Genomic DNA, 72089 nt, shown 5'->3' with positions numbered 1-72089 from the left:
AATGAATAATGGAGGAGCAAGTAATGTTTCCGCCCAATTTCGAACTGAGGACCTTTCGCGTGTGAGGCGAACATGATAACCACTACACTACGGAAACTGGCTCCTTACCTTTTCACGAGTGTTCCAGAAGCCAAAGAATGAGGTAAGTTTTCCCAAATTTTGTTGCCAGCGGAAAGAGATTGTGGAGTCGCAACAAATTGAGTCAGAAGTGGGCTTCTAGGAATACCCCCCTGGTAAGAAGCACAAGTTCCTTGGACCTTTTGATTAAACAAAACAAATGCCAGATCACATGTTGATCACTTGAACTCCTGCATTGATTGATCTCTGAAGACACAGCTCCTTCCTCTGACCCATTTTGAAAGATTGACCATTTCTAACAAACAAACAAAAAAGCTTTTTCTTTATCGCCATAACTTAGGTCTGTCTCAGGAGTTGAAGTCCTTCATGAAAATGATGATTTGTAACTGTTGAATGTCAAAGGTGAACATAAGTGTATGTCGTTGTCGTGGCCGAGAGGTTCGGTCCTGGGTCCTCTTCTTTTCTCCCTCTACACATCATCCCTTGGTTCTGTCATCCACTCCCATAACTTTTTTTACCACTGCTATGCAGATGACACCCAGCTGATTCTGTCTTTTCCCCCTTCTGACACCCAAGTGGAAGCACGCATTGCTGCGTGCCTGGCAGACATCTCAGGGTGGATGTCGATGCACCACCTCAAGCTCAACCTGGATAAGACTGAGCTGGTGTTTCTCCCGGGGAAGGGCTGCCCATTCAGACCTGGCCATCACCATGGATGACTCTGTGGTGACATCAACCCGGACCGCGAGGAATCTTGGTGTGACCCTGGACAACGAACTGTCGTTCTCGCCAAACATCGCATCAGTGACCTGTACCTGCCGATTCCTCCTCTACAACATCCGGAGGATTCGCCCCTTCCTCACCGACAAGGCAGCACAGGTGCTCATCCAGGCTCTTGTCATCTCCCGCCTGGACTACTGCAACTCCCTCCTTGCTGGCGCCCCAGCTTCTGCCATCAGACCTCTGGAGCTGGTTCAGAAAGCTGCTGCTCGTCTTGTGTTCAACCTCCCCAAGTTCTCCCACACCACTCCCCTTCTCCGCTCTCTACACTGGCTCCCTGTAGCTGCTCGCATCCAGTTTAAGACTCTGGTGCTAGCCTACAGGGCAGTGGAAGGAACAGCTCCTTCATACCTCCAGGCTATGGTCCAGCCCTACACATCCGCCCGACCACTTCGCTCTGCGGCCACCAGGCGCCTGGCTGCCCCGTCACTCAGGGGTCCCTGCGCACGATCGACACGGTCACGGATTTTCTCTGTTCTGGCACCCCGATGGTGGAACGATCTCCCGACTGATATCAGGACAGCTGAGTCGCTGCCCATCTTTCGCCGCAGGCTGAAAACCCACCTCTTAGGTTCAAATCCTGCCGACAACGATAACTTTACTGACTCAGGGTTGCGAAAAGTTAACCTGGAAAGAAGCACAAGTTCCTTGGACCATTTGATGAAATAAAACAATGGCCAGACGTGTCGTTGATCACATGAACTTCTGCACAGATTGATCTCTGAAGACACAACTCCTTCCTCTGACCCATTTCGAAGAGTGACCATTTCTAACAAACAAAAAATAAGCTTTTTCTTGATCGCCATAACTAGGTCTGTCTTAGGAGTTGAAGTCCATCATGAAGATGATGAGTTGTAACCATTGAATGTTAAGGGTGAACACACATGTGTATGTGGTTGTCGTGGCCGAGAGGTTAAGGCGATGGATTTGAAATCCATTGGGGTCTCCCCGCGCAGGTTCGAGTCCTGCTGACAACGATAACTTTACTGACTCAGGGTTGCGAAAAGTTAACCTGGAAAGAAGCACAAGTTCCTTGGACCATTTGATGAAATAAAACAATGGCCAGACGTGTCGTTGATCACATGAACTTCTGCACAGATTGATCTCTGAAGACACAGCTCCTTCCTCTGACCCATTTTGAAAGATTGACCATTTCTAACAAACTAACAAAAAAGCTTTTTCTTTATCGCCATAACTTAGGTCTGTCTCAGGAGTTGAAGTCCTTCATGAAAATGATGATTTGTAACCGTTGCATGTCAAAGTTGAACAAGTGTGTATGTCGTTGTCGTGGCCGTACCCGCCAGTTTCTGGACTGTCTCTGAGGTCCGAACATATCCTAACATTTTCCGAACATATTGCTACATTTCCTAACAGGTCCTAACCAAGGTCCTAACATAAACACATCAAAGAGTTTCAAACGAGGTCCGAACACAATTCCGAACAACTCCTAACAAATCCTAACAAAGTCACGTGATGTAGAAGGCGGGGTTATCTTTTTAGAATATCGGCCATGTTTTTTCATCCGCACCACTTAACACCAGAGCAATAAGTGCAAGTAAAGGTTGGGAAACTTTGTTAATACTCATAAAAGCAACGCCATGTCAAAGCCGAATGTTAAACCGTGTGACAAAACAATATGAGGTGTAATCTTACCATCCCGTTAGCGCGTAATTCAACTTGTATTTCAACTTTCTTGTTACGTAGCCGTTTTGCTAACGGAGTTTCTGCCTGTAATAACGTCGCTGTACACATAGCGCTGTGTGGCGATGGTAATGGTGATATGACATAATCAGAAGACCAATAGTAACTTATTTGTTTGTTAATTTGCTCTATAAACGCTGCCGATTTCTAGGGGAAAGCCTTAAGATGTGAAAGAATGGTGCCAAGTTTCATTGTCCGTCAGTGGAATAGTAATTTATCGGCAATCTATGGTGGTTTCTCTTCTCCGTTAATGGAGCCTGGTTATGTGTTTGAGCAGCGCAGACAGATGTGTCCAGATGTTTTGAACATGCTTAATAATTATTATTACTTCATTATATAGCACATTTTAAAACATACATTTACAAAGTGCTTCACATCAATAATAAAACAGTAATCCAAAACATGCCTTTATACATACATACATACATGTATAATTTCCTCCACTCTGTCTGTACACATAGCCTAGCTTTACATTAACCTGTTTTATTAATGTTTGCAGATGACTAAGCGAGGGAAACCTGATGCTATACTGGAGGGACATCTGTGTGAAATATGCCCAGGGCCAGTACCACTTCTCTACTGGCAAACGTCCAGGGGCCAAGAAGTGGAAAAATACCCTTATAGTAAAGAACTATACAAACAGACAAAAATAAGCACATGTAATACACAAAGACAAAACAAGTAGACGTGGACTCACATAAAGCGATCTGGTTCCATCTGTACCCCCTCAATGAAGGGTGGTAACTTGTGGTGAGTGATGTTGTGGATATCCTTAGGATCTGGGTGCTTGCCAATGATATCAGCAAACTCATTCCCAATTATGTCAGCTCGTTTAAACCCCCCTCCCCCCAACCCCGCTAGGCTTGATAGGTTAACTTAGTTTTCCCATACACTACATATTTATTTATGTCTGGGCCTAAGAGACAATAAATCAAAAAGCCATCAAGGAAACTTTCCCTCTTACTTTGAAAACAAAGTTAACTGAAAATAGGCCTCAATGCTGGGATGCACGTTAAAATGAAAGTGTCTGTTAGGCGCACCTGTGCTTTCTCAATTTCAGCTTAAAGTAAGGGATCAATAAACTACTTACTTATTATTATCAACAATAATAACATTAATGATAATACCCCTCACAATAAAAATAACATAGTAACATAGTTTAATTGAAAATAAAAAAAAATAGAGCAGTCTAGGATGAATACCCACTTCACATAAGATTTGTTTTCTATATCTCAACTTTGTCAAACAAAAACACAAATCTCAATTTTCACTCATGTTTAAGAAACAAATATGCTAATAGGGAAAAAAAAATAATAAAAATAAAAAAATAATATAATAATAATAATAATAATAAATATATATATATATAAAAAACCAAATGAGCAAAACTAGAAAATCTCTATCCACATGAGGTATTACCATATAAGACAGTCTATTAAAGAAATAAACAAAGGGAATTTGTATTTTTCGCCGAACTATAAAAAAAAAAAAAAAAAAAAAAAAAAAACGTATATATATATATCCATTTTTCCTTTGGTACCAAATTAGTTTTTTTTTTTTTTTTTTTTCCCTCCCTTTCCCTCTTCCCTTTCTCCTTCCCTTTCTTTTTGTTTTTCTTTTCCCCCTTTAAACCAAACAACCTCAAAACATTAGATATGTTTTCTATATCTCAACTTTGTCAAACAAAAACACAAATCTCAGTTTTCTCTCATCTTTAAGTAACAAATATGCTAATAGGAAAAAATAAAAAAAAAATCTCCATTCAAATGAGGTATTACCGTATAAGGCAATCTATTAACTTAAAATAATGAAAGAAACGGGTATAATTTATAATCACCGTATTCAGTAGTCTATCTTCAGTTGAGATTCTTCAGACGAAGCAAATGATAGAATATTTAATCTTGGGAAAGTCTATAATCTGTCAATTTTGATCAACTCTCAATATTTTCCAATGAGTTTCTCCAATAGTTCTTCTGTTTTTTCATCCAGTTTCTCCTTTCTTTTCCGAGCTGTCTCTGTTCGTCCTCCTGTGCGCACCCGTCCTTCCTGCGCTTCTTGCCTTCCTATGAAGCCCTGCGCATAAAGTGCCATAGAGGCTTCTGCTGCCGTGTTGTACACCTGCTCACCTTCACCTAATAGAACCTTCAATTTCGCAGGATACCTGAAGTGCGACTTGATTCCGCTTTCCTTCAACTGCTTTCTTATTTCCGTGAACTGTCTCCTCTTTTCCATTATCGCGCTGGGGTAATCCTGATCAAAGTAAATGTTCTCATCATGAAACTTGATTGGAGTCTTTTTGTCCCAGGCGGCGTGCAGGACCCTCTGCCGTGTCTGCCATGTTAAAAAGCGCACAATTATTGAGCGTGGTCTCACATTTTGCGCTTGTGCGCTTCCCTCAACTGATGTCTGAGGGGCAGATCTGTGCGCCGCTACTATAAGCAATTCTGACTCGGGGATGCCGAGTTTTCCGGATATTAACTCTTCAATAAACTTTACCATGTCCGATCCCTCTGCCCCTTCTTTTACTTGATGAATTCTCACGTTGTTCTGCTTCGACTTATTTTCGAAATAATCGAGTCTCTCAGTCAAGCGGCTTTGTTGAATCAGCAAGTGTGATACTATTTCTTTTAGTATCGGCTCTTTGTCCTCCATGTTACTTATCCTTTGTTGTGCTTCAAGAACTTCTGTTTTTGTGTTCTTTACTTCTTCCTGAATTCCTTTAACTTCTCGTGTCAACTTCCCTATTTCTTCCTTAGTTTCCTCGGCATTCTTGTTAAAGTCAGCACGGAATGCCTTGAGTTCAGTTTTAGGCTGCGGCTACACGGAAACGTTTTTCACTGTAAACGATACTTTTTCTTATCGTTTCACTGTCGCGGCCACACGGAGCCGGCGTTCCCACTACCCCAAAACGATAGTTTTTGAAAACGGGTTCCAGAGTGGGAAAGTTTGAAAACGGCCTCGTTTCGTTTCCATTGTTACAGCTAAAACGTTTTTGCGTCAGTCACACGTTGACGCTGGGAGCCAATTTTAACACTTCTCTATTGTCTCACAGCGTGGCGTGACACAGTGGCGTGTGTACTGCCTCGTTTCATCGTTTTCGTCTGGACAGCAGCGCGTTTCCGTGTGGTCGCAAGAATTTTCGAACCCGTTTTCAAAAAAAACCTCGTTTCGTTTTCGTGTAGCCGTAGCCTTAATGCTCATCATCAGGCTTGGCAAGTCGGTCTCTCCCGCACCTGCCATTTTCTTCTCCTGTTGTTTGGTCTTCTTTTTTTGCTTTTTCGATTTCACAGTAATCTTCTCCTCTGTCGTCTCTCCCGATCGTAAATTCATCCCAAAATTTTCCGTTCTTTAGGTCACATCATCTTTTCATTTTGAATGTAGTGTCTTGTATATTCCTTTCATTTAAAACCTTCCCGGGGTTGGTAAGAGAAGCGTCAAGCCGACAGCATGTCACCGGAACCGGATCTGTTGTCAGTTGTTGTCGTCTTACTTTTCTTTTTTTCTCTTCACTCACCTTTTTCACCCCCTTGTATTACTCTACCTCTTTTTGGTTAGCCCTCTTAGTATCTCATACACTTTGACCCAACATACCAAGGTAAAGGTAGTTGCTCTCACATATGAACATATCAGGACTTTAAAAACACTAAAGATCAACAAACAACACAAAGGAGCAATCTATGTATTTTTAAATGAGTGAAATAAACATAATATCCCTAAATGTGAATGGGTTGAACAATCAAATAAAGAGAGAAAAAATTCTCTTACAGATGGAGAAAGACAATGGCGACATAATGTGTTTACAAGAAACTCACATGCAAAAACAAGAACACCAAAAACTTAAAATTAAAACTAAAAGTCAAATTTACTTCAGCTCATACAACTCACGTCAAAGAGGTGTAGCGGTAATAATTAAACAGCATGTTGGCTTTGAAATGGAAAACTGTGTGGTTGATAAAGAAGGTAGATATGTTCTAATTGTGGGTAAGATTGAAGGAACAGATCTCTCCATCCTCAATGTGTATTATCCTCCAGACACAGGAACAGAACTTATGATGCACCTAACAGAACTAATAACAACAAAAAGTAAGGGCATATTAATAATGGCAGGTGATTTTAATCTAGTTCTAAATCCAAAACTAGACTCCTCAAGTACTAAGACACACAGATCTGAGAAAAATGCAAGTCTATTGAGAAAATTCAGCTCAGAAATGGGATTAGTTGACGTGTGGCGGGCTCTTCACCCAGGTAAAAAAGAATATACATGTTACTCAGGAAGACACTCTGTATATAATAGGCTGGATTATTTCTTTATGTTTAAAAATAATATAACTTTAATTAAAAGATGTCTTATTAATTCAATACATTTGTCCGATCATGCAGCTGTGTCACTAACAATAACAGTAAATACTATAAAAGGACAAACACTGTGGAGACTGAATAATTCATTGTTACAAGATAAAGATTTTATAGATAAAATAAAAAAAGTATTGAAAGACTATGTAGACATCAATAACCAAGAAGAGATAGATCCAATTCTACTTTGGGAGGGAGCTAAAGCTGTAGTAAGAGGACATATTATATCATACTCATCAGCTAAAAAAAGAATCAGAGACAAACAACAGAAAATTTTAACTAAAGAAATAAAGGAACTGGAAATTAAACACAGTACAACAAATAGTAACGAAATTAAAGTAGAACTACATAAAAAACGTCAGACACTGGACAATTTACGGACTTTAGAAATTGAAAAATTAATGAGGTTTACAGAACAGAAAAATTATGATGGAGGTCCAAAAGCCTTGAAAATACTAGCATACAAATTAAAAAAACAAATCAACAGAACGCATATTACAAAATTAAAAACAAAAGAAGACAAATTAATTACGGACAAAGAAATGATTGCAGAAGAATTTGCCAATTACTATGAAGACTTGTATACTGAAAAGGTAAGTGAAAATATTGAGAATGTACAAAAATACTTGAGGAATTTAGATATGCCAAGTTTATCCAAAGAAAATAACAAGGAATTAATAAAAGAAATTACAATAGAGGAAATAAGTAAACAAATCCAGCACTTAAAAATAGGGAAAACTCCAGGTGATGATGGTTACACAAATGAATTTTATAAAACTTTTAAAAATGAGCTGTCTCCCCTACTCTATGAAGCATATATTTATGCATTACGTACAGGCAAATGGGCAAAAACTTGGGCATCATCCATTATAACACTTATACATAAACAAGGAAAGGACATTACAAAATGCGCTTCATACAGACCTATATCATTACTTAATACGGACTATAAAATACTCTCATCTATCCTAGCAAGTAGGTTAAAAGATAATATTTTAAATATTGTTAACAGCGATCAGTGCGGATTTATACCCAACAGATTCTTAATGGACAATATTAGAAGAACTCTGAACATTATTGATTATGCCCAAAGACAAAATGAAGATATGGTTTTGATTACTTTAGACGCAGAAAAAGCATTTGACCTCGTCAGTTGGAAATTTATGTTTGAGGTATTTAATAAAATAGGATTAGATGAAATTTTTTGTTCATGGCTAAAAGCAATATACAGCAACCCAATTTCTAGGGTAAAAACAAATGGCACAATATCTAGAACAATTAAATTACAAAGAGGCACTAGACAAGGAGATCCACTACCCCCACTCTTGTTTGCTATTTATATAGAAGTATTAGCAGTAGCTATAAGACAAAATACACATATAAAAGGGATTCAAATAGGGAAAGACCTACACAAATTAGCCCTATATGCAGATGATGTTATTATTTATTTACAAAACCCTACAAAATCTTTTCAGGAATTAAAAAAAGAAATTCAAGAATTTAGTAAATTTTCAGGATATAAGTTAAACGAAAGTAAGTGTGAAGTATTAATTATCGGGAAAGAAATTGGACCAGACTTGAGAAAATATTTTAAGTTTAAGTATACACAGAAAATAAAATATCTGGGCATTAATATTAGTAATAATTTAAAAGACTTATATGAAATTAATTATGGAGTAATGGAACACAACATAAAACATGACTTAAATAGGTGGAAGATGATCCCAGATGGCATATTTGGAAGGGTAGATACAATAAAAATGATGATCCTACCACGCTTTTTATTTTTGTTTCAGGCCCTGCCACTAAGGATTCTTGAAACCCAGTTCAAAGAATGGAATAAAATCATTTCAAATTTTATATGGAATAATAGAAAACATCGAATTAAGCTGCAGTCATTAACTCAACAGAGGGAAGAAGGGGGTTTAGCGGTGCCAAATTTGGAAAACTATTTTTACTCAACGCAAATCCAAATAATACTGAAATGGATGAATAAAAAACAGGAGTGTAAGTGGATTAATATAGAAAAAGAAGTCTCAACCTTATCTCTAGGGACAGTACCTTTTTTAGAAAGTAAAACACAAAAAAAGTATACAGGACATAGCTTTTGTATTTTTAACACCATAAGGAACTGGGAAAGTTTCTGTAAAAAAACAAAAATAAGAACTAATAATGTATATCTAAGAGAAATGGCACATGACCCAGACTTCCAACCGAATAAAATGGATCAAATCTTGGATTACTGGGCTGCTAAGGGTCTCATAACTTATGCACAACTTTTGAATAACCACATTGTTGAATCATATGAAAACCTTATACTTAAGTTTGAGTTGGATAAGAAATATTTCTTTAAGTATTTACAAGTAAGAAGCTATATTAAGGAACACCCACCAGAAGAAACAGAAAATGAATTAATCCAATATTTAGGGGACAACAGATTTATAGGCAACGGTAAGCTTTCAAAAATATATAAAATATTACTAAAACTGACCAGTGTTAAAATGGAAGTAAAACAAAAATGGGAAGAGGAATTGAATTTTGACATCACAATGGAAAACTGGTTAGATTCACTAAAAGGAAATATAAAAATTACACAATCAAGATATTGGAATGAATTTGCATGGAAAATACAACAGAGATTTTTCATTACACCGGAGAAATGTAGCCGAACGCAAACAGGGAAAAATTGCTGGAGGAACTGTGGAGAACAAAGAGCAAACTACAGTCACATATTTTTTGTATGTCCAGTATTAAACACATTCTGGGAAGGATTTGAAAAAGCTGTGAAATACATCTTGAGTATAAAACAAACCCTGACTGTAGAGAACCTATTAGGCATTAATATCTCAAGTAAAATTAAACCAACAAATCAAAAGTTATTCCATATATTGCGTATTTCTGCAATAAAACAAATAACAAAAGCGTGGAAACAACCAATACCACCAAACCTTGATAATTGGTATAATACAATAGAAAATATTTTGAATATGGAGAAACTTACTTTATGCTCCAGAAATCAATTACATAAATGGTATAAACTATATCCAAATAGCATAGTACTTAAAATAACAAGCTATTTTAACAGAACAGATTGAAATAAATATAATTAAAACAAAGCATCCACCTACTAACCCATACCCCCACGCATACACGTACATGAACACGCGCACACACACACATTTATGATCTATCTATCTACTAAAATATTGGGCGGTTTCCTCTTTTCTTTTCTTTTTCCTTTTATTTATTTATTTATTTATTTTTCTTCTTGCCCCTCCCCCTTATTGGCTTTGCGGTATGAACAATATATGTAAGCCGTTGGATTTTATTTTTCCTTTTACTTCTCCCCGGCACTTATCAGTTTACTTCACTTGTTACCATTCTTTATGGACAAAAAAAAAAAAAAAAATGTTTGCAAGATGGAACTGCAATCAAAAGAAATGTTTCTATGACCATGTGAAACTTGCAATAAAGTATTAAAAAAAAGAAGTGGAAAAGAGCCATGGAGAAAATAAAATGCTTGTACCCTGCAGAACCACACGAAAGATCTGTTCGGGAGAAGCCTTCTGTGCTCCTGTGGGTTCCACAAGGTAAATGAAATGATTTTCTAAGTCCTGATAAGTCACTGCAGCATGTGGATTTATTTATTGAACAATATATATCTGCACAATTCTGGAGAAAACTGTGAGTGTAGGATTCTGTGTTGCATGTAGCAATACCCCCCCCCCAGCCAGCAAATCTGTCATCAGTCCCCGGCTCCAGTAAGGCAGCAGAGGTTCAGATGGAGGCAGGTCGAGTCCGAGTCGGCGCAGAGACAGAGAGAGGGGACACAGAGACAGAGAGAGGAGACACAGAGACAGGGAGAGGAGACACAGAGGCAGGGAGAGGAGACACAGAGGCAGGGAGAGGAGACACAGAGGCAGGGAGAGGGGACACAGAGGCAGGGAGAGGAGACACAGAGGCAGGGAGAGGAGACACAGAGGCAAGGAGAGGAGACACAGAGACAGGACAAACTAAGCAACACAGCGCATAGGAGTGGAATATTTATTGGCCCAGACCAACAGAGGTGACCTCCTGGCTCCATCGCAGGTCCCTGAAGTCCCCTCGCAGGTGCCTGAGGAGGAGGAGGAGCCGGATGACACCTTCAGCACGCCTGACATTGTCGGCCAGTCAGCTGCGATAGGGGCTGGTGATCCTCCGAGTGCTGTGATGGGTGACGCTGAACCCGGGCCCCTCGTCACAGAGGTCAATAACACTTTCTGTAACACCTTACTCTAAAGCACAATATTTAACTGAAGTAAATGTGGTTACATTTTAATAAGATAAATGAATGTAAAATCAGCATGGCTCACATATTAGAAACAAGAGCAAGCTCCCTTTTCATATGCTCCCTCATTTCTCCACTTACAATCTACAGATGCTCCTGCTTTTTCTCAGGCTCCTCAACCACAAGCTCCTCCAGAGGGCCTTCCTGGTGCCCAGCCAAGGCAACCTGCCTGGAGGCTGAACAAAGCTGCCCAGGAGGATGAGGAGCGAATGGCAAGGGGGGAACAGCCCCGGAAGAGGCAGAAAAAGGAGACATACCACTACACCTGCAAAGTGTGTGGCCAGGACAAAAACAAGCAGACCGGACACACCCAGCTAAAGGGGCGGTGGTACAGTCCAGAGTCAGGACAGACCCTGGATGGCTGGAGGAAGAGTGGAGGCCTATAGTCACCATTACTTGTCTCTCTCTGTTGTTTGTCTGTCTGTCTCTGGGTTGTTCCGGTCCGTCTCTCGGTCTGTTGGCGTGGATATATGACAGGGCCAGAGCTGAGGTGCGCAGTGTGGGAGCTGCTGCATGTGTGTGTGTGTGTGAGTGTGCCAATAGTTCTGTTCTGTTCGGTTCGGTTTCAGTGAGACAGGAGGGACGGCCATGTACATACTTAATGCACTCCTGACCTCCTGAACGATATGTATATAGTGTATGTTGAATTAAATTTAATAATTTTTGCCAAGAAAAGCCTTCATGTTTTTATTTAATTTCCTCTTGATTAACAGGACAGTGAGTGTCATCCACTGAATGTGATTGTGAAAACCAAAGCCAGAATCATTTACATTTATTCACAAAACACAACACTCTTTGCTGCTCAATTTGGAATTTGTTTTATTCATTTGTGCTGCACAGATGTAGTCTATCAAATAATTTAGATTACAATAAAGAAGGAGGGGAAACATGATGGGGAGTTATTTACATTTACAGTTATAGATTGTTAATACTGTTTTAACTTCAAATGTAGCACATGGCAATTTGAGTTAATTATTTGAATATTGTATCATATTCATTTACTCATATTAAATGCATTCATGTGCGTAATTGCATAATCACAGGGTTATTACTTTGGTGATTTGTATGGAAAAAGAGTTCCTGTGTTAAAAATGACTACGTTACCCAAAATACATTGCGAGACGAGAGAGCAGGCTAAGATGCAAGTGATATTGCCACAGCACCGGTTCGTATCCCGCAAGAGACATGACACTTAAAGTGATGATAAACATTGCAATAAGTGCAGAACTGTGTGTAAACAATGTTGAGAAGATAGAAGAGTAGATAAAAAATATATATAGTGTACATTCTCCTCTTTTTTCCTCCTTTTCTTTCTCTCTCTTTCCCCCCCTTTTCCTCTCTTTTTTCTTCTTTCCCCTCGCCGGGCAGTCCCTTTTGCCCCATTTTTGGCCGAGCGGTTAAGGCGATGGACTGCTAATCCATTGTGCTTTGCACGCATGGGTTTGATTCCCATTCTCGTCGGCTTTCCATGTCAAGTTCTGTTCTAGGTTGTTAAAATTTCTCATTCTACTTCTTACAAGCAGGCTTTTCAAATAATGCTTCTGTCGCAATATGTTTATTTGCCTACACGAAGTACATTTGAGCGATTGAATCTATCATGAAGAATTTTGAGTGTGACTTCAGGCTAATGTGAAAGAGCTGTCTTTCTTTCAGTTTGCATCCACCTTTGGCACATCCAGCTGTTAATCATTTCCTCCACAGAGGACAAAGGAAAGACAACTGGAGAATGCGGGCGTCGATCCCGCTACCTCTCACATGCAAAGCGAGCGCTCTACCATTTGAGCTAATTCCCCTTGGGTTTATGTATTCTTAGAGCTTCCAAATTAACGAACCATTTCTGACCAAACGATCCATTCCTTGATACATAAAAAGGAATAGATCTCACAACTGAAGCTTGTTGGTTTTTATCAGTGTTTTTCAGAGTGGTTGAATGTATCAAGTAGAGTCTTGCGTTCGATCAGTGAGACATGGAAAATCCGTAGTGTTTCATGGTTTGGCAGATTCTTTTTTCTTTCCGATTTTAAACTAATTTGAATTTGCACATTAGTTGGTTTGTCTTTATAAGATGATCATTAAGGCCTCTCACCAGAAGAGCACCTAAAAGATTTCTGAGGAGTGCGGACATCAATCCCACCACATTTTGCCTGGAAAGCAAGCCCTTTATAATTTGACATAGTTTTTCTTCCATATTTGGGTATATTCTGAAGAGATTGTAATAACCCCAACCTTAAATTTGACTTATCCTAAGTGGAATTGCTTTTGTTTCGCCCAATTTTAAATCAAACAACCTCAAACATCCCTATATGGTACCACATTTAGATAATAATGATTCTATTTTTGTGAAAGGAGGATAAATTCATACCCTCTTCACGCGAGGCCATTGTATCTAATGAGGCTCCAATTTTGAGATCAAAATTATACCAGCTCTAGTTTAAGATGGAATTTTTTATGGTCAAACTTACAAGAGAGAGGACGAGGTGGCCGTACCCGCCAGTTTCTGGACTGTCTCTGAGGTCCGAACATATCCTAACATTTTCCGAACATATTGCTACATTTCCTAACAGGTCCTAACCAAGGTCCTAACACATCAAAGAGTTTCAAACGAGGTCCTAACACAATTCCGAACAACTCCTAACAAATCCTAACAAAGTCACGTGATGTAGAAGGCGGGGTTATCTTTTTAGAATATCGGCCATGTTTTTTCATCGCACCGCTTAACACCAGAGCAATAAGTGCAAGTAAAGGTTGGGAAACTTTGTTAATACTCATAAAAGCAACGCCATGTCAAAGCCGAATGTTAAACCGTGTTACAAAACAATATAAGGTGTAATCTTACCATCCTGTTAGCGCGTAATTCAACTTGTATTTCAACTTTCTTGTTACGTAGCCGTTTTGCTAACGAAGCTTCTGCCTGTAATAACCTCGCTGTACACATAGCGCTGTGTGGCGATGGTGGGGATAATGGTGATATGACATAATCAGAAGACCAATAGTAACTTATTTGTTTGTTTATTTGCTCTATAAACGCTGCCGATTTCTAGGGGAAAGCCTTAAGATGTGAAAGAATGGTGCCAAGTTTCATTGTCCGTCAGTGGAATAGTAATTTATCGGCAATCTATGGTGGTTTCTCTTCTCCGGTAATGGAGCCTGGTTATGTGTTTGAGCAGAGCAGACAGATGTGTCCAGATGTTTTGAACATGCTTAATAATTATTATTACTTCATTATATAGCACATTTTAAAACATACATTTACAAAGTGCTTCACAACAATAATAAAACAGTAATGCAAAACATGCCTTTATACATACATACATACATACATACATACATACTATATATTCATACATACATACATACATACATCCTGTATATACATACATACATACATACATACATACTATATATTCATACATACATACATACATACATACATACATACATACATACATACATACATACATACATCCTGTATATACATACATACATGTATAATTTCCTCCACTCTGTCTGTACACATAGCCTAGCTTTACTTTAACCTGTTTTATTAATGTTTGCAGATGACTAAGAGAGGGAAACCTGATGCTATACTGGAGGGACATCTATGTAAAATACGCCCAGGGCCAGTACCACTTCTCTACTGGCAAACGTCCAGGGGCCAAGAAGTGGAAAAGAGCCCTGGAGAAAATAAAATGCTTGTCCCCCGCAGAACCACACAAAGGATCTGTTTGGGAGAAGCCTTCTGTGCTCCTGTGGGTTCCACAAGGTAAGTGAAATGATTTTCTAAGTCCTGATAAGTCACTGCAGCATGTGAATTTATTTATTGAAAAATATATATCTGCACAATTCTGGAGAAAACTGTGAGTGTAGGATTCTGTGTTGCATGTAGCAAACCCCCCCCCCCCCCCCCCCAGCCAGCAAATCTGTCATCAGTCCCCGGCTCCAGTAAGGCAGCAGAGGTTCAGATGGAGGCAGGTCGAGTCCGAGTCGGCGCAGAGACAGAGAGAGGGGAAACAGAGACAGGGAGAGGAGACACAGAGACAGGGAGAGGAGACACAGAGGCAGGGAGAGGAGACACAGAGACAGGGAGAGGAGACACAGAGACATGGAGAGGAGACAAAGAGGCAGGGAGAGGAGACACAGAGCCAGGGAGATGAGACACAGAGACAGGGAGAGGAGACACAGAGGCAGGGAGAGGAGACACGGAGACAGGGAGAGGAGACACAGAGACAGGGAGAGGAGACACAGAGGCAGGGAGAGGAGACACAGAGACATGGAGAGGAGACAAAGAGGCAGGGAGAGGAGACACAGAGCCAGGGAGATGAGACACAGAGACAGGGAGAGGAGACACAGAGGCAGGGAGAGGAGACACAGAGGCAGGGAGAGGAGACACAGAGACAGGGAGAGGAGACACAGAGGCAGGGAGAGGAGACACAGAGACAGGACAAACTAAGCAACACTGATTGACCAGAGTATTCCATCCCCTCCTCCTCTCTTCCTTAGGCTACCCCCTACTCAGAGGACATGCATTTCTGCTGTGTGATGATTGTGCTACTCATGTTGGAGATGGATGTGTATGCATGTCCTTTCTTCATCTTTGTGTTTATACTGGTTACAGGCGAGCGCATAGGAGTGGAATATTTATTGGCCCAGACCAACAGAGGAGACCTCCTGGCTCCATCGCAGGTCCCTGAAGTCCCCTCGCAGGTGCCTGAGGAGGAGGAGGAGCCGGATGACACCTTCAGCACGCCTGACATTGTCGGCCAGTCAGCTGCGATAGGGACTGGTGATCCTCCGAGTGCTGTGATGGGTGACGCTGAGGTACAGAGGTCAATAACACTTTCTGTAACACCTTACTCTAAAGCACAATATTTAACTGAAGTAAATGTGGTTACATTTTAATAAGATAAATTAATGTAAAATCAGCATGGCTCACATATTAGAAACAAGAGCAAGCTCCCTTTTCATATGCTCCCTCATTTCTCCACTTACAATCTACAGATGCTCCTGCTTTTTCTCAGGCTCCTCAACCACAAGCTCCTCCAGAGGGCCTTCCAGGTGCCCAGCCAAGGCAACCTGCCTGGAGGCTGAACAAAGCTGCCCAGGAGGATGAGGAGCGAATGGCAAGGGGGGAACAGCCCCGGAAGAGGCTGAAAAAGGAGACATACCACTACACCTGCAAAGTGTGTGGCCAGGACAAAAACAAACAGACCGGACACACCCAGCTAAAGGGGCGGTGGTACAGTCCAGAGTCAGGACAGACCCTGGATGGCTGGAGGAAGAGTGGAGGCCTAAAGTCACCATTACTTGTCTCTCTCTGGTGTTTGTCTGTCTGTCTCTGGGTTGTTCCGGTCCGTCTTTCTGTCTGTTGGCGTGGATATGTGACAGGGCCAGAGCTGAGGTGCACAGTGTGGGAGCTGCTGCGTGAGTGTGTGTGTGTGTGTGTGTGTGTGTGTGTGTGTGTGTGTGTGTGTGTGTGTGTGTGTGTGTGTGAGTGAGTGAGTGAGTGAGTGAGTGAGTATGTGAGTATGTGTGTGAGGGTGCCAATAGTTCTGTTCTGTTCGGTTCTGTTCTGTTCGGTTCTGTTTCAGTGAGACAGGAGGGACGGGCATGTACATACTTTAATGCACTCCTGACCTCCTGAACGATATGTATATAGTGCATGTTAAATTAAAGTTAATCATTTTTGCCAAGAAAAGCCTTCATGTTTTTATTTAATTTCCTCTTGAATAACAGGACAGTGAGTGTCACCCACTGAATGTGATTGTGAAAACCAAAGCCAGAATCATTTACATTTATTCACAAAACACAACACTCTTTGCTGCTCAATTTGGAATTTGTTTTATTCATTTGTGCTGCACAGATGTAGTCTATCAAATAATTTAGATTACAATAAAGAAGGAGGGGAAACATGATGGGGAGTTATTTACATTTACAGTTATAGATTGTTAATACTGTTTTAACTTCAAATGTAGCACATGGTAATTTGAGTATTTGAATATTATATCATATTCATTTCATCATATTTAATGCATTCATGTGCGTAACTGCATAATCACAGGGTTATTACTTTGGTGATTTGTATGGAAAAAGAGTTACTGTGTTAAAAATGACTACGTTACCCAAAATACATTGCGAGACGAGAGAGCAAGCTAAGATGCAAGTGATATTGCCACAGCACCGGTTCGTATCCCGCAAGAGACATGACAATTAAAGTGATGATAAACCTTGCAATAAGTGCAGAACTGTGTGTAAACAATGTTGAGAAGATAGAAGAGTAGATAAAAAATATATATAGTGTACATTCTCCTCCTTTTTCCTCCTTTTCTTTCTCTCTCTTTCCCCCCCCTTTTCCTCTCTTTTTTCTTCTTTCCCCTCGCCGGGCAGTCCCTTTTGCCCCATTTTTGGCCGAGAGGTTAAGGCGATGGATTAGAAATCCATTGGGGTCTCCCCGCGTAGGTTCAAATCCTGCTGACAACGATAACATTATTGACTCAGAGTTGCGAAAAGTTAACCTGGAAAGAAGCACAAGTTCTTTGACCATTTGATGAAACGAAACAGAGGGCAGACGTGTCGTTGATCACATGAACTCTTGTACAGATTGATCTCTGAAGACACAGCTTCTTCCTCTTACCCATTTTGAAAGACTGACCATTTGTAACAAACAAACAAAAAAGCTTTTTTCTTGATCGCCATAACTTAGGTCTGTCTCAGGAGTTGAAGTCCTTCATGAAAATGATGATTTGTAACCGTTGAATGTCAAAGGTGAACACTAGTGTATGTCGTTGTCGTGGCCGAGAGGTTAAGGCGATGGATTAGAAATCCATTGGGGTCTCCCCGCGCAGGTTCAAATCCTGCCGACAACGATAACATTATTGACTCAAGGTTGCTTAAAGTTAACCTGGAAAGAAGCACCAGTTCCTTGGACAATTTGATTAAACAAAACAAATGCCAGATCACATGTTGATCACATGAACTCTTGCACAGATTGATCTCTGAAGACACAGCTCCTTACTCTGACCCATTTTGAAAGATTGACCATTTCTAACAAACAAACAAAAAAGCTTTTTCTTGATCGCCATAACTTAGGTCTGTCTCAGGAGTTGAAGTCCTTCATGAAAATGATGATTTGTAACCGTTGAATGTCAAAGGTGAACACTAGTGTATGTCGTTGTCGTGGCCGAGAGGTTAAGGCGATGGATTAGAAATCCATTGGGGTCTCCTCGCGTAGGTTCAAATCTTGCCGACAACGATAACATTATTGACTCAGGGTTGCGAAAAGTTAACTTCAGACTTTTGCTGCACAACGCCTCTTGGTGTAAAATGCAGTGAAAGTTCCAGAATACCTGGTCTGGGTTAGCCTCTCGTACCTTTTCTCTCAACTTGACGACAACTCCGGCCTTTCTTCCTACCATGGAAGGTGCACCATCCGTAGCCACACTGATAGCGCGACTCCAGTCCACCTCCAGATTGTCAAGGGCCCCGACAAGGCTAACAAACACGTCGTTAGCTGTAATCGTGTCTGTCATGGGTACCACGGAAACAAACTCCTCCGTGACATTCAAGGCAGCATCCACTCCGCGAATAAATATCGCCAACTGATCCGTATCAGTCACATCAGTGCTCTCGTCAAGAGCAATGGAGAACGCGACGAAGGATTTAATCTTTTCTTTAAGTTGGCTATGCAAGTCGCTGGAGAGCTCTTCCACTCTCTCGGTCATTGTTGGTCGGGATAAGCTGATGTTCGCAAGACCTTGTCGATTTTCTGGACACACTAGCTCGGCTGCCTTTATCATGCACGTCCTCACGAATTCGCCCTCAGAGAAAGGCTTGGAAGCTTTGGCTATCTCCCATGCAATGACATAGCTCGCCTTCACTGCCCATAAACATGAAATAAAATGTTAAGTTAGTATTGAGAATGAGGAGTCACGGTCGGCCATGTTGGCAGGAGACGCTGTTGGTTGCCAGGGGCAACGCCATCAGAACTTAACGGAGGCGCGCCGAGACAGAAATCCCCATTCGAAAACAGCTGCAGTTAACGTAAAAATAAGAATTTGAGAAGATATACAATTAAAACGAACCTTCATATGTCTCTCGGCATTTCGAGAAAGCCGCTTGCTGTTTTTGGAGGGATGAGGCTAGCTCGTTTAGCTTTTGTGTCCTACGTTGCCCTGTGTAGTCGTTGTACTTCTCCTGATGGGTCTCGTAATGTCGTCTGATGTTGTACTCCTTTGGCACAGCCACTTGTTGCGAACAAATTAAACACACTGGTTTGCCCCTCACTTCCCAAAAGAAATACTTTTCTTTCCATCTCTCCTGAAAGATTCTACATTCAGAGTCAACCTTCCGCTTTTTAGACAACATCCTTCCTGACTGATGTCGCGCGACTCGTCAGTCAGTACCTTGGACAGTGCACGCGCTGCCGGTCTCTGTTGCAGCGCGTGCACTGGTCTCTGTCCAAGGTCCTGAGACCGGCACGAGCGAGAGACAAACTGTTGGATTACGTGGAAATTAATTAAATGAATATTATACTTAAAACCATTAACACTCTGGGGTCTAATGCCCACCGGTGGGCATTTTTGACACATCTCCAAAAACACATCTGTAACTCTGTGAGTTTTTGTCATTCTAACATATAAGTGACACCATTAAAAACCTTGAAACTTCTAGTTTTCAAATATATATATATTTAAAAATAAATTATATAGCTGGCCCTTTTTAAAGAGAGTGAACAGAAATCTTTGGATTTTCTGTAGTCGCAGACTGCAGCAGCTTCCTCTGCCACACCCATTGCTATTCACATGTAAAGTACCAGGTGATTGAGTGGCTATTCACAGGTTAGAACACGCCCCATTCAGCCAGCATGTGGGGGAAGGCAGCAATGTCCTGCCAGTGACAGACAATTATCACATGGAGAGTGACAGGGGGGTGGGGGGAATCAGGGGTGTTACACACCCATCTAATTAGTATTCAACTCTCATAGACACTGCCTGGAGTTACAAAAACTTTTTTACAGTTTGTGTGAAAACAACAAAACATTTCTGACTGCACTTTTTACTTTTATGCAGCCAACACTTTTGTTTACAAGGTTCAACCTTCAAAAGTCTTGGCTAGATTTATTTATAGTGCGTTTTCTTGCACTGTTTGAAGACTTCTAAAACTTGTTTTTTTGTACAGTTGTGTTTCCCCTCAATTGAAATAAACTTGTTTGTATTACATTCACTCACTCTCATATTGTTTTTTGTTAGGCTTTTCAGAATACAACCATATGTGTCACTTTTGCATAGATGTTTACAGTTGCTTGAAATATTTGAAAATGTCAAGGTGATGACAACTGCCTCAAAGTCTCTGAAAAGGCCTTAGACACAAGGGGGTTAAGGATCAAAAAACAAAAGTAGATTTGAATTTGTTGATAATAGTATTATTTATTTAAAAAAAACAAAACTTCTCAACCACTGATGTAACCGGGCCGGTTGTGATGTCCATTCGGGCCGGTTCCAGCCCGCGAGCCGTTACCATGGCATCAGTGCCATAGACCAATTCTAACTTGTTTAAAGAGGTAAAATATGTCTCCTTTAATACTCATAAAAGCTGCCATTTTCGCTCAGCAGCTAGGGGTTTGCCAAAGTCCGTTTCACACCATAGCATCAGAAAATCTTTTGAAAACCTGAAAAAATTGACTTTACATGTCAAGAATAGCAGATGAGGCTCCCCTCCTATCCATAATTACGAATATGTTGATGTTGCTATCATTAACGTGCAGTCATACATCTTCACACAAGGATGAAATAAATAATGGAGGAGCAAGTAATGTTTCCGCCCAGTTTCGAACTGAGGACCTTTCGCGTGTTAGGCGAACGTGATAACCACTACACTACGGAAACTGAAGCCATGCTTAGTGTTCCAGAAGCCAAAGAATGAGGTAAGTTTTCCCAAATTTTGTTGCTCGCGGAAAGAGTTTGTGGAGTCGCAACAAATTGAGTCAGAAGTGGGATTGTAACACACTCCTGTGGGAGAGCATGGATAAATAGAAGCATCGTAAATGAACATGCAAGAAGAAACCAAAAAAGATTCAACCAGCAGCACAGAGGTGTGACGTCACATACCACAGATCCTCTCAGCTGGAATCGTGCACTCTGGTGTCCTTTCACAACTGACTAGCCTACTCAACTCATCTTCTTTCCAGAACACAACCATGACAGCACACACCTGAAGGTTCCACCGAGATTTGAACTCGGATCACTGGATTCAGAGTCCAGAGTGCTGACCTTTACACCATGGAACCCCTTCCACAGTCGATTTACACTCTCAGTCATGCAAATGCTTGACAATTCGCTGGTCAATGGTTAGAATCAGCCTGTCAAGCAGAGGAACAGGGTTCGATTCCTTGATGGAAGGTTGCCGTGTGATTGCTGCTGCTTGTGTTTTTTTGTTTGTGTGTTTGTTCTCTGCTTGTCTGCTTACAGGTGCTCCTGGTGCCTCTAAGGCTGGATTCCCCACAAAAGCCTTGGATTGTCTTTTTTTGTTTTTACAGGTGTAGCAGCTGGTTGTCTGATTTTTCATTGTTTTCTATGTTTGTCTCTTCATATTTCTGTTCCTTTTTTTCCCTTCTTCGCTCTCCCTCTCTCTCTGTCCCCCGGTCCGGTTCGGCACTATCACACTATCACATCATGTTAAGTATTGTAACAAAAACAAATAAATAAAAATAAGGAGTTGATGGGCATCAAGGGGAGCTTTACATTCATAAAGATTCCCTTGGTATAGCAAATGTGTTTGGCATAAACGGTATTCAGATTACAATTCTGCTGCCATAATGCTGGACAGGACAAGGAAAAAAAAAAAAAAAAAAAAAGAAGTGAGTGCTCATCAAACACAGCTCCAAAGCAGTCCCCAGGTCAGAGCCAGCCTTCTTTAGCAGTTTGCTCAGTTTCTTTGAGCCGCTGGCTCTGATGCTGTTGCCACAGCAGATGCTGCTGAAGAAAGATGGCACTCTGCACCACAGACTTATAAGAGATATGCAACAGGTAAACTCCCAGGTGTTCCTCAGCCACCTCTTCTCCTGGGATGGAGACGCTGTTTGGCTTATTGGTGCTCCTCCTAAAATCAGCAGCTGAGGTGATTATTCCCACACCAGGCCACACAGTGGCTGCCCACCTCCCTGCCTCTTGTCCTTCCTTCCCTGGTTACCTGTCAGGTTTTATTACTCATTTTAAAAGCTTTGAATAGTTGGACGGTTGCCTCTGTCTATGATCTGTGAACTCCTTACTCCCCTGATCGCTGCTCACACGGCCCACTGTTTAATATAACTGAGCTGTTCATTAGATGGAAATGAATCCCTGCATACTCCTAAAAATCACTTTATTTTGAGGCTTTTTCTTCTAATTAAAACCCCACTTTCATAATTACTCGGGACTCTTTGCAAAATGCAAATAAAGCCAGAAAGATATGATCTTAGAACTATTAAAAAGTTCTATCTAATTAGAAATAGTGCAAGTTCTGTGCCATCTGTTGGTTTCCTTAGTGAGGAAATAGTTTTTGAATTGCTCTGTATGAATGAATTTGATTCATTCTGAATTGGATGAATTGGATTATAATTACAATGAATTGAACTCCAATTGGCCTGAATTGGACTTTATCACTGAAGTGCCCTGAGATGACATTTGTTGTAATTGTAATAGTTTATTTTGGCAACATTTTAAACAAACTGACATTATTCTGTCTTGGGAAACACTGCTGGTGGAAAACATGATACTGGCTGCTGAAAAACTGGCAGAAGTGGACCTTCCAACGTGACAGTGACAGGAAGTAATCAGCTGAAGTCGTCCAGAGATTAACAGAGAACACAAATCAACATTCTGGGATCCGGACTTCACTTCCATCCAGAATCTGTGGTTGGAACCACAGACCAGAAGAGACAGAACAGAAGCCTTCACAAAGCTGTGATGTCATCACTGTAGTGACATCACAAGCGATGTCATCTCTGATCTTGTTTGACATCACAAAGTTTATACAGGCCAGACATTTTCACTGCTTTTTCACAGTTGGTCAGGAGTTTATCTGAAGAAACACGTCCAGTTTCTGAAGCAGATTTGAAAGTCACAGCAAACGGTTTTCACATCACCTAAAAAACACTTAATTACTATCTCAAATAATCAATTTAACAAGCACTTAGAAACAACGCTTACTGTTTCCCTTCCTTAAAGCTATGGTAGGTAATCCTAAAGAGCTAGCAAGAGAGCTAGCAAGATTCGAAAGTGTCCCCTCCTCTAAGCTCCATCCCCCCTTCCCCATTCCGTCAGTGCTTCATCCAAAGCCGGTAGAACCGCGTGCGCACATGGAGCAGGGAGCCGGCAGAGGGGGGCGTAGGCAGAAAGCAGAGGCATCTGATTGGTTTTTTGTAGGCGACCAATCCGAGACGCTGATCTCGGATTGGTCAGCTTTTTCTCAGTCCTGCAGCTGCCACAGAGGTCTGATTATTTTTGTCCCTTTTTCTAACTACATCTTGTATAGATTCCTCTCAGGATAGACGGACCATTTCACCCAGTATTACAAAATGTGTTTCTGAACAGGATTACCAACCATGTCTTTAAGAACAGCTTCTTGACAGCCACCCTTCCATGGAGCCCATCTCTGATGAGGCTCGGGCCAACAGCCGATGGATCAGCTGAAGGTCCAGATGCATCTCTCAGCTCCTGTGTCAGGTCTTTGCTGGATTTTTTCCTCTTTCTTAAGGACATCACTTTACGCGTCCAGTACGCGTCCGCCCTGAAGGAGCACCAGGAGAACCTCGTGGAAATGAGGGACCTCATGAAATGTGACGACTGCGGGAAGGAATTCAAGAGCATGACGATGCTCAACGTGCACCAGAGGATTCACGAGCCGCTGTACTGAGTTACATTCATCAGCCGCTTCAGTCAGATGGCCAAACACCTTATTGTCCTTTATGAAACACTTAGGTTGATCTGGTGATCAAGGCTTATTCACCATTACATTATTTAGGATGTTCCATGGGCGCTTCATATTATTTTGATTTATTAGTAACATTTTATCATAATGTTGCTTCTTTGCTTGCCTCAACATGTTGGTCAGCCTGTTTTTGTACATCTCAGCGTTTTTCAGCAACCTCTGTTCTAGTTTTGATGAAGTCTCCATAAAGTTTATTTTTCTTCTTACATGCATTTTTTAATCCCTTTGTTATCCGAGGTTTCTCAGCATAACTATGCTTATGTGAACATAAACCTGTTGGACAGTGTTTATCATAGAGAGATAAATAACAGTTGAAGAATGAATTGTCTGCAGTGTTTACTTCATCTGTATGAAACTCATTCCACTCTTGTTTTAAAGCTCATTTCTGAAGCATTAATTGCTTTAACAGTCCTTACCCTTTCATATCTACGCTTTTCTGTTTTCTTCCTCTGTAGTTGATCATTAAATGTTGCAAATACAGCTAAATGATCACTTACATCACTTATTACCAAACCACTATTTATACCAGTGTCCAAGGAATGTGTAAAAATGTTGTCAGTTAATGTTGCACTATCTGTGGCTGCTCTGCTCGGCTTTGTGATCAGTGGATACAAGCCTCTACCGTATAACGCAGCCAAGAAATCACAAGTTTGTTTAGGAGTATGTACCTTTAAGAGGTCCATGTTGAAATCACCACAGATCACAAGTGTTTTATTATCTGCTATAATTGTCTGTTCCAACGCTTCAGTCTTGTGCCTCTTGTTTAAAACTTAATAACAATTGCAGGCTTGGATTTGTTATCCTTTCATGCAAAAGTGCAGCAAGCTGATATCTGTTGATTTTCAAGATGAATGTTCTTACTTGCCTTGAAGTGAACCACTTGTTCATTTACATCCTCCACTCAACCTGATAGCCATTAAATACTGTGTCTTCTGAGCTGGTTTGGTGGTTCAACAACAAAACAAATGTAATGAAGTTTTAAAACTGCAGCGAAAGAGATGGAATAAATGGAGATCTGACACATTACGAACTACAGGACAGTTAGGATAATCTGCTGTTTGCATGGAGATAAAACAGATTTTAAAGATGTTGCAGCTAACATTCAGAAACACTTGGTGTAACTCCAGAGCACCAGAGCCTCTGACCAAAAGAGAAACTAATATAAACTTATTTACTTGAAGAACTTCAGCAGCTCGTAAGGCCCTTTATCTGGAGAGTGGGTGGCTCTGGTCTTATCTGGCTCTTTGCTAGAGGCCTTTTAGGCCAGAGGATGTGAGCTCTTAGGATTACCATGACCTGGATGAGTGAGAATCTTCATCAACATGCTGTGTGTGCTGATGCTAACTGTAAAGATGTGAAGCTCAGACAGGAGAGCTGCTTGTTGTATGAGGACACAGTGTGTGTCTTATATGGAGGTGGAAGCCTGGCTCAAATATAGAAATAATTTTTTTGTATGTTACTGATTTACATGTGTCCTCTCAGTGGCTGTGAAGTACTGTCAGTAATACTGAGCGGGACTCTGCATTGATGGAGATGTGTCTCCCTCTGGTGGCGAATAGAGGAACTGCATGATGTCAGTTAATGAGAAGCGTTCAACTAAAGGAGGAAGTGAAAGTCTTCACTTCGCTGTTATTTTGAATCCATTTCCATGCATGTGTTCGTGTAAAAGTGTTTTCCATCGACATACATTGCCGACTAATGTTTTCTGCGTTATACTTGCTACCTGGAGTACTTTTTTTCAACACAACAAAGTGGTAGCTCAGTGGTTACAGTGACTGCTTACCATACAAGTCTCTTGCGCCAGTGCAGGTTCGAATCTCCCGTCTGCAATTTTAAGTTTTCCTCTCCTACTCTCTCTTGTCTCTAACCAAGCCCGTTTCTTAAGTTTTTTTCTTCTTTAGGCTATCCCTTGGCCGAAGGCCAGCGACCATGTTTCAACATAACAATAATAATAATAATAAATGTATTTATATAGCACCTTTCATACATAAAATGTAGCTCAAAGTGCTTAACAAATAAGATCAATATAAAAAGTAAAGCAATAAAGTAGCACAATAGAACACGTCACTCGGGGGGGGGGGGGGGGGGGGGGGACAGAGCGAGGAGGAAACAGACACAAACCAAAGACAAAGCATAAAAAATAAAAATGAATTTACCAATAAAATATAGAAACATCAAATGCAATATACAAATAGTAATAATAATAATAATAAAATCCATAAAACTAGTGGAAGGCGAGGGTGTATAGATGTGTTTTTAGCTGCTTTTTGAAGTGTGTAATATCTGTTGACTGACGAATGTGCACTGGTAAAAAGTTCCAGATTTTTGGTGCATAAAAACAGAAAGCAGCTTCACCCGTCTTTTTATTTTTCATCCTAGGAACACTTAGTAAAGTAGCACCTGATGATCTCAGAGCTCGACCCGGAACATACTCCGTGAGTAGTTCTGAAATGTACGGAGGTGCTAATCTATTCAGAGATTTAAAAACCAATAAGAGAATTTTAAAAATATTCTAAAAGAAACAGGGAGCCAGTGTAGTGAAGCTAGAACAGGTGTGATGTGTTGCCTCTTAAAATAGCACCTTCGAATCCCGTGTGAACTCTTGCTTTCATGAGTTATGTTATCTCTAATCAATCTGGAGCAGTTGCTCCATACATTTCAATTATGCACCCCCCCATCAAATTAAGCTTTATCTAGTTTTTATGTGGTATTGGACAAAAATGATTTCTTTTTCATATCCATCTGTTCCTGTTAACGGGCCTAACTATTCTATAAGGAGTAGCCACACTGAACTTACCATTATCCAGGAGATGTTCCAGCTTGACTATTATGTTTTATTCAGCTTCAAATGAATTCAATGTCCATCAGAAAACATGTAAAATTACCAATGACTAAACTAACAATATAGCCTGTGTTTATGTGTACATGCAGTTCATAATGCTGAAGGAACTGAACCAGGAAAAATATATTTATTTATATTTACAATTTTAACAGTCTTTCTCACTCCCTTCGCCCCACCTTCTGAGCTGCATGTAGAACAGCACTCATTTGTGTGAGGTGATAGCTTAATGTAGTATAGTAGATTTGAATCCCTTTAATGATCCCAAAGGAAACGAAGGTAACTAGCAGCCTACACATAATACACATTTCAAGACTATCAAATGCACTTAAAACCTGTATAAAGGCAGATGGAATAGACGATATACTCCAAACATGTCACTAACCTGTATATTAACTGACTTGTTTTCGCCTACGAGTCAGAACAACTCTGGATTCTGATAGTGTTGTTCTCTCTTGCAAGATATTATTAAAAGCATCTTATCTCCTCAGAAAATAACTGACTCTGTGCCTTACTAAAATTTCCACAACACATGTATGAAAGCCTTTTTCCTTTTTTTTAAACAAAGTATGTTGTAAAAGTATGTTTTGTTTCAGTTGAGCTGCCTTGTTGCCTACTCTGCCAGTAGCCTACTCGTTATGTGGTGCCATCTGCAGACTGAAAGAATTGTAGACTGAAAGAACATTCCTGTGATGTGGTAAAGAAAAAGTTTCAATCCACAAAAGTACAAAAAGACAGCAACATGGTGAACATTAAAAAAAAAGCCAAATTATGTTTAGCAGAGAAAGATTGAGAGAACACAAGCTGGGGTTCTAACTTACACTGATCTAAGCAAGTGTTCATCATTGCACTACTAACACTTTTAATCAGAAATTTTCCTGTTACATTGTTGGCCTTCTTTATTTTAAAATACAGACAAATGCATTGTTGAAATGAAAAGGGAGCCTAAATGAGCATTGTTTGAACACTGCCACAGCATAGCCTACAGAACACACTGTAAACACTCAAGTTGTCTTGATCATTAAATACATAAATCATTTGCCACTGTTGACACAACTCCTATGTTTATTGTTACAGTAGGCCTAGCAAAACAACTGTAAACAGGTATTTCCAATACCTTGCTCTTATATTTCCACATGTTCCATATTTAATGTATTTAATGAAAGTATTGCACTTTTTTATCATTCATAAACAGTTTTTGATAATTATCGACATGTTTTGCAACGTCTTCGTTCCATTGGGGCAATGGACAGTAAAACTGTAGCCTGATTAACATAGACTTTCAAATCTCTTCGAGATTCTGGTCTGACCAAGACCATAAAGGCTCTAGCATGGTTGCCGCGTCTGCTTGCGCGAGCGGTGTTGATGACGTCACGAGTTCGTGCCCTCCATAGGACCCTATATAGTGGCGCAAGTCGTTGTGCGAGTAGTTGCAATTTTCTCCGTCACAGAGGTGGCGCTGCCAGGTGAAGGTTACCTCTACTCTACAACCACGAAAGTGGAGAAGAAAACAATGCTGCTGTCAAGAGCAGGAATACTGTAATTAATGATACTGCTGCAGTTTTCGGATCATTTTAATTTTTTAATTCAGTTAAAAGAGGTGAAGGTCTGAAGCCCCCGGCATCAACAGAGTCTCTGCCCTCTTCTTTGCCTTCACGTATCTGTCCCGTAGCTTCTTCCACACATTCTTACAGAACTCTCCCTCTTTCCCCAAAGTTCTGCCAATCTCTGTGCACCAGTTTGGGGAGTTTACGTGCTCCCTGTACTGTTTCACTGCAGTTTCGTACAGCTGCCTGTACAAATGCACCTCCTCACTGAGCCTGATCTCACATCGGTCCATCCGGTTCGTTGTGCTCGGCGCCGCCAAGTTACAAAAATCGACTGGTGCACGACAAAGCGCTGCGCCGTCTTTTCAAGGGAAGCGCCATGCCTGAAACGTCATTTTGACGTCATGGTCCACCACCGCCGTGACAGACGCGGCAACCATGCTACCGCCTTAACGAATACGATTCGAAATGGCCTGGTCAACCCGCCTCCCTCGGGTTGCTACTGGTTAAGGCCAGAAAAGGCTGTGCCTAAGCTTAAGCCAATCACACCACTCTTTCCTCTGACGTATGATTTAGCTACCAGCGGGGCTAACTGGTAGATTAAACTCTTACCAAAGCCAGTAGGGAGCAAGCCAGGCGAAAACGTCTTTCCTGTCAAGAAACGATTCAAGGGCTGTTCTTTGCTCGATTTTTAACGAGAATCTCCCGTCGAACACTTTCATTACAGCATCTACAGCAGTGTCAAAAGCTTGACGCTGCTCCATGTTGATATTGAATGAAGCGCTTCCGTGTACAATCCATGGGTTGAGTGGCAGTTCAACCACGTCACTACCTTGAACCCGCCTTGGTTGGCGCTGCTCAAAGTTGATTGCTTCCCGACAAAGTGGGTGGAGTTCCCATTTTTTCGGGAACTCGAATCCACCTGAATGAGCAGTTGGCCTGAGTACAAGTGTAGCAGAGCCGAAGGTGTTGCGTCACTGCGAGGGCGGAGCCTAGGTAGTAAAACTGTTGTCTTACTGAAGGCTCTGCCGTAAAACTGATTGTGTTGCGCCATCTACAGATCAAAATAGCTGTCAGCATTGCTGCACATTCCTGTGAAATTGTAGCCAAAATAACAGCGAAATAGTAAAGGAATTAAAAAAAATATAAAACGGTAAAATGTTCATTGGAAGGGAGACAGACAGTGAGTATGTGGGGTAGAGACAACTTTGCCACTGTGAGATTCAAAAACTCAAATCGAGGGGAAAACTGAATTCGCCACCGCGGGATTCGAACCTGACTGCCGCAAGAGACTGTTCCGTCAATTTCGCCAAAGTAAGCCCAAAGTAAGCCCACAGTAGCCAATCAAGTCTCACTTGAGCTTACTTTTGACCAATCACGTTTCCCCCTTTGGGCTTACTTGGGCTTACATTTGACCAATCAGCGTTCCTCCCTCCCCTTTCTTACTTTTGACCAATCACCGTTCGTCCCTCCTCTCCGGCGTACTTTGCCGCATTCTGTAGTCCGACAGTTCTCATCTTTCCATCTCTCGCTCAGGTAAGTCGTGTTTTATTCTGTTATTGACCGTAAACTTGTAAGCTTTTCTAGGGTAAATAAATAGCAAAGGGTGTCGCTAAACGTAGTATAAAATGCAAAATATAAAAAGTTAAAAATATCGCCTGATATGTGAGTGTGTGAATGATGAGCGAAGCCGCGCTGTTTTATGATAGCTGGAAAACGGATGGATGGATGGATGGATGGATGGATAGATAGATGGAGTAGTGCCAGGAGACAGTTCTGTTTTTAAAAATGTAGCTCGATAGGTCAACAAACTAATAGAAGTCTAACGTAGCTGTGATGCTACCATACAACGCGAATAAGTGTTAGCATTACAGTTACAGAGTACAGTTAATAAACATCACAGCAATCATCCTAGGCCTGCCGCTGCATGCATTAAAACCCATATGGACAGATATACTGTATGTATGTATTGAAAGTTAGCCTAATGACATTTTACATTGTTCTGAGGGGTTGGCGTGACGTCAATGTGGCGTTAATCCACGGATCTGATTTGCTGAATTTAGTTCTGATAGAAAGGAAAATAAATAACCTTAATAAATTCAGCCTGGGAAAGAAGCTCTGGCTGCACCCCCTGCTATTTGTCACACCTCTGTGTTACAGCAGGTGCGAGGGTGTTGAATAGGGGCGTGGCATGTATGGGAAGACTAAAGGCTGATTCATACTCGGCGCAAACGCGCAACTGTTCTGGCTCGAGAACCATTAATGACGTCATCGAAAGCGCCAGCCCCTTCACAGTTCCTTCAGCTCATAAGCGCAGTTTGCGCCGAGAATGCGTCACATTTGCAGTTCTCTCCAGACCAGCGAGCGTCACTGTTGAGGAAACAAGCTGAAAAGCATACGAAGAAAGCATACACAATGCCACCTGTGGTGTCACGTCAGCAGAGGCTGGCACATCTGATGCGGAATGAATTTACTCTGGGTGTAGAACTGTATATGTATCTCAGAGCTAAGCGGCTGCGGCAAAAACAGAAGAGAAGCTGGAATGTTCGTCCTTTGCAACAAGACGAACTTTGTCAAACGTTGTCCCAGTGTAACTTCATAGACGTGTCGTACAGATGTTTGTAGAGGCGCATCCTCTCGGTCACCGCGGTCTCTGCAGTGTTCATTTTTTCTTTTTCTTGGTCAGCTGTTTCCAGTTGAGCGCGCGTGAAGTCAGAAAAAAAGTTGTGTGCGCGCCCTTGCGCCGCGCGAGGATTTTCTAGCTTGCGACGGGGGGCGTGGCGGAATTTTGGGACACGTGACCGTTTGCGCCATTTGCGACCAGCTAGTAGAGATGCTTAACTCGAATCTTTTGGGTGATCCGGGCTGATCGGATCATTTCGAGGAGGGGATCCGAGTTATACGGATCACTTGAATCACTTGAGTCACGTATTAAAAAAAAAAAAAAAAAAAAAAAAAACCCTTTCTGCCGTTTAGTGGCTATGCGCCTCGCCTTTTTTTTTGTCCCATTTATCAATTCATTTTGATAAATCAAAGAGCAGCCTACGGCTACAATTTCATTAATTTATTTTTGTCAAGTAATAATTCAATGCCATTTTATCTGAAAGCCAGACACAACAGCTAGTGTGTGCATTTACACAGCGACAAATGTGGTAGCATTAGGTGAGGCAATGCTGAGTTTAGACCTACAAGTAAACAACATGGAATGATCTTGCCCTCCCTATATCACTAAATGATTCTTTTTCAACGGCTGTACAAGATGCATGAAGCCACGCTAACCGAGCCTGTAGCGAGCTACAGAGGCTTCAGCAGTCAGATGGGTTGACGAGTCGACAATCCTTGCTGCCGGCAGAATCGAAACTTAAAAAGATCCGAGTTGGCATGGATCCGCTACTTGCCCGTCTGACCGCTGAATCGCGGGCTCTGAGTGACTCAGCGGGTCAGACGGGCAAGTAGCGGATCCGTGCCAACTCGGATCATTTTAAGTTTCGATTCTGCCGCGTGACTCGTCTGGCCGTGAGTCACCCAGAGCCGGCATGATTCGCCAGACTCAGGCACCCGCTTCCACACAGAAACAACTCAATATACGATCTGACCGAGCAAGGATCCGTCAAAGTGGCTCAAGAGAGTCTGGCTTAACTAGAGAAAAAAATGCAACGCTACGAAGTTGGAACATAAGTGGTGGTGTGGCTCATTTATACAACTAAGAGTTGCGAGCAAGCAGAGAGATAGAGCCGAGCGCGAGCAGAGTGAGCCGTTCGAGCAGTTACGAGTCAGTGGGGATTCGTCCCGTCCGGACGGATCGCAAGTCCGGATGGACCGCAAGTCCGGACGGATCAGTAGGGGGCATGGCTCACTTAACCGGCTCGTGACAAACGGGGCGGGAGTTAGGTTTCGTTTCACTCAGTGTGTCTGTGACTGTGTTCGTGACTGAACACCATGCTTGAGAAAGACCGTAGCCTAGTAGGCAACTAAAGAGGGAACACACACACATATACACATATATATATATATATATATATATATATATATATATATTCCGGTTTAATCTTTTTTTAAATTTTTTTTTTAAGGCGGATCAAATGCATGCCACCATCCGGTCTGCCCGGGTGACGTATTTATCCGGGTTGAAAACCGGATAACCCGGATTTTGTTACAGCTCTACCAGCTAGTATGAGCGAGGTCGCGCCGAGTAAGAATCAGCCTTAACACTTTCCCTCAGCTCTTTGTGCAGCTGCTCTGTGTTTGTTGGTTTAATGGGGGGGGGCAGCCTCTGTTACAGTTGAATTTACACATTTTTTCAAAATTTTCATTCACAGAATGTATGCGTATCCAGCTTTTCGCTGCCAGTCAGCCAGTTCAACCAGACTGCTCATGGTGCCGTCGGAGGAGGCAAAGAGCTTTGGCAGTGTCAGGTCTGGAAGAGCTAAACCCAAAGAGGAGGTGCTGGCAGAGGCCAGCAGCTTTGTCACTGGCCATGGTGGAGACCAAACTGATGACTTTTTAGTACTGGCTCACTGCCAGCTTCAGTTTGGTATGTACCAAGGCCAGAGATTTAGATGGCTCCTGGAGAACAGTCTTGGCTATGCAATATATTTATTGCATAGTATTTCAAATGAAAGAGCACAAGAAACCCCTCTTTCCCAAAACAAACAGCTGTTCCTGCAGTACACTTCCCAAGTCAGAGAGATGACAGAGGAGCTGGAGAAGTATAGGAAGAAGCAGGGCATGCAGGCAAGAGCACGGGAAACTGGAGACTCGGGCTGTTTGATGGTGGAGTTTGGAGATTTCAAGGGCCGCTCCATGAAGGAGGTTTATGAGGACCAGAGCAGGGAGGCCCAGGCCCTCATTAAGTACCTGCTGAGAGCAGATGCCCGGCCCAACACCAACATGGCCGTGTTCAAGGCATATGTCTTAAAGAGACAGACACCTGCCTCCACTTCCTCTGCAGCACCACCTGCAGCCTCCACTTCCCCTGCAGCTCCACCTGCAGCCTCCACTTCCTCTGCACCACCTGCAGCCTCCACTTCCCCTGCACCTCCACCTGCAGCCTCCACTTCCTCTGCAGCTCCACCTGCAGCCTCCACTTCCCCTGCACCACCTGCAGCCTCCACTTCCTCTGCAGCTCCACCTGCAGCCTCCACTTCCCCTGCACCACCTGCAGCCTCCACTTCCTCTGCACCACCTGCAGCCTCCACCTCCCCTGCACCACCTGCAGCCTCCACTTCCTCTGCACCACCTGCAGCCTCCACTTCCTCTGCACCACCTGCAGCCTCCACCTCCCCTGCACCTCCACCTGCAGCCTCCACCTCCTCTGGAATCCAAACTGGGCCATGGAAAACTGCCACTGTGAAAGCGCTGCTGGCACGGAGCAAACATTTGTCTCCCTCACAGCTGGCAAAAAAGCTGACATCACCAGCCAAACCCTGTGAGTAGCAGTTTGAATTTTCCCTCCATCAGTTCTACATGTGTAGCTTTAACATTTTACAGACTTGTAAAACACAGACCCTCCACTTTTTGCAGCTCCAGCACCACAGTGCCCCTTACCACCACCAAAAGCCCTGACCGGACACTTGGCCCAACGGCAGCTTTTCCCCTCTGGTAAGTACGCACCATCCTGTGTACATTTGTCTCTGTGTGTTGTTAGCAGCAGGCCTGATGGTTTAAACATTTGTTCTCCAGGCACTTCTGAGGTTGATGATGAGGAACTGGTATCTGCTGCAGAGCAATGTGAAGCACAGCTAAATACAGGTGTGGCATATGACACACATATTGTGAGAAGGTTTAGTGACAACACTAAAAAGTATTATTTTGTGGAAAACATCTGTGTTTTAATATATTTTTCTTCACAATACAGAATTTCTGTTTTATGTGTTGTTTTTGTAGGTGAGTTGCTGGGAATGGAGTACTTGTACAGCCAGACCGGCAACACACTGACTCCTGTGCTCCAGAGCCCAGAGGAGGAGGACAGGCTGGTGGAGGCAGTCAGCGATGAGGACGTACGGGATGAGGGGTTTGAAGAGGAGACCTTCAACGACATCACCGTTCCTGAGCTCCACGAGGATGACCTCTCCCGTGATCTGGAGAACAGGCCCTCATCGCTGATGACGAGTCCTCAGGCCTCACCACCTCAGGCCCCTCCATCACCTGCTGACCTGCCGTCCACGTCACGTGACGGAGGACAACATGCTGTCGCTGGCCCTTCAGCGCTTCCTGACACTTCTCAGGTAAGACACATTACTGGCTATTTCAATCTAATGACATTTTATTTCATATATATTACTATTAATCAATTCATTTATTAGGGAGCAGTCTTCGGACCAGATGGGATCGCTGGGTGGGACAAGGTCCAGGATCTGGCGGGTTACCTGGTGGGTCTCCGTGAGGCTTCTTACCTCACTGAGCTGCAGGTGACCCAGGTCATCCAGCTGTGGACAGCTCTCCCTGAAGGAGACAAAGAGCGGGTCAACTACCAGCCTCGTCATCAGCCCAGACTGACAAGTGGCCGTTTTAAGGCTCCTAAGCGGTCTGGAGTCACGCCGGGTGTGGAGAGTGTCAAGCGCTGCTTGATTGGACATCCTGGGGGGCCAGCACAGTGGCCCAGCACCAGCCGCTTGGTGGAGGCAATGTGCACACGGCTGTGCACTTTGCACAAGACCACCACCAAGAAGGCTGGAGATGGACCAAGATACTCAGCGACTACCACCACATCCGGGACCTCGTGCTCAACAGTCCGCGGGTTCTGGCTGAGACGATGATCCAGCTCTTTGAGCTAAATCAGAGGACACTCATTCAATGGTAGGTCAGGCACATTATTCACCTCAAATTGACTGAAGAGTTCTCTAATGAATACATATCTAACAAAACTGGTCTTCTCTCAGGTTTCAACGACGACAGAAGAGCCAGGAGAAGAGTGTCCTTTCTCAGGGAATGACTGCAACAAACCCGATTCCTCTGGCACCCGACCAGCTTCCACCACCCAAGGAGAAGCTGGGGCTCCTTCCCTCCACATCTGGCCCCAGGCATGAGTTTGTCCTCCCTCCAAATCTGGAAGGACAGGCTCCTGTTCTGCGGCCAGGCCGACGGCCCGCTGCTGCCACCAGGGTGCAATCGATTTTACCCACCTCCACGGCACCAGACACTGCACAGCCCGTGCAGTTCATAATGCTGACAGCGCCTGGTGCCTCAACACCCAGTGCAGGCCCAGCTCCTCCCATTCTGCCCCCTGCTGCTCCTGTGTCCCGGTTCACAGAGAGGAACAGGCGCCGGCGGGCTCTTGAGGAGGAGAGTGGAGTCCAGAAAAGGAAATACGTCAGAGGAATCGGCTACAACACCTGCAGCCAGTGTGGGCACCCCAAAACAAAAGAGTTCGGGCACAGTCGTCACGGCAATAAGACATTTTGTTCACGTGCCTCGAACGGCAAAACTCTGGAAGAGTGGCTGGCAGAACAGAGGCCAGCAAAATAAATCTGTTTCTCTTGTAAATATTGTATATTGTGTGCTATAGTATGTATATATTTTTTCTGTACAGTTTTTTTTACTTAGTGTACAGTTGTTTTACTTGTGTGTATAGTTTCACTTCAAAGTGTGCCTTTTAACCGTGAGTCTGAAGGAGATTTCATTATCTTGTATAATGGCAATAAAGACTCTTTATTCTTCTTGATTCTTAAATATTTGTTGTTTTTACATTTTGTTCATCTACATTAGATCTGATTGTACCAAAATTTAAGACTCAGCCTGTACATCATCAAAAAAGCTCCATATTACTCCATATACCAGCTCCCACAGTCTTTGAAGACACTTTATTGTTATTATTATTATACAGAAACAGAAATAAACATGACAAGTCATTAGGGGGGGCATTTGATATTAAATCCAAAGCAATGTTCTTCATAATAAACACAAAATTATAAGTATGAATCAATACAATGACGTGACACTGCTAAGGTATCAGGCACACTCATTATCATTATGGCTATTGTTATTGTTATTATAACAACAATAAACAGATAAGCATTATTGGTCATTGGGGGCATTTAACCCTAAAGCTAAAGCCATGTTCTAAGTGATACACAAAATAAGTATTAATTAATACAATGATCAGAAGTCGCGATCGGATTTCTGATCGCGAGGACGCATCACAGCTCTGTCAGGCACATATCTGGCTCGAATCTAACTCGCGGCAGGTGATTCCATTGACATAAGATTCAAAATCTTCCATAATGCACAGAGATATCGTCTGAATATAGCTGCATGGAAAAATGTCTCTGATATTTCATTAATCTATATTTTCTGCGTCTTTTCACTTGCGCTGACGGGCTCAAAGATCGGCTCCCTTCCTATGCTAAGCAGTCACTCTAACCGCTGAGCTACCACTTTGTTGTGTTGAGAGGAACTACTCCAGATAGCAAGTATAACGCAGAAAACATTAGTCGGCAATGTATGTCGATGGAAAAAACTTTTACACGAACACATGCATGGAAATGGATTCAAAATAACAGCGAAGTGCATGTGTAGGAGTTGTATTCCTAAAATTAAAGCTTTGTGAAACGACAATGCAGTGAACTTTGGCAACATTGCCACACAGAGAGCTGTGCAGAGTTTTCCACAAAGCAGATCTGTGCTGAACTATCTTGGTCTGGCTGCCTTGATCAGCGATTGGCCGCAACCACGTCAAATGCATTGGCTGTCGGAAAAGAAGGAAGGACATTATTATCATATTAGGAAAACGCACGTCTTGAACGCGCGTATTGTCAGGTCAATACGCGCGTTTTTTACGCGCGTCGTTACCTAGACAACGCGCGTCCGCGACGCGCGTTGTCTAGGAACCATCATTGCGGACGTAAAAAGCGGGCGGAACCATCATTGCGGACGTAAAAAACGGGCGAAAATTCGGGAAAACGGGCGCTTTTAGCGGGTGAATTGCAATCTTAACGTGATACTTAGATGCGCAATGTGGCACTGTAGGCTTGCCACAGACGCCTACCGTAACACGTCACTGCAGCAGACGGCTGCGCGCGGCGCATCAGTCCCTATCAGGTCCCGACTCATGTGCGAATGCAGACTGAAACAGAAGGATAGTTATCAGAACGAAATTCGAGGAGGGTAGTTCTGATAACTACTTTCTTAGAACTGTCTGTCCGAAAGCGGCTATTGTAATGACTTCCCGGAGGCTCTGAGACCGGCGGTTGCCGAACGGCTCTTTATTATGTTATAGACAAGCAGTACAATCACAGAACACCGGTGACTCTCCGTCCTGCGCCGCAACCAACCCCAGGAGAAAACCAAACCTGCACACAGACTGGCCCACGCCCACTCCTCTCCCCCAATCACCAGCCCACACCTGAGTGACATGACCTGTGGTCCAGTGATTGACAGGGAGAGGAGGAAACAAGCCAGTCCGTGTGCTTTTACCTTAATTCTGGGTCGTAACAATATATTAATTTGACATTTCTCTGGGAAAAAAAAAAAAAAAAAAACACCGGGGAAAATACCGAGGTCATGACCTGTGTGTCCTCAATGCTGGTTACGGCACTGTGTGTGTCTGGTGGGAGCGTTCCAGAGGTGAGGGGCAGCTCATCTGCAGATTCTGGATGCCATAGGGTACCAACAAGGAGACTTCTGTTTAATCACTATTTCCATGAAGGAAATGACATGAAACCTAAGATTTAATTCCCTTTTCTTTTTTCTTGGCAAACTTCATTACATTAGAAATTCTGTTTGTCTAAAGGATCTAGCATTTATACCCTCACACCCCATTATAATAAAACCACTTCAGCAGGTGTCCCAGAGCAGTTTTTTCTCATTTTTTAAAATTCAAAACCACTGAAGTTGATAAGTCGTGTGCAGTTTTCGTAGAGTTCAGAGGGGATTTGTGTCATTGTGCATCTGGTGCAGCACAGTAGTAAACTGCACTGTGCTTTTGTTGGGCTGCTTTGTTTGTAAAAGAACTCTTCTTCACTGTATCCCCGCTCAAATCTTCATAGATGTTGAAGTCCTCTTTATATGGATCTTCCATTGTTTTATCTTTTAAATACAAATGTTTCATAGCTGTGTTTCCAGGTGACTGATGGCACCAGAGCATTATCCAGTAGTCACTTTTATTGTGGCTGCAGAAAATCTGCACTGTATCACCAGGATTTGCGATGACATCAGAAGAAGACTGACGGACCTCAAGACCCAGACTAACAGCTGGAGCAAGAGCAAAAGAGAACTTTAGATCAGGATAATGCATCAGAAAAATATCCACATGATAAAGAAGGAATACTTTTTCAAATGATTGCCTGGCATGCAGCAACAAATGAGAAGGCAGAACATTTTCTCCTTTAACAGCACAGATGATTTGTTTAAAAGCCTTGAAAAAAAAAACACATAAAACTATGTTTCACAGAGTTTTGCAGATGTTGATACAGTCAGAAAAGTCTCAGCATCTATACTTTTGTTAAAGCTGAAATGAGATGAGTGAGGTTTAAAGAGGAATGAAGAGGATGAAGAAACACCATCACTGTAACTGATGAAGTGGAAGGAGGGAGTGGCTTCACATATTCTTGCTGCTGTAGATCGCCTTCCTGGATGTATAAATCGTGCTAAAGTGAGACACCAAGTTAAAGTGTACAGAAACAGTGTTACAGAAGTGTGCTGCGAATGCATCAAACTGAAAGGCAACCACATGGCAGCTGCTTTGGGAGCCAGCAGAAAAAAACTTGTGTGCAGTTTTTGTAGAGTTCAGAGGGGATTTGTGTCATTGTGCTTCTGGTGCTGCACAGTAGTAAACTGCACTGTAATTCACTCCTGCATCTGGGATGTGCACAGATCCATTCTTTGCTGCGTCTCCACCCGAATCTCCAGCGAGACTGAAACCATCTTTATATTTGTCTTCCATTGTGACAGCTTTGTAGTTCAAATATCCAATGAGTTTCATGGCTGTGTCTCCAGGTGACTGCTGGTAGCAGAGCATCACTCTGTAGTCACTTTTACTGTGGCTGCAGAAAATCTGCATTTTGGCACCAGGATTTCTGATGAGATCAGAGGGAGACTGACGGACCTCAAGACCCAGACTAACAGCTGGAAACAGAAAGACAATAGAACATTTTAGATAATGAGAAATGGTAAATGTCATGAATTTAGTGATTTCAGACAAATTATTGTAATGTACTTTAACCGGGCCGACAGTTGTCCATTACTGCAGTGATACATTTCTGTGGCTTATCTGTCATCAATGCCCACCCAAAAGAACAATTCTTTTTTTATTGACATTCAGAAACAAACATTCACATCCGGTACATGTGCATACATCTTACATCTCTTGTCTGTCCTAAATGCCAAAGTGGTATTTTTATTTTATGTCTAAACGATAACAAAAAAAAAGAACCAAACAACAACAAAAACACAAGAATATGTACAAAGTGGGGAGTGATCCTTTTTATATGGCATAGTTATTGATCTGTAAAAATAAAATCAGGCCTATGGGGCGTGATATAGTTGACCCAGTTTTCCCAGTATGAGGTGAATTTCTCCAGTTTAAAATGAACAAATGCTGTTATTCTCTCCATTTTATATCTGTCCTTTGTGATGTCCATCCAGATGTTGACAGTTGGGCTCTCTTGTGATAGCCATTTCCTGGTGATATTCTTTTTGCAAGCCATTAGCAGGATATTTATGAGGTGCTTATCTCCTTTCAGCCATCCCTCAGGTATGTGTCCAAAAAACATAGTCTTAGGCTACGGCTACACAAAAACGAAACAAGGTTTTTTTTGAAAACGGGTATGAAAATTCTTGCGACCCAGTGTTAATTTCGTCAGCTTTTTTTAATTTAGTCTTAGTCTTAGTCACAATGTCGAAAATCAATTTTAGTCTTAGTCATATTTAGTCATTGCCTTCCCAATTTAGTCTTAGTCTTAGTCACAATGACGAAAATCAATTTTAGTCTTAGTCATATTTAGTCATTGCCTTCCCAATTTAGTCTTAGTCTTAGTCACAATGACGAAAATCAATTTTAGTCTTGGTCAAATTTTAGTCATTTTAGTCAACACTGACTCTACAATATTGAACTTCTCTACACACGGCGGCATGATCAATCATTATCATGCAGGTTGTTTTGTTGTCCTTGTTGTAAAGGAAATGGCTCCAGCGCCAACAAACCGTATACCGGCAGGTGAGCTAAATGCTACAACTAGCATGCACATGGCGAGTTACACATCAAAGCAACAGAAGCCACGGCTGCAGCAACCCGAATACATTACATGAACAATATATACAGCCATAATCACGTTTTATTTACGCACACACCACTTGCCGGGACATTAATCAACAGCTCGACCTTCCCTCGACTCATCAGGGCACACACCTGTTCTAACCGAGCACCGACAGTTACGCTACATGACCAGCAGGGGGCCGATTCGCTCTGAACTGACCAACACAACTTGGAGCCTTTTCTACATCAAGAAACACTTATATTAACAATTACAAATTACAAATTAATTATAAACAATTAAATTTGTTAATGTCCATTCGTCCATGGCTTGTAAATTTCGTCTTGTCTTAGTCTCGTTAACGAAAATCATTTTTTATTCTCGTCATATTTTTATTGTCTGGAAGCATTTTTGTGCGTCATCGTCTCGCCATCGTCACGGGTAAAAGGGGCGTTAACGAAATATTTTCGTCATCGTCCTAGTTGACAAAATTAACACTGTTGCGACCACACGGAAACGCGCTGCTGTCCAGACGAAAACGATGAAACGATGCAGTACACACGCCACTGTGTCACGCCACGCTGTGAGACAATAGAGAAGTGTTAAAATTGGCTCCCAGCGTCAACGTGTGACTGACGCAAAAACGTTTTAGCTGTAACAATGGAAACGAAACGAGGCCGTTTTCAAACTTTCCCACTCTGGAACCCGTTTTCAAAAACTATCGTTTTGGGGTAGTGGGAACACCGGCTCCGTGTGGCCGCGACAGCGAAACGATAAGAAAAAGTATCGTTTACAGTGAAAAACGTTTCCGTGTAGCCGCAGCCTTAATGTCGAGGGGTATTTCACATTTGAAGATGTCCTGTAGGGCGTTGTGTATCTTTTTCCAATAGTCCTTCATGACCGGGCAGTCCCAGAAAATGTGATAATGGTTTGCATTTTGATTTCCACAGTTCCTCCAGCAGACTGAGGAGTTATTGTCATAGTGAGATTTCTGGGAGGGTGTAATAAAGCACCTAATCAGGCTTTTCCAGCCAAACTCCCTCCACTTCTGTGAGCTGGTACACATCCATTGATACCTCCATATTGTTGTCCATTCTTTTTCAGATATAATTATTCCTTCTTCCTTCTCCCATTTTGTTTTAATATATGAAGTTGAATGTGATTTCAAATTCGACAGACTCTTATGTAAGCATGAAACAGTTCTATCAATAGTTTCTGAATTATAGGCTTTTGTAAACAGTTCAATCAAACATGTGCCAGTCTTTGTTACATTTTTCATCTTCGTATCAACGTAGTGCCGCAGCTGCAGATATCCATAGAAGTCTTGTTTTTCTAATAAATGTGTCCTTTTAAGCGTTTCAAAACTGAGCATTTTTCCATCTTTCATTACCCTGCATAAGGCTGTTATACCCTTAGCTATCCAATCTTTGAATTTGGAGTCCAACTTATTAGGTGTAAACTCTGTCATAGGCGCACCATTTAAGAAATGTAATATCACTCTCGAGTTTATGTTCCTTTATGATAGACCCAAAAGAATTTTAAGACCCAAAGAGACAATTTACAGCATCAAGCAGTTGGTTGTACTCACATTATGTCATCATCACTGAAGGGCATCATCTTCATTCAACACTGAGAGATGCAATGGATGTCTGCAAGCTGTATATCAACAGTGTTGAAGTTAGTTAAAGGCTTTCACAAACTACTGAAACAGGTGTTACTCTGCACCGGTCTGGTAAGTATCCGACTGCCACAGGTTCCGTATTCTGTACATTAAGGGGGGTTCTGTGTGATGTCACAGGGGGCTCAGCGAATAAATTAGAACATTCTGGGGTTCTAATTCTGCACTAAGAGAAAGGGTCATGGAGTAAAGAGGTTTTTATATCAAAACAAACATTTCTGTCCAGGCTTCTCATGTAGGAAGCTGAAAATCTGCTTTACTTGTACACACTCGTTCAGGTTCACAGTTCACACCAGTGAGCTGCTAACAACTACGTGAAAACAGCGTTATATAGTGGCCATCCCCCTCTATATTCTCACCATTATCTGTTGGACAACCCATAATAAAAGTGGTGGTTCTTTTGACTCCAGGGATTCATTTGATGTTGATCCAAAACCTTCTAAGTACATCAGTCGGGCAGAGAACTTGAAACTGTTGATGAACTTGCTTCGAGACAACAGCTGAAACATCCAGTTTGAAACGTTCTACGTCTTGAAGGTTTGCATCTAAATGTTTGATGTTCAACCACGGGGTCCACATTCAATACGAATGACTGGAATGTTTATTTAAAAAGGGAAACTGGGCCGCGAGAGGTCACCCAGCCTTGTGCAACAAAGTTGTTAAATACTGATCTCTTAAATCAGTACCGGTCCGCGAGACATTCCAAACCGGGAAAATGAAAAAAATAAAAAAAAGTTTTAAAATTTAATTTTTTTTTCTTTAAATTTTAAAAAAAGACATGGAAATCAGGAATTCTTTAATTTCACTCGCTCCTACACTCGATTCTATACTTGGAAATTGCATAGAGTGAATTGTAGGAGGCCGATTGTGCACGTTTATTTTTTTAAATGATGACTGTCTGTCATCATATCCTAATTATCCTAATTTGTAAATGCGTCTGCTAAATGTAATATAAAAGAAGTGAATGCATGTAGAAATACCCCCACCCTCAGTGTCTGTTGAACGTAAAGTACAAAAAAAGTAGCTCATTTCGACTGTTTGCTTCTCTTCTTTGTACAGATCAGGTGGAGTCTGTCTGACTGTCACTGAGAGAGGAACCTGTGGCTTTTATGATTAAGATTAAGAGTCTCATGCTCTACCGACTGAGCTAGCCGGGCTAATCACATGTTACAAAACATGCCTTCCGGGAAAAAAAGACGAGATAAAACAAGCCTAAGTCAACTTTCAGAGATTTAGAATGACATCAGAACACATTCCTCCTTTTCAACCTCTACCTACTCCACTCGACTGGATCCCACTCAGCTGTTAGGGTTTTCCATGAGGTAATACCACCTGGCACCAGGTGGTACATTTTTAGCACCTACTCGGTCGGGGTCGAGTTGAGTTGAGCCGAAAATGTGACATCTACAGACTGCAGGCCACTGATTGGCCAGGGAGTGATGTCACTGGATGATTTATGAAAGCCAACAAGAACCGACAACAGCAACAGTTGGATTTGATGTATTCTGTGATCGTCAACGAGGTGGATTGCTAGACGCAAAGACATAGACCAAGCAGCAGGTAAATCTTTGCCTCGATGTCCTAAATTGTTGTGTCATGTTTGTGTCACATAAGACTGACATCACAGGACTTTTGGACCTCCTTGCTTTAACGACCCCACCCACATTGAGGTGGTTGTGAGTAAGTACTGGTGGAAAAGAGCTTAATGTTGCAGGAGAACTGCCTCATCGCACATCAGAATTGTGTATGTTAATGGGAGGAACTGAAGGCCCGTCTTCAGAGATAAATGCCCTTTTTCACCATGGCCTGACATGGCTTTCTTTATGGTCTTCTAATATGCAAGTAAGATTTAAGCATGAAATTAAGGTCAGGAGTGGGATTTGAACCCACATCTCCTTTGGGAGACCAGAAGTCCCTGTGCTAAGGAAGGAATGAAGCCTTGAGTCTGGCGCCTTAGACCGCTCGGCCATCCTGACACCATTACTTCCCTGACTGTGTAAAATACGACAAACGTGAACCAAAATGCAAAACGCTACTCCACTTGACTATATTCGACTCAGGTTTTAGGGTTTTTCACGAGGGAGTAACAGCTGGTAGCAGGTACATTTTTAGCACCTACACGGCAGGGATTCGAGTTGAGTCGAGCCGAAAATGTGACGTCTACAGACTGCAGGCCACTGATTGGCCAGGGAGTGATGTCACTGGATGAGTAATGAAGGCAAGAGAGGGCCAGAGGCCATGGGTCGTTATTCAGATTTTTCTTATTTTGTTTTAAAGTGAATGATCATACTTGAGCAAAAAGGGAATACAGAAATGACGTAAGCCCAAAGAAAGGTAAACATAATGCTCTTGCGCAAGTTTGAATGTTTTTGATTCATATTGTGCATTTCAGGAGGTTTGTGATCATTCAAAGAGGCACCACTGAGGACGCTATGATGGTGGTAACAGAGCTGAACTTTGACTTTAAGTGCTGGATCAAACTAGCCTGGGCGAAAGCCGACTGTTGACTCTGTCAAACAGTCTGGGAAAACCCAAGAGGAATCCGTTTCCATGGAGGGCGGGACCTTACCCAGCAACTTAAATTCATTGGAGTAACGGAGTTCCCTTAACCAATCAGTAATGTTTAGAAAGGACGTAGGTTATGCGCCGAGGTTCATGCTTACTCTCGCGAGGCTCTAGCTAGCGAATCACGCTTCCCACATCCGCTTTCATTATACCGGTACCATTTGATAAATCAAACTTTTGCCAAAGCCAGTTGGAAGGAGAGCTACGACATCCTAACAAAATTGACGAGGCATTCCTCTTGCTCTTGTTTTAATTGTGTAATGCTCTCCAGAGTTGGGACAACTTCATGGATAGCTTCTAGCGTTCTTCCGTCGCCATGTTTATTTCCGCTGCGGTTGAACTACAATTATATGGACTACAATGGACTCCGCGCGTAAGTTCTGCATCACCACTCGCAACTGTTTGCTGATTGGCAAAACACTGAGCGAACCGAGGTAGGAGGATTTGGCCAGACTATGTGCGGAGCCAAAATCTTTGGGCGGAAGTACGTAGGATGGCGTCGCCAGGCTAGGATCAAACATCTGTTGATTATTAAAACTGCTACGCCCAACGTGGGGCTCGAACCCACGACCCTGAGATTAAGAGTCTCATGCTCTACCGACTGAGCTAGCCGGGTTATTCACATGTTATAAAACATGCCTACCAAAAAAAAAAAGAAGAGATAAAACAAGCCTAAGTCAACTTTCAGAGATTCAGAATGACATCAGAACACATTCCTCCTTTTCAACCTCTACCTACTCCACTCGACTGGATCCCACTCAGCTGTTAGGGTTTTCCATGAGGTAATACCACCTGGCACCAGGTGGTACATTTTTAGCACCTACTCGGTCGGGGTCGAGTTGAGTCGAGCTGAAAATGTGACATCTACAGACTGCAGGCCACTGATTGGCCAGGGAGTGATGTCACTGGATGAGTCATGAAAGCCACTCCTTAACAAGAACCGGCAACAGCAACAGTTGGATTTGATGTATTCTGTGATCGTCAACGAGGTGGATTGCTAGACGCAAAGACATAGACCAAGCAGCAGGTAAACCTTTGCCTCGATGTCCTAAATTGTTGTGTCATGTTTGTGTCACATAAGACTGACATCACAGGACTTTTGGACCTCCTTGCTATAACGATCCCACCCACATTGAAGTGGTTGTGAGTAAGTACTGGTGGAAAAGAGCTTAATGTTGCAGGAGAACTGCCTCATCGCACATCAGAATTAATAATAATAATACATTTTATATATAGGCACCTTTCATAGGCACTCAAGGGGGGTATTCCTAGAAAGTAGCTAAAGAAAGCCAGGCTGTAGCCAGAAAGCGTCGCTTGAACTGACACCATCTCCCAATTAAGCCTCAAGTCGTTCCATAAAGCCAGCTCAGCTGCATCTCAGTGAGGCTAATCCAAGCGAGGCTTACATAGCCTGGCTAAGTGCGAGTGTACGAGGAACGTAAGAAGCCCTGACGAGTGGATGGTGGAAAAACAGAGATGGCAGAAAAGGAGAGCAAGACAAGAGCTTTTATTTTTTCGGCAGCTGAACAAATAATGCTTATGGAGCTGTATGAGGATTTTAAAAGTTCATCACCAGAAATGGTAATACAGCTGCGATCAATAAAGCGAAGAAACGGCATGGCAAACAACTGCATACAGACTAAATGCGTAAGTTATGAAAGTTTCATACCATTGACATTCATTTTACTGTCCTCATGTATTTATGCTCTCCTCTTTGTGTTATAATTTGTTTACATAAAGCATGCTGAATTGTCTCTGTATGAGATGTACAGCATAAATATACTGGCCCTGCTCAGTTTATTAATAACCCAATAATCGACATGCATCATCATACTTTGTGACCATATTATCCTGTGTGTGTGACCCAGATATTAATTTTTCACTGTTACATCTCAACAGAAGCAATCTTAACAGCCAAAAGCGTACCTGGCAGCAAGTGAAGGTAAAGTACAGGAACATATTTCAGAGTGGTAAGTAGCCTTTGAAGAAATGTGTTTGTCCAATAAAGAGAGCGCCAAACTAGATATGGAATACAAGAAACTGAAAATAAAAAAGATCAAGCTAGAGATTATGAAACTGGAGAGGGACGTGTATAAATTCAGATAAAGGAGAATTTCATGTTGTGAACTGTATTTAATTATGGTTTCTCTCCACAGCTTGAGAAACATGTAACAATAATTAAACAATTCAACACAACTTAAACTCAAACTTGTCATTATTGTACGGTTCATGCAACGTGTTAGAAATGTGTTTTATACATTTATATTCACAGTGGGGTGCCATGACCTAAACGTGTGGAAAGTTATAAATCATCTCTGTCCATTTAGCCTTCTTACACTTGCTCTGACTTAAACTACTACTGTGTCAATGCTAAATTATAAAAAGAAGTTCTAACTCAAAGGTCACAACAATAAGGATCAAAGGAAATATGTGTCCCTGTACAGGTCCCTCACTGTGTCAGGAGAAACTGAGTCCTTTCAGGCACTCAACGAAGAAAAGACTTGAGCCTGAAAAGTTGTCCACAAGACAAAATGTATAAAATATGAAATATACTATTAATTTAAGATGGCTCTGTCAGAAGTCAGCCATGGTGCCTGAGAACTTTAACCCTCTGGGCGCCACAGGCGACTTTCGTCGACAAGATGCCGCACTGGATAAAACGGTGTTTTTTTTTCAAATAGGGTGTCAAACTCCGTTTCTACTCCCATCCACTAGAGGGAGGACATGTTGTAGTTTGGTTTACACCCATAATTACGTCATGCTTCTATACAAAACTGAGGAGATACGGTGGGTTGAATCAGAGCGACGAGTTTCACTGTTCAGGAGCCAGTTAGCATCTTTTCACATAGCCAGTTTCGTATCATTAGCGCCTGTACATTTGGATTTGCGTCTGATGTCGGGCAAAAAACTCACCTGTAATGATGTTTTGGGACTTCTTTTCGCCGATCACGATTCGGAAGGCGAATATAATCCTTTTGATGACGGTGATTCATTTAGTGATGATCGGAGAAAGTGCGGCGAAAGTACACCAAGCACAACAAACCACTTCTTGCCATGTTTCCCATACAGTAGATAGTGGTGTATCCGATGTCAGTGGGGGTGGCGATGTTTCACGGGGTCGGGGCATTAGTGTGGAAGGTGTAGTTGAAGGTAATGAGCCTGGGGCAGCTGTTGAAGTTCAGTCATTTTACCGCGCTAGCCACCTAGCTCCCCGGTCTTCTGACTATGATAGCCATGTTGCTACCTTTACTTCAGGTCGCGTTCCTCTCCGTAATGTTGGAGACACACATGTTGTGGAGTCTTTGCCTGTGACTGATGGTGTTATTAGACGGGGGAGAAGTGTGCAGAGGAGAGGAAATGGGCAGCGTAGTAGACACAGGGTGGGGATGGAAAATGACGGCAGCCCGAGCCCCTCAGCCCGGCGTGGTGGAGGCAGAGGTGGGCGCGGTGCTGCCCGCAGCAGGAGCCGTGTGTCACGGGGGAGAGGAGCTGCGCGTAATGCGCTGCCAGTACCTGTACAAGACATGAATGCTGGCTTTGCGTACGTGACGAATAACAATGATGCGTATCAAAATTGGATCTCCCCATTCGAGCAGCAAATTGGCTATACAGGAGATAAAGACCTTACAAATTCAGATTCAGAAAATGCTATTCCAAAATGGCCGCCACCCTATGATGTCATAATATGCAAATTAGATGGGTAAATCTTATCTCCACATAAAATTGAGATCATACTAAACATTTCTCTAATTTACAGAAAGTCTCTATCTATTGTCATTTTTAAGATATGGCCTTTTGAAATTAAGATGTCAAATCGGAACATTTCAGAGGTAAACCTATGGCGCCCAGAGAGTTAAGCAATGAACCTGTATTTAATTTGGCCAAAGGTCATTTCTATCTGTGCCCTTGTTTTAGCATGTGCATGTGTATGTGCATGTGCATGCTTCTTTCTGAACACAACACCCAGTGTGGACACATCATGGCTGGGACAGCAGCAGCAGCCACAAACACGTCCAAACTTTCTGTATTCAGCAGATGTGGAATATAGCTGATGGAATATAGCTGATGTATCACTCTTTAAAGAAAGTCCACCAAAACTTTGGACACATTCTGAGTCTCCACAAAAGAAGAAGAAATGTTGTTGAAAAGTCAGTTTGTCATTTTATCGAGGTCTCTCTGCTCTTTGTGTAACTTAGATATTCTACATCTGAAATGATTCTTTATAAAGTATTTTATTCAAATAAAACGATAACCTCTGATCTGAAGACAGCTGATTTAGTGCCGGTCACATGATCACATCATTTATAGGATTAAAAACATGTTAGATTTGTACAAAAGAGCCTCAGATTATCAACACTGATTATTTTAGATCTAAAGAAATGAATGATCACTTTTCTTTGTGGGACACGTTTCCATCAAAGTGTGAGACGATAGGAATGAATGAATGAATGAATGAATGAATGAATGAGTTCAGAGATGGGTCAAACACCTCTTCAACATGTTGAACTCATCAGTTACAGAGGAGACGGAGAGTTCATTTAAGGGCTGTAAATCATCTTTAATGGTGCCACATGTGTTCAGTTTGTCTTTGTTACCATAACTGGAAAAACACTGATGATCAGGACTGAATAAATGTTACTGATCCATGTTCAGTTCAGCTCTAATGTAACTAATATCTGCTGGAACTGGGACGGAAGGGGACTTTCCATTTATGGTGATTTCGCCCTCTTGTGGTGTAAATATAAACTGCCTGATGTCAGTTTAGCCTCCCGGACTGCAGAAACTCCATATTTTTACTGAACTGCCACAAAAAGGACAGATCTGTCAAAGATGAAGAAAATAAATGTAGAAATATAAAGACTTTTCTCATCTTCTTGTTGAAGCTCCAACCTCCATCATATCATAAAGATCTCATCCATCCTTTCCCTGTTCCTGCTGCACACACCTGTTGTAGTATAAGCAGCAGGATATCAGAGTCTCCTGAGGTGACACCACAGTCTGGAATACAGATGTTGGTCAATTGTTCAGAACAACATACTCACACACACACGCATCAAATTAAGAACAAGCTGTGTTTGTGGAACCAACAGGAGGCCGTTGATGTCTGCAGTGATTTTAGTGGCATTAAGACTCATTAGAGCGGAGTTATTGAATATTTCTGTAGCAGGTGTTGCAGCCGGCTGCACATGGAGACTAATGTTATTTTCCTGCTCCAAGGACAGCTTATTTGGATTCAAATGTTTATCTGATGGAGAGAGGTGTGATTTGATCTGGAACGACGCTTTATTTTGGAGGTATTTATTTAGCAAGTGCGAATCTGTCAATATGTGTCAAACTTTACCGAACCCTGTTGCTGTTGTTCTACCGCTGCCTCCATCTTTTAGTGTCCGCGTTAAAGCAATACAATGTAACTTCTCAAAAAGCCCATTATGGAGCTCCCCCTACAGGCTTGGAGGTAATGTACGGTTACACTGTCGTGTATACAACACCCTTTCACTTTCACTTTTCACGTTTGTTGACGAACCGGCGAGGAGTCAGAAGGTGCAAGCTATGTCGACCGAGAAGGTAAGAGTAATCAAACCAAACAGCTGAGAACTTTCTACTGTATACACTTAAAAACATGGAGCCTCTTGTGTTTGTTCTTGTGGACAACTTTCCTGTTAGCTGAAACATTTCAGAGTTCTCCTCAGACTGGATTCAGTGGGCATAAAGGTGTCTTTAACAGAGGGAACGAGGATTTATCTCTGTGCTTCACACCGGCAGAAGCAGCCAGCGAGGGGGCGGGGCTCGTTCCAAACGCTCAGCTGCTCTCCCATTGGTTATTACTTATGACGTCAGAGACGGACAAAGTTCCTACTGGCTCCTGAAGCCGGTGTAGCGGAAGTGGTTCTGGAGGCAGCAGCGACACTTGTAATGTTCACAGCTTCTGTTTGACACCTCAGAGTTTATAAAACTCATACAACACTATCAGAACACATGGTCACCATAGGAACCTTTATAAGTTCAGGCTTTCTTAAGTAACGGGACACACACACATCAGTCCAATCCAGATGTTTTTCGCATCTTTTCATAGTTTCCTGTTTTGCCTTCATAACTCAGATGGAATCAGTCAGTGAAAAACTCAGCAGGCTGTGAGAGAAAGTAAAGGTGTTCACCACACCAACCCAGGCTGAACCTGAGCACTGTCACACAGAGGTGGTAGAGAGTCCTCCTTCCAGCCGTGCAGAAGTCGATGCTCCCGGGGTTCCCGAGTAGAGGCCCACTGAGTTCCTCAAGCTGGGGACTCACGTTGACCCCAGGAAAAGGGTCTCCGGGGTCCGGCTCCACCCCTCTGCCGTAGTCCAGGAGGAGGCCTCCCTCCTTGCCAGAGAGCCTCCGCCTTCAGAGCTCCAGGACCCGTTCTGCCACCCTGGCGGACCTGATGCCGAGGAGAGAGCCCACGGCCTGCGAGTCCGTCAGCGCCGGCCCCGCAGTGTCCACCAGCTGCTGGAACACCACAACCTTTTTCCTGCACAGTGCTGTTCCCAGTCCAGGCGTAGCTTCGCTGGACACGTCCAGACGGGCCCCGTGCACCAGTGGCTCCTGCAGCAGCCAGAACAGGGAGGCATAGCTTTGTCGCGAGTCAAGTTTAAAAAGGACCCACAACTTAAAAACACTGTGATAAAAAGGAGGCAACCCGTTTAAATTTAATAAAGTGCAATCGGTTAAAAACAGAGCAGCATCCAGTCCCAGATCACCCGCACGTTTAAAAATGCAGCCGGCCACTTCTCTCCACACCAAGTCCACCGGACCTGTTAAAAACCTTTGGACAAACTGAAGCCTGAAAGTGGAGGCCCTGCTGGCCAGGTGGATGAGGCCCTGGCCCCCCTCCTCTCTCGGTAAAAACAGCACCCCCTGTGGCACCCAATGCCAACCATTCCAAAAAAAGTCGACAATCTTTGCTTGGACCTGAGCTAGTAGACCTGATGGGGGGTCCACGCAGGCCAGGCGGTGCCACAGCAGAGATGCTACCAGGTTGTTCAGCACCAGCACTCTACCCCTGTAAGACATCTGGGGGAGCAGCCATGTCCATTTTTGTAGTTTGCCTACAACCTTTTCTGTGACGCCCTCCCAGTTCCTCCTGGTCATCTCCTCACACCCGAGGAAGACGCCAAGGTATTTCAGCCCCTCTCTGCTCCATTGCAGGTGCTGAGGGAGAACTGGGAGGCCATCACACCATCTGCCCACAGCAAGGGCTTCACTCTTCCTCCAGTTCACCCTCGCTGCGGACAGAGTGTTAAAGGAGGCGGCTAGTTCAACTAAAAGATCTACTTCTCTCTGGGATCCGATCAGAACAATGACGTCATCTGCGTAGGCAGACAACACAATGCTCTGTTTAAAACCAGGTAAAAGCAGGCCATCTATGCGTGTGCGAATCTTACAGAGGAGGGGCTCCAGGGAGAGTGCATAGAGCATCCCAGACAGAGCACAGCCCTGCCGGATGCCTCTATGCACCCTGAAAGGAGCACACAGACTGCCGTTGAACTTCAGCATGCTCTCAATGTTACAGTGTAACACCCGGATCTTGGCTATAAAACCAGCGCTGAACCCAAACCTCTCCATGGTTTTCCAGAGGAAGTTGTGCTCAACGCGGTCAAAAGCCTTTTCCTGGTCTAACGAAATGAGACCAGTATCAATGCCCAATGAGCTGGAGACCTCCAAAACATCCCGAATCAGGTAGACATTGTCTACCATAGACCTGCCAGGTACACAATAGGTCTGATCCCGGTGGATGACCTGCTCCATAGCATTCCTCAGCCTGTTCGCCAAGGCCTTGGACAGGATTTTATAATCTGTACACAGGAGCGACACAGGGCGCCAGTTCTTTATCTCCTGAAGGTTGCCTTTCTTTGGCAGGAGGGTGACAGCAGCCCTGCGACAGGACAGCGGCAGGGAACCCGAAGCCAAGCTCTCGTTAAAAACAGCTAAAACGTCGGGTGCTAAAATGTGCCAGAAGGCCTTATAAAACTCGACAGTCAGACCGTCGATGCCGGGAGCCCTCCGTCCCTGCATGCCCTGCAGAGCAGCCTGCAGCTCCAAAAGCTGTAAGGGCTGCTCCAGCTGTGCGCTGGTCTCCTCAGAGACCTGAGGCAGCTCACCACAGAACTCCTCAAACAGTGCATCATTCTCCTCGTATGCACTCGCATAGAGGGATGCGTAAAAATCCACAGCTCGCTGTCTGATATCTGCAGTGTCAGTGAGTTCCTGCCCTGTGTCGGAGAGCAGAGAGTGGATTACCTTGGCCTGACCACGCTTCTTCTCCAGGCCGAAGAAGTAGCTAGAGGGAGCATCCATCTCGGAGATGTTTAGGAACCGGGATCGGACCAGTGCACCCTGCACCTTTGTGTCCAGCAGGTTGGCCAGAGCCATCTTTTTAGATTTGAGGACTTCAATACATCCTCGATTTCCTGTGGAAGTGACAACTGTCTCCAGTTCCACGATCGCAGTCTCCAGGTCCTGTATAAATCGACAGGCATCCCGTGTAACATTGAGAGTGTACTGCTGGCACAAGAGTTTTATTTCAGTCTTACCATGGTCCCACCACTGCCTGAGACACGTAAAATCACCCTTCCTAAGTCTAAAAATGGCCCAAAAATAACTTAAAGCTTCTTTAAAACCTTTATCAAACGTCAGCGCTGAATTAAAATGCCAGTACGCACTCCTGGGTAAAACATTCTTTAGAACAACATGACATAAAACCAAAGAATGATCAGTAAAACCGACTGGCATGATCGTACAGCCCTTAAAAACATTAAAATGATGTTTAAAACAATAAAAGCGATCAAGCCTGGCCGAGGAGATCCTACTGTCTGTCAGGTGGGACCATGTGTACTGCCTGCAGTCTGTGCACTGAAAAAAAAATAGTGGTTGACAGAACAGATTTTCTAGGCAACGTGATGCATTTGGTTTTTTGAGTTGTCTTAACTTAAATTCACTGTGGTTGAGTGTACAAAGATTTTTAAGTTCTGCCAACCCAAGTTTTTGGAGTGTTGCATTGAAATTTTGAGTTCTACAAACAAAGGCTTTTGAGTTTCACATGTTAATATTGAGTTCTACCAACTCAGTTTTTTTAGTTTCACCTTTAAGCTCTGAGTTCTACCAACACAGTTTTATGAGTTTTACATATAGATTCCAGGAGTTCTACCAACTCAGGTTTTTTAGTTCTACCAATCCCCCTCACCACTCCCCCTCATTCAACACACAACAAAGGAATTGAATACAATTTTTTTTATTTTTCCAACATCAATGGGCTGCTGGAACAATGATGTCTGCATGAAAAGATAGTCTGGATGGCCTCAAAGGTGTACCTCATCTTCTCTGGATAGCTTATGTCCACTGCATACATTAGGCCCAAACAGGTAGGCGAAGGCAGCAGCGAGGTCAGGTAGGTCGTGTTTTATAACTGCCCCTTCCAAGACGACATTGATTTCAGTCACTGGTGGGGATGCGGTGCCATCTTCATCATCATAGACAGTAAGGATGGCAACTGCCACTCCTCCAACCACCTCTTCCTCAGGGTCTGTGTTCCGTGGGAAAAAACAGACACAGCAATTTTTTTAAGTGATGCCGACATCCCATAAAATATGCGGTCAACACATAAGCTAATTTAGTTGTTTACAGTCACATTTAGGGCAAGACTACCAGCCAATATGTATCCAGCTTCTGGGGAGATATGAAAGAGGCACTGCAAATCTATTAATCACACCAAATTGCTCTGGACTGACTTACCATGCACTTTATAAAGAACTCTGATGCATCCTCTCTCACAAAAATGGGAAGGCCTCTCAATGCTTTCGTCCTTCTATGGCGCACAATGTCTCTCGTCTGTGAACACGTGCATACAACCATGGACAGACACACACTGTAATGCAGCAAGAATCTCTGTTTATAAACATTGAATGTCATGTGATTTTGATTATTTAAGGTTATTTTTCTTTTTTACATACAGTTTAGTTTGAGGAACATTACCCACCTCTTCATCAAGTGTATTCAGTAACTTTTCCAAATCTTGACCAAAAGCTGCCTTCCTGGCTCGGTAAAGTTTTATCAGGCGGGACGTATGCTTGTCAAGAGATGCATTCCAAGTTTCATGGAGGTTTTTGCTGGTGACTCTATAAAATTATTCAGATATCTGGACACACACACAAAAAAAAACAGTCTATAATTATAATATCCAAACCAGGAGTTAATATGGTATACTCATGCCAGTCTAAAGCTGCCAATGCATTACAAGACTTTAATCTCATCATTTGAATGAAAAGACTAGCCTACATTTTCAAATGATAGTGTATCAGAACATTAAGCATATAGTACACAGGAATAAGTGTTTCAGTACACAAATACACATGGGAAAACCATACACACAAAACATAAAGGAAAACATTACTTCCTCAGGAAAAAAAGGTTGGGCGAATGTTGGTTTTGAAATTGCATCTTAGAATAGGGCATTGTTCAGTCTCACGATTTCTCAAATGCTTTGATAGGTGGTTCCAAAAAATCTTTTCATTGCAAATCTCTTTAAAATCACAGAGTTCACATTTAAATGTTGAATTTGGTGAATTTACAGTTGCTGTGTGTGATCTTGATAAGTGTGACCTTAATGCGCCATAAGTTTTGAACACACATACACAATCTGTGTAAATGCAAGGCCAAGGTGCACCTTTTCCGTGACCGTGATGAAGGCGACAGTGCTTCAAAAGGACGTCCTGCAAGGAGCTAGAAAACTTGCACAATTTGCACTGCATGAACTCCCTTCCTGAAACAGAATCATACATAAATCATTAAAATTTATCTTGCTTAAAGCATAGGCATTGTTTCAAACTAATCCTTAATTGCCTTAAAAAACTATCGAAGCAATCAATATATTTTTACATGTCATTAAGGACTTCATACAGGTGCATCAATTATTCAAGTGCAGATTATGTTTAGATATTTATTTTCCATAAATGACTGAACAGTCAAATGAAAAGTAAACCAGTAAATTCGGTTACCACTGCAGCATTAATAATGTGAGAGAAAAAACATATCGTCCAATATATAAGTCTATATATTAGTACTGAATGCCCTGTATGTAGGTTACCCCACAACCTAGCCCTTGCCTAGCCTCATGCTACTTCTCCCTCCACAACCAATGTTAGCGCTACTGTCGCTATCGCTAGCTACTACTGCTTGATTGTTAAGCAGACATGGTTCTTTCTGCAACACACCCGATCCTTATACAACATGTGTATAGAGTACATTCAATTAAGTTGAATATTTTAGCAATTTGCTGCTACTGACTGTGAACATCACGGTAAAAAAAAATAGCATTAAGTTAGCAAACTAAAATCAGCTAATAACTTTGCTAATTTTGTTGAAATACATTAAATATACGACGCTGGTTAGTTCAGTGACCAAATCTATCTTCAATTCTTTACCTTAAGCATTCTATTAAGTCATATTTTAGAGAAATAACAATAATTACCTGATATGAATACCTCAAGTCTATCCTCTCAACTTTGAGGGAAAAAGGTAGAACGGTCGTGGAGAGACCACATGGAGACGGGAAGGAAACCCCGTAGTAGGCGTGTCCATGAACATACAGTTGAGGAAACTTATTTTTTTGTGTTAGAATCTTTCTAATCTTGTTAGAAAGTTGAGGGAAACAAAAAAATCTTGTTTTGGTGAATCAAATGTCCTTGTTGACCAAATTCTGAGATTATGAGTTGGGCAAACATTAATTCATTTGTTAGATGACACAATTGTATTTCTGAATTAGCTTACAATACAATTGTGTGTAAGTACAACAACTGTAATTTCCTTTTTTTACAGTGTGTGCGTCCTTCTCCACATATCCACCAGGCCGTGGGAGCAGACCAGCCGCCTCAGAGCGAGCTGAGAGGCTGGATGAGGCTCTGCATGGTTACGGTCTAAAACCGCGTCTCCAGTACAGTTAAAATCCCCCCCCCAAGAATAAAAAATCCTCCGAGCCACAGCAGTTCAGTCTGTCGTTGACTTGATTAAAAAAGCTCTCCCTCCCTGGACCATTGGTCGGAGCATATATATTTACAAAAAACAGTGTGTGGTGTTCAAACTTTGCTTTGATTAAAAGGCACCTCCCCGGTACAATGTGCTCGACCTCCAGAGACAACGGAGTGAATGTTCTGGAGAAGATGAAGCCTACTCCTGCACTCTGAGTGCTGTGATGGCTTAAAAACACTTCACCTTCCCACTCCCTGTTCCAGTCTGCCTCGTTGCTGCCATCGCTGTGGATTTCTTGTAAAAACATCACATCTATCTTTTTTCTCCGTGCTGTGTCAAAAACCAGAGCCCTTTTTCTGGCCTCCCTGGCTCCGTTGACGTTTAACGTCCCCATTTTTAAAATGTTCATGGTAAAGGAGATGTTAAAACCAAAGACAGTAAAATGGAGAAGTACAACCAGTTCTAAAACCCTCATCATTAAAGTCCGATTTGACTTCTCACTTTGATCATGTGTTTCCTTAGTCTGTAAATTTCCCGATCAGTGAGACCTGAGGAAGCCTTGTGCTGAATAAGGCGTCTCGCTGAGACGTAAAACTTTAGCAGATCTGGAAAACGCTGCTCTAGCCGCAGGCCCTTCATGCCCTTAGTCTGCTGCAAGAAGGTCTGGAACACCTCAGCGGGATACAGGTCACCCTCCTGACTGGCGGTTGTCTGACTGAGAGACAGCTCGCAGTCAGACACACCGCCCTCGCTGTCGCTGCTGCCTGCGTCGCTCACTCCAGCCTCCAGCCGGCCGGTTTTACAGCCCCCCACAACCTTCACCACATTTTTGCGCTTGCTGCGACGTTTTACAGAAACAAAGTTCTCCCCAGACTCACAGGTCTCCATGAGTCCAGCTTCAGCAGCTAAAGCACCTGGACACGCTGCAGGGAGGACACTCACCTCACCTGCAACCTCACCCGTCTCACACACCTTACCTGCCTCACTTACCTTACCTGTCTCACACACCTTACCCGTCTCACACACCTTACCTGCCTCACTTACCTTACCCGTCTCGCACACCTTACCTGCCTCACACACCTTACCTGGTTCACTTATTGTACCCGTCTCGCTTATCTCACCTGTTGCACTTACCTTACCTGTCTCACACACCTTACCCGTTTCACTTACCTTGCCTCTAACTTCACCCTCCTCCCTTTCCCCCTCGCGGCTCACCCCCCGCTGGCTCTGTGTCTGCCCCCCCGGACGCCCAGCCGCGGCTCCATCAGAGCCGGGGGCGGGACCCTCCCGCCCCGCGGCACCAGGAGCGGGCCGCCTGGCCGCCGCGGCTCCATCAGAGCCGGAGGCGGGAGCATCAGCCCCCCGCCCCGCGGCACCAGGAGCGGGCCGCCTGGCCGCCGCGGCTCCATCAGAGCCGGAGGCGGGAGCATCAGCCCCCCGCCCCGCGGCACCAGGAGCGGGCCGCCTGGCCGCCGCGGCTCCATCAGAGCCGGAGGTGGGAGCATCAGCCCCCCGCCCCGCGGCACCAGGAGCGGGCCGCCTGGCCGCCGCGGCTCCATCAGAGCCGGAGGTGGGAGCATCAGCCCCCCGCCCCGCGGCACCAGGAGCGGGCTGGTCGGCAGCCGCGGCTCCGCCGGAGCCCGCCGGAGCGGCGCGGCTGGGACAGGCTTTAATCAGGTGGCCCTCTGTGCCACAGCCAAAGCACTTCATTGTGGAGGAGGTGGCGAACAAAGTATAATCGAACCCGCCACACGCACAATAAATCTCAGATTTAACTCCCCTGATTTATCGTTCAGTATCAGCTGTCTGCGGTGAGACACCACATGCGTTAGCAGTGGGGACTTACAGCCCGACAGCACCTTTCTCAGTGGGGAAACCACCTTCCCGTGCCTGGAGAGTTCCTTAATTAGGAACTCGTCACTAATAAACGGGGGCACGTTTGACAGAACGATCTTCGAGGCCGGCTGCGTGAGCGGCATCACCGGCTCGAAGATCCCATTTACTGTGACTCCCGTCTCCACTAGCAGTTTAACCTGCTCCACCTTCGCCACAAACAAGACAACAGCTTTGTTCATGCGGGCAGCAGACTTAACAGAGCTGTGCCCGATCACCTGCCCCACGGCCAGCGCCACATCCTCCACGCTGCACAGGGAGCCGGCACCTACCCTGATGCCGTGCTGCCTGGACAGCGCGGAGAAGCCGCCCGCCGCCATTGCGGCTTCCCAGCAGTGCTGGGAAGCGCACGCCCAACAAACGTTACAAAAAACTAAACTAAACTCACAACACACAAGACAAAGTACTCAGAAAGACACAACTAATGAAACATTGAAACAAAGAAAACCAAGAATAGAGAATAAAGATGACAAAAACCACTTTTCTCTCTCTTTCGCTCCGCTCTTCCTCTCACACACCTCTCACACGAAGAAGAAGAAGATTTTGATTTTTAACAAAACATTTATTGACAATGATCCAATAATACAACTTTACACAATCAGGTCACATAAGCTAAATAATTAAATAAATAAATAAATAAATATTTACATTAGTAGCTTGTTGTATATGAGTTCTTGATTTGAAACAGTGCACAGTACATTGTTAAAACCCCACACTTGTAAAAAACTATTTAAGTCCCCCGTGGCTCTGTGGAAGCAAAACTCCAACCTCAACCTGGCCTTGATGTTGCACTTCCACAGAGCCACGGCATCAAGATGAGGTCCAGTCTGCAATTTATCACGGCGAGTTATATAAATGGACATTTTTGCCTCCGAGATTAAATAATTTAAAATGCGGGATTTAAAACTAGTGGCTCGACTGTGATGCACACCGTAGATAAAAACAGAATTGGTAAAAACCACGCCAAAAAGGCTAAAAACTCTTGTTAAAAATTGTAAAAAACTAGTCAACCGTACACAATCTATAAAAACATGAAAAATACTCTCGGACAACCTACAAAAAGGACACTCATTTAAAACCCCCGGACTGATGACCGATAAAAACGAGTTTGTGGCGATGGCGCCGTGAAGAATTCTCCACTGGAGGTCACCAGTCCGTTTCTTTATAGGAGGCTTGTACAAAGTCCTCCACTGTGGTTTTTGTCCTCCAAATTTGTCGCTCCAGACACAGCTTGGTCTTTTGTTGAGAGTTCTTTTGTTAAATATCTTTGTACAGTATGTGTACAGTACTTTTGGTCCAGTTTTACAAAAATCCATCCCTGGCACGACACTCTGCAGCAGGGGACCATCGTCTTCTGCAAAACCTGGGTCCAGGACCACATCTGGGAACGGGTCGTTTGGGTCAGGCAGGCACTTTTTTGTTGCATGAATCTCCAGGAGCCGCCTCTCCCCAGCCGTCAGCCGCTCCTTCACCCGCTCCAGGAATCGCTGTACCAGCCTGGCGGACCGGACTCCAAGCAGCGAGCCAACCTCCTGGACGTCAGAGAGGTCAGGTCCAGCAACTCGCATGAGACGCCGCAGGGTCACCGTCCCGGACCTGGACAACACCTCAGACAGACCCGGCACACTGCTGTCACTGACGTCCAGCCTTGCTCCACACACCAGTGGTTCTTTTAAAAGCCAATACAGAGAATTATGCGTTTTTGCTCTTTGCAGTTTAAAAAGAGCACAGGATTTAAAAACACCCTGATAAAATTGAGGCAACCCTTTTAACTTTAAAAAGCTAAAATTTGTTAAAAACAGAGCAGCATCCAGCCCCAGAAAGTTAACCCGTCTGAGGATACAGCTGGCCACGTCTTTCCATACAGGAGATCCTGTCAGGTATTTTTGTATGAACTGTAAACGAAATGTAGCTGTTCTACTGGCCAGGTGGACAAGGCCCTGGCCCCCCTCCTCTCGTGGTAAAAACAAGACAGATTGTGGCACCCAGTGTAGACCATCCCAAAAAAAGTCGACCATCTCTGACTGTATTTTGACTAATAATCCAGATGGTGGGTCTAACACAGACAGTTTGTGCCACAACTGTGAGGCAACAAGGTTGTTTAAAACCAGCACTCTGCCTCTATACGACATTTGCGAGTGCAGCCATTTCCACTTTGCCAGTTTGTTCTTTATTTTTTGCTCGACATTTTCCCAGTTTTTATTCACAATTTCTTTACTGCCTAAAAACACACCAAGATATTTAAAACCATCCGTTTTCCAAATAAGACCTTGAGGGAGAACTGGGAGCCCATCAGTCCATTCACCAACAGCCAGGGCTTCGCTTTTCCCCCAGTTCACCCTCGCAGCAGACAGTGCAGAGAACTTATCTGTGATCTTGGTTAAAATGCTAACATCTAGCTGATCTTTTATAAAAACAACAACATCATCAGCGTAGGCAGATAAAACTATTTTGTTATTAAAACCGGGTAAAACCAGACCACAAACAGTCGAGCGTATTTTCTGGAGGAGGGGTTCCAGGGAGAGTGCGTAGAGCATCCCCGAGAGCGCGCAGCCCTGCCGAACGCCTCTACACACCCTAAAAGGAGCACACAGGCTACCGTTGATCTTCAGCACACTCTCAATGTCACTGTACATTACCTGGATCTTGGCAATAAGACCCTCGCTGAACCCAAACTTCCCCATGGTTTTCCAGAGGAAGCCGTGTTCAACGCGGTCAAATGCCTTTTCTTGATCTAATGAAATCAAGCCAGTTTGTAAACCCAATGAACCAGAGACTTCCAAAATATCTCGAATTAGGCAGATGTTATCTACCATGGACCTGCTGGGGACGCAATAGGTCTGGTCCCGGTGGATGGCCTGCTCCATAGCTTTCCCCAGCCTCGTGGCCAGGGCCTTGGAGAGGATTTTGTAGTCCGTGCAGAGGAGGGACACAAGGCGCCAGTTCTTGATGTCCTGCAGGTTGCCTTTCTTGGGCAGCAGGGTGATGACCGCCCTGCGGCAGGACAAAGGGAGTGAGCCAGTGGACAGACTTTCATTGTAGACATCTAGCAGGTCTTTTGCCAGAATGTCCCAGTAGGCCTTGTAGAACTCCACAGTGAGCCCATCAACGCCCGGGGACCTCTGGCCCTGCATGCCGAGGAGGGCTGTGTGGAGTTCCCGAAGCCCCAGAGGGCGCTCCAGCTCGGAGTTGGTCTCCTCAGAGACCTGGGGTAGTTCATTGCAGAACTCCCGAAACAGTTCCTCGTTCTCTTGGTATTCACTGTGGAATAACGAACGGTAAAACTCCACTGCCCTCCTCCTTATCTCACCCGGCTCACTCAACGGCTGCCCTGTGTCTGACAGCAAAGAGTGGATCTGCTTCCTCTGCCCGTGCTTCCTCTCCAAGTTAAAGAAAAAGCTAGAGGGAGCATCCATCTCCTTGATGTTCTGGACCCGGGACCTGACCAATGCGCCTTGGACCTTGCTTTCCAGCAGGTTTGCTAAAGTTAGCCTTTTAGACTTGAGAGCTTCAATATGCTCTCGATTTCCTGTGGATTCACTAAGTCGTTCTAATTCCACTATATTTATCTCCAGATCTCTGATAGATCCGGTAATGTCACTGGTGACATTGAGAGTGTGCTGCTGACTCAGCATCTTTATTTGAACTTTACCATGGTCCCACCACTGTTTAAGACAAGTAAAATCAGATTTTCTTTGTCTAAAACCAGTCCAAAAATAACATAAAACCTCCTTAAAACTCCGATCATAAGTTAGAGCAGAATTAAAATGCCAGTAAGCGCTTCTAGGTAAAATGTTTCTGATTAAAACACTCCCTAAAAGCAACGAGTGATCTGTAAAAGCCACCGGTAAAATCTGGCAAGTTTTAAACACGTTAAAATGGTGTTTAAAACAATAAAAACGATCAAGACGAGCTAAAGAGATTCTATTTTCATTGATGTGGGACCATGTGTACTGCCTGGAACCTGCATGCATCCTTCTCCATGCATCCACCAGGCCATGGGACGAGACCAGCCGCCGCAGAGCGTGTTGGGCCGCTGGATGCGGCTCTGCGTGATTGCGGTCTAAAAACTCATTTTCAGTGCAATTAAAATCCCCACCTATAAAAACATAATCCTCAGACCCACAATCACCCAGCCGTTCCCCAATTTTCTCAAAAAAACGCTTCTTCTCTGCATTGGTGATAGGAGCATAAATATTAATAAAAACTATACTAAAATGATCAAACTGTGTCTTCACTAAAAGACACCTCCCCTGAACGACGTGTTCAATTACTGTGGAGTTTGGGGTGAAAGCTCTAGAAAAAAGAAAGCCGACCCCTGCACTCTGGGAGGTGCCATGACTTAGTATGACCTCCCCCCTCCACTCTCTGCTCCAGTCTGTTTCAACTAAATGATCACTGTGCGTTTCTTGCAAATAAATGACATCAATTTTCTTTCGCTCTAAGGTTTGATAAATCAAAGCCCGTTTTTCAGCCTCCCTCGCCCCATTAAGATTCAAAGATGCTATTTTAAAAGAATCCATATTGGCTAAAAGGCTAAAAACTATGTACAAAAAGACTTTAAATAATATTAAAGTGCTGCTGTGCATCATTTTTCTTAGAGCTGTTTTCTAACCTTTGTCATTACTTTCTTTAACCTGTAAATTTCTGTTTCTGTAAATCCTGATGTTTCTTTATTCCTAATATGATACCTCGCAGAGAAGTAAAACATTTTCAAATTAGGAAAATGGCTCTCAATTTTTATCCCTTTCAGCCCTTTAGTTTCTTTAAAAAATATTTTAAAAGATTCTGCAGGGTATCTAGCTTCTTTGCTGCTTGATTGTGACACAGATAATTCACTGCTGTCAGAGAACCAGCTCTCGGCGTCGCTGCTGTCCGACACCTCCTTTCTCTCTGCAGCCAGCTTGTTTGCCTGTTTACTGGCCTGAACAGCAGTCACCACATTCCTCCGTTTGCTTCGCCTCTTTATCGGGGCAGAAGCCTCCAGCTTCATCGCCTCCTTCGCCTCACTTTTATCTCCCTCCACTCCAGCACCAAAAACCGACTCTGCACTGTTCTGTCCGTCCACCTGCACCTCTCCTTTCTCTCCCTGATCTCCACACACTACATGCTCCTCATCCCCCTGCTCTGTCTGCACACCGTCACCCTCCACTATACTTTCACCATCATTCACCCCATCAACACACAACACCGTGCTCCCATCTTCTCCCACACATCCACTCATTTTCACACTCTTCACAACTTCTATCGACACCTCAACCTTACCTTCCCTTCCCTTGGCTCCTCCGCATCAGCCGCGGGCCCCTCCGCTTCCGCAGCGGGCTCCCCCGCGGCCGCAGCCTCGCCAGGTGGGTCTCTCACCTGCTCAGCAGCAGCAGCGGGCTGCTGCCGCTGCTTCGCCGCACTCGGCGGGGCCGGCCCGACCCTGTCTGGACACATTTTAATAATGTGGCCCTCCTGGCCGCAGCCAAAACACTTCATGCCAGCCGATGTAGCAAAAAGCACATAATCAAACTCATCTACTCTTACATGAAACCTTAGATTTAGCTCTTCATCCCTTCTATTCAAAATCATAAACAGTTGTCTTCTGTGTGAGACAACATGTTTTAGCAGTGGCGACTTACACCCAGACGCTATCTTTTTAATGGGCGACACCACCTTGCCATGCCTCGACAGCTCTCCAATCAAAAACTCGTCGCTGATAAACGGAGGCACATTTGATGGCGTTATTTTAATCGCCGGTGACGTTAGTGGCGTTACCTGTAAAAACAGTCCGTCCACCGAAACGCCAGTCTCCACCAGCTGCTGAGCCTGCTCCACCTTCTCCACAAATAACACAACGGCTCCACTCATCCGAGCCGCCGACTTAATGGCCCCATGCCCAATCACCTCTCCCACCGCCAAACAAACTTCCTCCACGCTGCACGGAGACCCAGCGCCCACCTTGACGCCGTTCCTCCGTGTCAGCGTGGAGAAAGACCCACCACCAGACATCCCAACCACCATGGCGCCGCCAGACGCCGGCCAGCCAGGCACGCCTGACGGCCACACCCGAACTGAAAGCAAAAAAACCCTTAAAAACGTGACAAAACTAACACAAAACTACAATTAAACAACTAACATAAACACCAGTGAAAAGACAGTAAGAAAAAAACAAAGATAGACTATATAAACACTCGCGCTCTCTTTCGCTCTTCTTCCGCTCTCCACTCACCCTCCTCTCACGTGAAGAAGAAGAAGAAGAAGAAGAAGAAGAAGAAGAGTTGTAGACTAAAACAACGTGAGCAGCGCGACTGAGAGCATCTGAGATTACAGCAGAATGTCTGTTTGGTAAATCTGCTCAGTACCTGATTGTGTGAGTAACTGAGCAGTTGTAGAAGCAACAAACAGATCAGTTCAGTTTTCTCGTGTTAAACGGTTCAATTCAAAGTACCGTTAGCCTACTTAGCTGCCTTTTCCCTCGTTTGGACTAAAATGCGTTCACACATCTGATTCCAACACAACAGACATTTGAAAGAGTTTCACAGCTTGAAGTTGAGCCTCGTGCCCTTTTAGTGTTGGAACAGCCTTAACTTTCAGCTTCAGCCATGAGCATCATACAGCTGTCTGGAAAGTACAGGGAACAACTCCAAACCTTTTTCAGACTGCGTTAAAGATTTCTGGGTCTTTGGGGAAGATAAGGGTCAACTTTCCCTCGTAACCAAACACACATTTTCTTCAAAAATATCTGTGTAGCAAGAACATGAGAAGCATGAGAAAAGTTAACATCTGACCTTTAATGAAATGCAGAACAATGAAATAAAGACGAGTGTAAAGCTCGACTTCACATCAAACTGAAATGATATATTGCTTCTTCACATGTTTACATAAATACCCACAGTTGGTGCAAAGCTACTTTGTGGATCTTAACTTGAAACAAAACAAATATGTTCCGTATAACAGAATAAGCATGTTTCTACTTTCTAACAGACTGCATTTTGTTCTGTCCATCAACTCACAATTGATGCCATGTTTGTCTTGAACGTCGGGAGATCCGTCCCCAGTTAAAGCAATCCCAACAAATTATAAAGCACTTTCAATGGTTCTTCAAACATGTGCTCCCCACAGAACATTCAGAACTAAAGTCCTGACAAGAGAAGGTGGTAATCCACAAAGAAGATTTTTAATCTGAACAAAGGCAAGGCTTCTAATTGGTAGTTCCCATTGCTGCTCCCAGGTGAATGTTTGCTTATCGGCCGTAAAAATTGTTGGTGATTTAAACCAATCATTTCTCTGCAGTGTGAATACGTTGGTGTCTCTTTAGACTACCTAATTGAGTGAAAGCTGCCCCACACTGACCACAGATGAAAGGTTTCTGTCCTGAGTGACTATGTTGGTGTCTCTTTAGATAAGATAATGTAGTGAAAGCTGCCCCACACTGACCACAGATGAAAGGTTTCTCTCCTGAGTGAATACGTTGGTGTCTCTTTAGACTACCTAATTCAGTGAAAGCTGCCCCACACTGAACACAGCTGAAAGGCTTCTCTCCTGTGTGAATACGTTGGTGTTTCTTTAGACTACCTAATTCAGCGAAAGCTGCCCCACACTCACCACAGCTGTATGGCTTCTCTCCTGTGTGAATACGTTGGTGTGTCTTTAGATGAGATAATTGAGTGAAAGCTGCCCCACACTGACCACAGCTGTATGGCTTCTCTCCTGTGTGAATACGTTGGTGTGTCTTTAGATGAGATAATCTAGTGAAAGCTGCCCCACACTGACCACAGCTGTATGGCTTCTCTCCTGAGTGTATATGTTGGTGTGTCTTTAGACTACCTAATTCAGTGAAAGCTGCTCCACACTGGCCACAGATGAAAGGCTTCTCTCCTGTGTGAATACGTTGGTGTGTGTTTAGATGAGATAATCTAGTGAAAGCTGCCCCACACTGACCACAGCTGTATGACTTCTGTCCTGAGTGAATACGTTGGTGTTTCTTTAGATTACCTAATTGAGTGAAAGCTGCCCCACACTGACCACAGCTGTATGGCTTCTCTCCTGTGTGAATACGTTGGTGTGTCTTTAGATGATCTAATCTAGTGAAAGCTGCCCCACACTGACCACAGCTGAAAGGCTTCTCTCCTGTGTGAATACGTTGGTGTGTCTTTAGACTACCTAATGCAGTGAAAGCTGCCCCACACTGGTCACAGCTGTATGGCTTCTCTCCAGTATGAATTATCTGATGATACCTCAGATTTGATCGTTTGATAACTTTCCCACAGTCCTTACAGCAGTGCCATCTGGATCCCTCTTGGGCTCTACGTTTCTGCAATGACAGAGAGGAAGAAGACTTATATCCTTTTGAAGTTCACGCAAAATATTTCTTTAAGCTAACCTACGCTAACCAACATATTCTAACTGGACCGACCGAGCCACACAGGTCTCAATATCTCAGATCAAACGTTAACGCTGAGGGTGCGTTTATAAGTGCCCTCAGCTATCAGCACTGTGCTCTGATGTGTTCTGCACACGTTCAGCTTTTTAAGCAGTAAACTCTTGCTTTTTGCTCTTTCACTAATTCTTTTTGTCATGCTGAAACTCTGAAGAAGATAGATAGATAGATAGATAGATAGATAGATAGATAGATAGATAGATAGATAGATAGATAGATAGATAGATAGATAGATAGATAGATAGATAGATAGATAGATAGATAGATAGAATTTGGGAAATTGTTTTGGATGGAAGGAACCAGTCTAGTCCAAGTTGTTCACTTAAACACCATGTAGAGGTTGGGCTGAAAACGGTTGATGACCGCTGGTTTAAAGGAATAAAAGTAACAGTGGTGGTAATACATGACATTCTTTACACTAACCCTCTGTTCCAGCTTACAACTCAGAGGTCTGCAGCCATTCAGCTCAACAGCCATCAGGGAAACACAGTCCGTTTTAACTCAACCTTTGTTTCTCTTTGTTAAAACAACTCTACAAACCTGTAATCTAACCATTAAAGACCCATAATATTACCACCACCAGGTTCAATTCATGGAACCCAGAGACTTTAAACACAAATAATGAAGATTAGCTCCTGAACCTCTCATATCTGCAGACTGAGAGCCAGAAAACGTCCCACCACAACAATCTGCCCACTGATTTTCTTCCAGCAGATCATTCAGCCTGCAGCACATTTTGAGTCTGAGCACATCTGGATCTGCAGCTCAGAGAGAGGAGATGAAACTAGGAAACACTTTGCCGTTTTTAACCAGGAAAAACACAAACTGAGCAAATGGAACATTTATTAACCCCTTAACGTTTTTATGTTAAGCCGGCGGGACGTTGCATACTTCAGCGCAAAATCCGGGGTTTTCCTCAGCCCGCCTTTATATGTACCATACCGTTGGAAAGCTAAGGGTCTTGTGATTTCAATGATGTATCCAGGATACAATCAGAACTGTGGACGCAGTTAACACTTCGCAACAAAAAAAAAAAAGTGTCAAAGTCTCCTATAAAGCCTCACAGTATTCTAAGAAAAGATACAATTCCAATAAAAACAGTCCTGTCAAGTTGGCAAGGGTCCAATTAATGTATTCCAGTAAAATAGTTAGTCTACAACTAGTATTTCACCCACAAAGACATAAAGTCTGCGGCGGCTAACTTTCAGAATTTCTGTCGGAAGCATATTTTTTAGCCTACAGGGCAGTGGAAGGAAATGGTAAGGTTTGCTTACCTATTGTTCCTGTTGTGGTTAGAAGCAAGGCTAGCAGCATCAGTTCTGTCACGTACACATTACTCGATCCAGGAGCCAACACCAGTTTAGTGTCGGAAGAACTCACCAAGAAACTCAAGGTTAAGGGCAAGCCTGCCAGGTTAGACCTTGATACAGTAGGAGGCAGTCGAAAAGGAATATTTACTCGAAGTGTGGACCTTGAGATAGATTCACTGCACAATGGCAGCATGTACACGCTTAATGGTGTGAGAACACTAAATAAGTTAAACATATGACTTATCCGTCTAGCTACAACTGATGAGACGGCCAGATGGGATCACTTAGCGGACATCCCTATTCCCAGTGTCAACTCCAAAGATGTGCACCTTGTTATTGGACAAGATGCACCACGTCTTCTCAGAGCTGAAGAATATCCTGTAGGAGGAGATAATGACCCATATGCTACCAGAACGGTGCTTGGCTGGGCCATAAATGGACCAATTGATTATAAGGAAAGAAGGAAGGCCAGCGCCTACTTCCTCAAGTCCGATCATAGCCTGCAAACTCAGGTAGAAAGGTTTTGGAAACTTGATGACCCCACACACAAGAACAATCTATCAATCAATGACCACAAAGTCATTAAACTGTGGAAAAAGTCATTCTCCAAAGAAGGCTCACACTATAGCTTAGACATACCTTTCAAAAAGGAAACAGTGACATTACCAAACAACATCAACTTAGCAACACAGACTACGATTACTGGAACGCAGACTAAGAAAGAACGAATGTGGAGGCGATGAAGTCGACCATCGACAAAGGTTATGCAGAAGAGGTCTCAGCTTCGTCACTTGACCGCAGCGATAGCAAGATCTAGTACCTCCCACATCACCCAGTGACTCATCCCCGCAAGCCTGGAAAGGTACGTGTCGTCTTTGATTGTGCAGCTAAGCAATGTTCCCTCTGAGCTGCTCGCACAGTCTCAGCGCACAAGAAAATCTATGCAGCACATAAAATAAAATTCACCATAAACGTATTAATTCATATCTAATTCTAGACCTAATCTAATCAATTAGAATAATGTGTTTTTCTGTACCATTTTTTAATATAACGCAGTGAGTGACAGGTGTTCAGCCAATGATACGATAGGCTTACTTACGCTATGCAGCCAATCAGAGCATTGATAGTGCTTGCATATGTGCCCTGCCCATACGCACCGGGCAGGTTAGCTAGCTAACAGTGACACGCAACCCCTTATCATGGCGAAACGAACGGGCAGCGCCAGCGACACATCCACTCACCGAGCCAAAGTAAAAAAGAAATGCGGTTCTTTTAGGATGGAATGGCTGTCTGAGTGCAAACAGAAGAACAAGCGGTGAAACTGGGTCAAAGTTTTTCTTTTTCGAGTGAGAAAGGTCTACTCTGCAAAACCAGGCTGCAAGCATGACTCTCACCAGTGGTTGTGCTAGACTTTTTCACTGTCCGTCATCTTGACGGACAGGGTCGTAAAAATTTCCGGCATTGTCCATTATTATCCATCATTTTATTTTAAGTGGTAATATACAGGCTTTTAAATGGTAGGCTAATATACAGGCCATATCCTAATGCTTATATTTAATAACTCGTGTTTTATTGACTTATTTTCATTTAAAAAATAATTCACCGAACAAGTGTGCATTATCTAATATTTTTTTTATTGATGCATTTCTTCAGAGATTGACGTTCGGTCACTTTTGAACTCGTTTTTTTCGCTGCTAAAAACATTGCGGCTGTTGGGCATATGAACATGTTATTTTGTAACGGAGTCGAACGAAGAAAATTGTAGTGAAAATACGAACAGTCCACTTAGAACAATTGAAGTGATATATGAACAGTCCACTTAGAATGGTTGCAGTGGTAATCTGCAATTGACCTGTTGTAGCTCAAACCTTCCTTCTGGCCCGCATTGATTTGAATAGGGAGCTCGCTTGTGTGAAATCGAACGCATCAATTGAGACTGCTGCCGAGGCGATTGTCATTAAATTTTGCGTCCTTGCCTCCGACAGGCGACTTCTCATTGAGGTTTTAATTTTATTCTGAAGGCTGAACCCACGCTCAGCTGCGACGCTGGAGACTGGAATGACCAGCGCCACTTCAGCCAAAGCTCTGAAGTCGGGAAACATGTCTCCCAATGAAACAATAAGAAACCGACAAGAGCCTCTGAACGTGGGATTTCCCGACCCTTTCATTTTAAGGTAGAAATGTTACAGACGGGCGGCTATCAGAACACCCTCGCGCAGCTGGCTACAATGTATCGGCCCACTGAACACCAAAGCTGCAGCTCAGATTGAAAGTTGGTGACGGCAATGAAACTTATGTAGAGTAAGAAAAATGTCATAATTTGCCTATGATTTCAATTGTGTGTTTTATTGTTATTTTTTTTATTATTGGCAATGGTAATGGTCAAATCCGTCAAAATGACAGACAGCCTTCAATTTTTTCCGTCATAGCTGAAAAAAATCCGTCAAAAACGGACAATTGTCGGTTAACGCGACCTCTGACTCTCACATATAACATACTACACATCTCATGAACAACAAGATTTTTGTCTTTTTCATTTTAAGTGGGCCAAATCGCTTTTATTAAAAGTAAACTAATGAAAATTGCTGCTGTGATTTGATTCTTTTAATAAGCCATGTAACTGGCTATGATCCAGGGTGTTGAACAGGTGTGATGCAGGTGTGTGGCCACAGCGTGCACATCTGATGCTGCTCACAGTTGTCCTCAGTGTGCTCAGGGAGCTGGTGTGTTTGCCCAGACACATGAAAAATTAGAGGGAAGGCAGCTAAGTATGATGGAGTATCCCTCAATGACGTCCACTATTTTTGCCTCCCTTCATATCAATGCGAACAGCCACCTAGCGATAGCTGCAGCTGTTACGGTGTTTGCTGCTCGGAAGCAGGGGACTGCTCGGGCTGCACTTCGGTCTGCACAGTTTACACAGCAGGCAGTGATACGAAGGGAGAGAAAATAGGGCGAAGCGATGTGAGCCCTGACTTTTTCTGGAGGAAAGGTTTTGTGATGCAAATGTATTACTCTTTTGAACTCGTATTGTTTTGAGAAGCAAAACGCTTTATTTTCAGGACCCCAGCAAACTATCCGGACTACTTTCATCAACACCAAAACGAGGCTGGAACTCTGCTCACAGGATGCAGCAGGGGCTAAGAAGATGTTCAGAAATGATGTTGCTGATATGGGATGTTACACAGCTTCATGTCAAAAGAGGCAAACTATCCCTATAACTTTGATGTGAATCTTTGTTTGTTCTTTAGTTTTTTGTCATGGTGTATTGTCTGTGTGTTTTTATGATACCTGCCTGAGGACAACGGATGAAATTTAGCAACTGTGCTAACTCCGGCATATTTACATGGATGCTTTGCTGATATGTTGATTAATGTGCAGAGTCCTAACCAAATAAATAAGAAATAAAATAAAAACCTCCTCCACACTGACCTGAGGC

General features: G+C 43.3%; 7 non-coding genes across 7 annotated transcripts; 2 read left to right on the top strand and 5 right to left on the bottom strand.

The window, feature by feature from the left end:
- Positions 1-24: 24 nt before the first annotated feature.
- trnav-cac (transfer RNA valine (anticodon CAC)) lies at positions 25-97 on the bottom strand. The gene has a single exon. It is a non-coding gene; the product is annotated as a tRNA-Val (tRNA).
- Positions 98-1753: 1656 nt separating this feature from the next.
- trnas-uga (transfer RNA serine (anticodon UGA)) lies at positions 1754-1835 on the top strand. The gene has a single exon. It is a non-coding gene; the product is annotated as a tRNA-Ser (tRNA).
- Positions 1836-18020: 16185 nt separating this feature from the next.
- On the top strand, positions 18021-18102 carry trnas-aga (transfer RNA serine (anticodon AGA)). The gene has a single exon. It is a non-coding gene; the product is annotated as a tRNA-Ser (tRNA).
- A 2945-nt stretch (positions 18103-21047) lies between these two features.
- On the bottom strand, positions 21048-21120 carry trnav-aac (transfer RNA valine (anticodon AAC)). The gene has a single exon. It is a non-coding gene; the product is annotated as a tRNA-Val (tRNA).
- Positions 21121-21449: 329 nt separating this feature from the next.
- trnaq-cug (transfer RNA glutamine (anticodon CUG)) lies at positions 21450-21521 on the bottom strand. Its single transcript has one exon. It is a non-coding gene; the product is annotated as a tRNA-Gln (tRNA).
- A 22801-nt stretch (positions 21522-44322) lies between these two features.
- trnal-caa (transfer RNA leucine (anticodon CAA)) lies at positions 44323-44433 on the bottom strand. Its single transcript has 2 exons — positions 44396-44433; positions 44323-44368 (listed from the first exon to the last, which is right to left on the bottom strand). It is a non-coding gene; the product is annotated as a tRNA-Leu (tRNA).
- Positions 44434-45565: 1132 nt separating this feature from the next.
- Positions 45566-45638, bottom strand: trnak-cuu (transfer RNA lysine (anticodon CUU)). Its single transcript has one exon. It is a non-coding gene; the product is annotated as a tRNA-Lys (tRNA).
- Positions 45639-72089: the final 26451 nt, after the last annotated feature.

This window comes from Odontesthes bonariensis, chromosome 11, assembly GCF_027942865.1.
Source record: "Odontesthes bonariensis isolate fOdoBon6 chromosome 11, fOdoBon6.hap1, whole genome shotgun sequence".
Taxonomy (NCBI): domain Eukaryota; kingdom Metazoa; phylum Chordata; class Actinopteri; order Atheriniformes; family Atherinopsidae; genus Odontesthes; species Odontesthes bonariensis.
This window is presented reverse-complemented; position numbering and strand designations above follow the sequence as displayed.